Source organism: Silene latifolia, chromosome 7, assembly GCF_048544455.1.
Source record: "Silene latifolia isolate original U9 population chromosome 7, ASM4854445v1, whole genome shotgun sequence".
Lineage (NCBI taxonomy): Eukaryota > Viridiplantae > Streptophyta > Magnoliopsida > Caryophyllales > Caryophyllaceae > Silene > Silene latifolia.
Genome location: NC_133532.1, coordinates 21909335 through 21981423, shown reverse-complemented (window position 1 = coordinate 21981423; position 72089 = coordinate 21909335). Strand labels below are relative to the sequence as shown.

The window sequence follows — 72089 nt, the reverse complement described above, 5'->3', positions numbered from 1 at the left end:
GGAACACGTTTAATTCCCATGGAAATAACGTGTCCTACATGCTTATCATAATTCAACGGTTTAGTGAGAGGATCCGCGATGTTATCATCCGTCGCAATCTTGTCAATCACTATCTCCTCTTGCTCCACATAATCACGGATCAGGTGAGATTTCCGATGTACATGTCTAGACTTGTTGCTAGACTTTGGCTCCTTAGCCTAGAAGATGGCACCTCTATTGTCACAATAGATGGTGATCGGGTCATTCGAACTCGGAACTATCGTAAGTCCTTGTAAGAATTGACGCATCCATATCGCTTCCTTAGCTGCCTCCGAAGCGGCATCGTACTCGGATTCAGTAGTAGAATCTGCTACAACACTCTGTTTGGAACTCTTCCAGCTTACTGCAGCACAATTAAGAGTGAAGACAAACCCGGACTGAGATTTAGAATCATCTCGATCCGTTTGGAAGCTAGCATCTGCGTAACCGATTGCGCATAGCTTAGTATCTCCTCCATAAGTCAATACCCAATCCTTAGTCCTCCGTAGGTACTTGAGGATGTTTTTCACAGCTATCCAGTGTGTTTTACCTGGATTTCCTTGATACCGACTCGTCATACTCAATGCATATGCCACGTCTGGACGTGTGCATATTATGGCATACATGATCGATCCTATTGCAGATGCATAAAGAATACGACTCATGCGTTCAACCCCTTCAGGCGTCGTGGGTGATTGAGACTTGCTCAACTGCATCCCAGACGTCATTGGAAGTTTCCCCTTCTTGGAGTTGGTCATGCTGAACATCTCAAGAATCTTATCCAAATAAGACTCCTGACTAAGTGATAACGTCCGTCGTGATCTATCTCGGTAGATACGGATTCCCAAAATGCGCTGTGCCTCACCCAGATCTTTTATCTGGAAATGGTTCTTCAACCATCCTTTAACCGAAGATAGGAGAGGAATGTCATTCCCAATCAAGAGTATGTCATCGACATACAATATCAAGAATACAATCTTGCTCCCACTCGACTTGATATATAAGCATGGTTCTTCGACCGATCGAGTGAAACCATACTCTTTTATCACCTGGTCGAAACGATGATTCCAACTCCGAGAAGCTTGCTTAAGTCCATAAATGGAACGCTTAAGCTTTCATACTTTCTTAGGATGTTCAGGTGTAATACTCCGTATTTATAAGTTTTGGGGTACTCTATCGAGTAGGCCTTACTCTGTCGAGTAAGGGTAAGTTGCGTTTTAGAAAAGTTTATGACCTGTAGGGTACTCTATCAAGTAGCCTTAGGTACTCGATAGAGTAAGGGGGTACTCTATCAAGTAGCCTTAGGTACTCGATAGAGTAAGGGGGTACTCTATCAAGTAGCCTTAGGTACTCGATAGAGTAAGAGGGTACTCTATCAAGTAGCCTTAGGCACTCGATCGAGTAAGGGGGTACTCGATCGAGTACCTTGGGTACTCGATCGAGTGTCCGGTTCTACGGGGAGTTTTCTCGGGTTTTGTTAATTATGCGATTAAGGTATTTAAGCTTCGTCGTCATTATTCTAAATCACTTTTACAAAACCTAAATTTCTGTTTAAGAGAGAAAGCAAACAAGTTCATCTTCTTAATCGCATTCTTAGCAATTCCCGGAGTTCAGACGGTCAGTTCTTATCGTTGTTCATACCGTTGAGTTCCTTGCGTCGAGGGTAAGATCTATGTACCCTTTTTACTGTTTTTCCTTTAAGTTGGTTAAACCCTAATATGGGGATTTGGGGGTTTTTGTGTAGATTGTGATTTGGTAGTGTTTATATGTTGTATGATAGGAGGAGGTTTTGTAGAAGAGGCTTTTTGATACAATTTGTAGAGAGACCGTCGATAGTTGTGCTTTCCGGTAGGGTTTCCTACTCGGTATTAATTACATAATGTGTGGTGATTGTCTTGTAATTAGTGATTGTTGATTGATTCGACGGTTGTGATTGTATATTGTTGGTTGATTCGGACGGTTGTTGATGTTGTATTGTGATTGCTTTGATTGTTTGTCTCCGGTTCTCGAGATGCGTTCTCGGTGAGTGGAGTCACTTGCGGAGTGACTTCACGCCCTAGTTTCGCCCTTCGTGGAACCCGCCACGGAAGGGGATGTGCACATTAATGGGACGGGGTTATCGCTCGGTATGATGAGCGGGGCTTAGGTGGGAACGGCTGCGGTCCCCACCGGCGGGTCTGGTCCAAAGGTGGACGATCGGTGACGGAGATTGATTGGAGTGGGTGTGATTGTGTGTGTGACCGTTTGAGCTGTGTTGTTTGTTGTGTTGTTGGATTATATAAATTGTGTGATTAGTATCGACCCCGTTTAAATGTTTTAAAAGCGTGGTGATCCATTCGGGGTGGTGAGCGATTGCTTGACGGTATATCTTGGATACGCGTGGGATCTAGTCAGGGATGGAGTCATCACATATCGAGTCTTTAGTCTTCCGCTGTGTTTGTTAAGGCGATTCCATTCGGTTGGTTTATAGTTTGAGAACAGTTGTATTTTGCTTACAGTTGGTTTGTTATGTAATCACTTAAAGTTATTTAATAAAGTATGTTTCTTTATTGTCTTATGATTATCATTGCCTCGGGTAACCGAGATGGTAGTATCCTTATACCTGAGTGGTCCTGGTAAGGCACTTGGAGTATGGGGGTGTTACAAATGGTATCAGAGCGATGATCCTGAAACCTGTAACCAATGAATCCAAAGAATATAGGGAGTCAATTAAAATGAACCCGGGGTAGAAGTTGTAGGAGCTAATGCAAAGACTTGGGAGACGTCCTAAAGTCGCGAACTCGCCCTACAATTTTGAACCGGTCACCATGGGATATAAGTCGGGATCGCTATGTGTTTACTAATGCTCTATGGTGTGTGTTGGATGGATGAGTGTTATATAGTTGAATGGATGTGTGGTGGAAAGGATGAAGGTAATATTTTTTTTTATGATAACATGAATTGTGATGGGAATTACTACGGGTTACTATTGTGTATATGCATATGATTGCGTGCATATGATTGGATGAATAAGTTGTATGAATACGGGTATGAACGTGATCTATGATTTGGTTGAAAAGATGAGTTAAGGAATTGCATGAGAATATGAAATTCATGTGGAGAACATGTTTATGTGATGGAAGTGGATTTTCTACTTTTGCTATGTTAGTAACATGTGACTAGGGAGATTTTATGCCGTATATTATGTTATTGTTGTACGTAAAGGTATAGAATAAAAGATGTGGGTAAATCATGATTGACAAGTTAAATAATCTATGTGCATGATGTATGTTGTTGCTTGGCTTTTGGGAGATAGTAACATGTGATTAGGAATACTGGTTTTGTGAGTGTTGAGTTTTTTTGGTTACCATTGTTGTCGTTTAAGTTGTTTGAAAGAGAAAATCGAATAGTTATGTCGTCGATTACAGCAAAGTTGTCTTTAAACTGTTATAACTTGAGATGCATAAATGATTTTAATGTGATTCCAATTGGAGGTGATAGCTTGTTCTTTTACGATTCTAACGATAGGTCACACGCCCAAATCGACCAAGAAATGAGTGAGTTATGGCTGTTTTCTTTACGCCCGGACATCTTTGAGAAATGCGTAGGTACTCGATCGAGTAGCCTTGGTACTCGATCGAGTGGGGGGTACTCGATCGAGTACGTCGGTTACTCGATCGAGTGTCCCCGGTAATTTGTTTTACGTGCTTCGATCTTCACCTACTCGATCGAGTGGCACAGACTCGATCTAGTGACCCCTATTTTGGGTCATATGCTTATCTTTTGACTTCGTTGCATATTATGTTTAATTCAAAGGCGTTATATTGCTTCTTTATGCATTGTTTTACATGTATGTTGGTCTTGACGCGTAAGTTACCCAATTTTGTGGTATAAAGAGTGGCACCTATGATGAGTATGAGTTCGGTGGGGAGGACATGATTTATATGTGTTGGGATTGGTAAGACTTAATTGAGGCATAGAGCATGTTGTGTGAGACGAGATGAGTGACATGATTGTATGTTGAGTAATGAAAATGTAAGTGAATGTGGGCAAGGCATGATGTAAGTTTAAGGAACGTGAGAATGAAAAGATTGAAAGAAAGGATGTGGATAGTAGCAACCTGAGATGTATAATAAATTATGGAGGGAGATGGCTAGAAATAGTGTTGAGTAAGAACATATGTAATGAAAGGTCGTTTGGAAATAGTGGTATATAGCGAACTTAATGGGACATGTCGCGACGTGGATTTGCGGTGTAGTGACGAGTTTGGAAATTTGTGTTATCGAGAGACGAAACTACTGTGTGATTTCCTTGGGTAATTAACGGTATTAAATGAATTCCGATTTCTAGAGATGTAAAAAGGAGATGCAATTGTTTGAACATTAAACGTTGATTCTATGGACAGATTAGCGGCAAGTGTGAGTGATAGCATAATGAGAGAAGATCCATGGTAAGAAAGAGTGAGATAATGTCGGTAGAAAATAATGGAATTTGAGTTTTGGAGCAACGAAGGGGTAACTGGATTTCTAAAGAGTTAGCTAGAAGGAATAAGGAGTTGAACTATTAATTGGTATTATTGAGTGTAAAGAGAAAAGAAGGATAAAAGTAAGCCGAGGAAAATATTCACCGGAGTTATGTGATATAAAGGTAAGGAATCATTGAAATGTGTGATAGCGTCACGAGGATGTTAGCTAAAGGTTATATAGGAGTTTCAGGACAACATGATTGATAATGAGTTTCGAGGAAATTAAGGGAGCAAGAAGTTGGTGGAGTATTGGCACGATACGAGGTATTTGGTGGAGAGTTGGATGACAACACAAATAAGATAGTATTGGGAATAATGTTGAGGTAATTTTGTGGATGGGTTTGATGTTCGTTATTTGGAATGATAACCAAAGATAGGAGAAAAACCGTGTTATTTTGATATGAGTATAAGAGGTTTGATATACGAGCAGTGGTGGTATTGTGGTGTTGTCACTAGTGGTTAAGAGTGATGGTATATTAGAAAGGTAGCAATTCTAAAGAGGTTGATTTGGTAGGGACCTGATTGTTGTGTATGATTGTGAGAGGGTATAAGATGTGGTTAGATGAGGTGGGTGCTAATAGTCGAGTAGTAAAGGTATGGTTATATTTGGCAGGAAGTGATGGTTGTGCGAATGGGGGAATATGTTATGAGAGGCATCCGAGTTAAACTCGGACAACAGGTAACCTTTGTTGAGTGGTAACTTACGTGGTCGGGATTGACTAGTTGGTTGTGATCACGGGTCTATGATATGTGTAAATGTTTGTGTGAGGTTCTGACCTCACAAGAAGTGGTATGGTGTGATAATTATAAAGTTGTTTTATGAATGTTCTGTAACATATATGTTGGACACGGTAATTTAATTGAATGATATCCAAAAAGGTAATAATTTGATTAATTTGACATGGCTAGTTATAATTTTATGTGTATTAATAACTCATGTGTATTCCGTGAAATGGTAGAGATGATGTTCATGAGATGCTTATCTGTTTATTCATATAATATGTTGCGTTGTGATTGAGTAAAGTGGATTTGAGTACGTTTTCTTGTCCGAAAGGTTATTTCCGAGTCAGTATTTATGGAATTGTATGTAGTTGTGATGTCTATCGATGTGGTTGTGGTGCCTCGGGTGGTGATCCGGGCACGATATTTAGTGTTGTGATGCGGGTATTTTCGCACTACGGTGTGGCTGTTGGTGGCGGTGTTGTGATGCCGTCACCGGTTGTGGTGGAGTAGGCGGGATGATTATGATACGAGTTTTCGAAAGTGCATACCAGTTATACATAGATTGTTGTTTTGTTTGCTGTTGTTCTTTGTGAGTTTTGGTTGAACATGTAGATAGTTGTCTTGCTTATTGATGTTTTCTTTACCAGGTTAAGTTGAGAATGAGGTAGAGTATGATATGAAATAGAGTTGAATATGTTTTCGTTGTTGTCATGGTATAGTGATGTTCTATTGATGGGACACGGTTGTGAGAGGTTGTTCTGATAATTTTGATCTTGTTCTAGATAAGGCTTTAGTAGACATGGTAATTGAAAATGATTCGTGGAACATGTGTTGTAATGATCCGAAAGCGGCGGGTAGTTCATAATCTTTTGTTGGGTCGATGAGTGTAGGGTGTTGGGGGAATTAGTGTCATATTAAGTTATGTATGAGTTTTGCGGTAATGAAGGAAATAACTTGAGGATCTGGAATGAGTGCACGTAACAAGTGTGGATCGTGAGTTATGCTTTTGATGATGGGAGTTTCATATAGTTTATATAGAGAGGTATGTCATGTTGCGGTAATGTGGAAAAGTTGAAGTTTTGGGTTAAGATAAAGATTTTGAGGTATAGGTTAGGTGGTGTGACGAGTGAATTGAAGTATGAGAATTGTTTAAGTAAAAGAGCCTTGGATACATGCATGGCGAGTGTTTAGAGTATAGGTGGTTATCTATGACATGTGATGATGATGAGAATAATGAGAAGATATAACTAAGGATATAGTATTAGTAAGTTACGAGGACGTAACATTTATCTTAAGAGGAGTAGGAGGCGATAAAAGAGAGTTTCATGGTGGTGCATGTTGTAATATAATTGGAAGTAGAGTGTTAGCGTAGTGTAAAGGAGGGATTTGTTTTGTGGATAATACTTATAAAAGGCCATGGCCGTGCTTGTAGTACTGTGATGTTTCGAAGTATGAGAATATTTTATATAATGTTGACAGTTGGAGGATGATGTTATGAGTCTGAGTAAACTTCGAGCACGAAGTTCCTTTTAAGGGTGGTAGAATGTAACATTCCGTTTGATGTCTAGGAGTGTCTTGATTTTGGATTTGATAGTGGATGATATTATGGAGCTAGCAGTGTTAGTGGATGGTGGTTGGTTATGTATGAAGTTGGTGTCGTGAGAGATATATATGTGGTGGATGCGATATCGTGAGTCATGTTAAGGAAGTAAACATAGTTGGTGGAGTGGGTGTTAAGAGTTCATGTTTTATGTTTGGTCGAGTTTTTGAGTTCTTAGTTATGTTGTTGTGTCTTGGTCGAGTTAGTATGGTTGTTTTTAGAGTATGGGTTGAACTTCGGGGACGAAGTTCTTTTTAAGGAGGGAAGACTGTAATACTCCGTATTTATAAGTTTTGGGGTACTCTATCGAGTAGGCCTTACTCTGTCGAGTAAGGGTAAGTTGCGTTTTAGAAAAGTTTCGACTGTAGGGTACTCTATCAAGTAGCCTTAGGTACTCGATAGAGTAAGGGGGTACTCTATCAAGTAGCCTTAGGTACTCGATAGAGTAAGGGGGTACTCTATCAAGTAGCCTTAGGTACTCGATAGAGTAAGGGGGTACTCTATCAAGTAGCCTTAGGCACTCGATCGAGTAAGGGGGTACTCGATCGAGTACCTTGGGTACTCGATCGAGTGTCCGGTTCTACGGGGAGTTTTCTCGGGTTTTGTTAATTATGCGATTAAGGTATTTAAGCTTCGTCGTCATTATTCTAAATCACTTTTACAAAACCTAAATTTCTGTTTAAGAGAGAAAGCAAACAAGTTCATCTTCTTAATCGCATTCTTAGCAATTCCCGGAGTTCAGACGGACAGTTCTTATCGTTGTTCATACCGTTGAGTTCCTTGCGTCGAGGGTAAGATCTATGTACCCTTTTTACTGTTTTTCCTTTAAGTTGGTTAAACCCTAATATGGGGATTTGGGGGTTTTTGTGTAGATTGTGATTTGGTAGTGTTTATATGTTGTATGATAGGAGGAGGTTTTGTAGAAGAGGCTTTTTGATACAGCTGTAGAGACCGTCTGATAGTTGTGCTTTCCAGGTAGGGTTTCCCTACTCAGTATTAATTACATAATGTGTGGTGATTGTGCTGTAATTAGTGATTGTTGATTGATTCAGACGGTTGTGATTGTATATTGTTGGTTGATTCAGACGGTTGTTGATGTTGTATTGTGATTGCTGATTGTTTGTCTCTGGTTCTCGAGATGCGTTCTCGGCTGAGTGGAGTCACTTGCGGGAGTGACTTCACGCCCTAGTTTCGCCCTTCGTGGAACCCGCCACGGAAGGGGATGTGCACATTAATGGGACAGGGTTATCGCTCGGTATGATGAGCGGGGCTTAGGTGGGAACGGCTGCGGTCCCCCATCGGCGGTAGTCCAAAGTGGACGTCGGTGACGGAGATTGATTGGAGTGGGTGTGATTGTGTGTGTGACCGTTTGAGCTGTGTTGTTTGTTGTGTTGTTGGATTATATAAATTGTGTGATTAGTACTGACCCCGTTTAAATGTTTTAAAAACTGTGGTGATCCATTCGGGGGTGGTGAGCGATTGTTGACAGTATATCTTGGATACGCGTGGGATCTAGCTGGGGATGGAGTCATCACATATCAGAGTCTTTAGTCTTCCGCTGTGTTTGTTAAGGCAGTTCCATTCAGTTGGTTTATAGTTTGAGAACAGTTGTATTTTGCTTACAGTTGGTTTGTTATGTAATCACTTAAAGTTATTTAATAAAGTATGTTTCTTTATTGTCTTATGATTATCATTGCCTCGGGTAACCGAGATGGTAGTATCCTTATACCTGAGTGGTCCTGGTAAGGCACTTGGAGTATGGGGGTGTTACATCAGGATCTATGAAACCTTCGGGTTGCACCATGTACAACTCTTCCTCCAAATAACCGTTTAAGAAGGCGATTTTCACATCCATTTGCCAAATTTCATAATCATGAAAAGCGGCAATCGCTAAGATTATCCGAATGGAACGTAGCATGACTACAGGTGCAAAAATCTCATCATAATGCAATCCGTGCACTTGAGTGAAACCTTTTGCCACTAGTCGTGCCTTATAGGTATCTGGTTGCGCGTCTACAGAACGCTTTATTTTGTAAAGCCATTTGCACTGTAGAGGTTTTACCTTATTAGGTAAATCAACTAGATCCCATACGTCATTCTCATACATGGAGTCCATCTCGGATTGCATGGCTTCGAGCCATAGCTTTGCGTCGGAACAGGCCATAGCACCTTTATAGGTTGCGGGTTCATTAATTTCTAGAAGTAAAACATCATTCTCCTCGACCATACCAATGTATCTGTCCGGAGGATTAGAGACTCTACCCGACCTCCTGGTTTCCTCAGGAAAATTAACCATATCATCAGTTGGAGGAACAACTTCCTCCATCCGTTCCTCGGTTGTTGGTTCTGGAATCTCCGACAGCTCGAAGGTTCTATTACTCGTCTTGTTCTGGATAACCTATAAAGTATGTCTTGACCGATCGCGGGCCGAGCTTATCCTCGTGTCTCCACTTGACATAAGCCTCGCAGCCCTAAACCCGAATAAAGGACAAGTTAGGGACCGTTCCCTTCCACATTTCATATGGAGTCTTGTCGACAGCTTTAGTCGGACTTCGGTTAAGTATAAGAGCAGCTGACAAAAGAGCAAAACCCCATAATGAATCAGGCACTACCGTGTGACTCATCATGGATCGAACCATATCAAGTAAGGTTCGATTTCTCCGTTCGGACACACCATTCAATTGAGGTGTTCCAGGTGGAGTTAACTGCAAAACGATTCCACAGTCTTTCAGGTGTTGATCAAACTCATTTGAAAGATATTCGCCACCCCGATCTGAACGGAGTCCTTTAACCTTTCTACCCAGTTGGTTCTGTACCCTATTCTGGTATTCCTTGAGTTTCTCAAAGGACTAACTTTTATGCTTCATTATGTAGACATATCCGTATCTACTTAAATCGTCCGTGAAAGTGATAAAATATCTATAGCCATCTCTAGCGGTAATTGACATAGGTCCACAAACATCAGTATGTATGAGTCCTAATAGGTCACTAGCGCGCATTCCAACACCTTTGAAGGAAATTCGAGACATCTTGCCAATGAGACATGATTCACACGTGCCATATGTAGAAAAATCGAATGCGGGAATAGTCCCATTATCGACGAGTTTCTTCACGCGTTTCTCATTTATGTGTCCCATTCGACAATGCCATAGATAGGTTTGATCTTTCTCACCAACCTTTATTTTCTTATTATTCACGTGTAATACTTTCGTGGTTTGGTCTAAGATGTAAATTCCATTCATGGAAACTGCTTTGCCATAAATCATTTCATTGAAAGAGAAAATACAGCTATTATCCTTTATTGAAAATGCAAAACCGTCTTTAGCAAGTACGGAAACTGAAATAATGTTCATAGACAAACTGGGTACATAGTAACAGTTATAAAAAAAACTCAAAACCACTAGGGAGTTGGATTACATATGTTCCCTTCGAGACAGCAGCAACTCGTGCTCCATTCCCGAGTCGCAGGTCTACATCACCTTTTTCGAGCGGTATGATGTTCTTTAGGCCCTGCAAATTATTACACAGATGAGAACCACAACCAGTATCAAGTACCCAAGTTCTGAAACTTGCATGGTTAATCTCAATCATATGAATATAAGATGACATACCAACAGGAACGACGCGGCCTGCTTTGATGTCCTCACGGTAGACGGGATAGTTCCTCCTCCAATGTCCAGTCTTGTGACAATGGTGGCACTCAATGTCACCGCCCTTGCTCTTTGCCTTGCCCTGTGAGCCACTAGTCTCACCAGGCACACTCTTACCGTTTCCTGGCCTTTTAAACTTTGGCTTACCTACAGCTAGGTCGCCATGAGCCTTGCCCTTACCTTTACCCTTGTTGGAAATCGTGAGAACATCCTGCTTCATGCTCCCACTCAATTTCATATCCTTCTCGGTTTATACGAGAAGGGAGTGTAGCTCATGAGGACTCTTTTTCAAGTCATTCATGTAGTAGTTCGCCCTGAAAAGGGCAAAACCATCGTGAAGAGAATGAAGCATTCGGTCTATGACAATGCTCTCCCTGATTTTACAATCAAGTGCCTCCAGCTTCTCGACATTCTCAATCATGTGAAGAATGTGTGGGCTAACTGGTTGGCCTTTCTGGAGTTTCGCATCAAAGAAGCGACAGGTGTGCTCATAAGTAACGATTCTCGGTGCTTTTGAGAACTCATTAGTGAGTGTGGTGAAAATCTTGTTTGCACCTTGAGCAATGAAGCGTCTCTGCAAATTGGTTTCCATTGCAAAGATGAGTACGTTCTTTATCGCACCCGCTTCCATAACGAAGTCACTATAAGCAATTGACTCGTTGACTCCTGCATTGGGGCCTGGGTTGACCGGTATTGGCTCAGTTAAGTACTTGAGCTTACCGTCAACAATGGCAACATTCCGTAGTGCCGCCTCCCAGTCCGCAAAGTTGGACCCATCATTCTTCAGTCGCGTGGACTGATTCATGTTGTCCATGAAAGCTTTCAGCCAGGACTCGCGTCCAAGTGTGGCACTGGGCATTGGGATTGCGTTATTTTCAACCATTTAGTTGTAACAGTATTATCAAAATATACGTGTTCTACACTACGAGAAGAAGAATAAAAAAATAAGCATGTGCATCGTTTATAATTTTTAAGTCTAATGAACTACTGTCATAACGCGAAGACTCAAAACATTTATACAATTGACCTCCCTCAAGAATTATATAAATGATCCCAAGACTCAATTATCTGTAAATTGATAAGCTAACCTTTTAGCTAATTATACCGTTAGAATTCTTGGTCGATAAATTTCTGCAAATTCTATCTTTAGTCCATCATAATCACGAGAAACTCTTCGGACTATGATGTTGAGGTAAACTAAGTCAACACAACTACTTACCCAACGTAGAAGGGGTCATATTATGCCTACCGACGAAGAAGGGATTCATAGTTGTTTGCCCTTATAAAGACTAGTCTCAATTTCCGTTTTAGAGGAAGATCCCATCAACTTTATTTTAATTCATTTTAAGTGAACTAATATCTAGCATGCGAGAATGACTAAACTAAGGTGATGGCTTAATAAGTCTGTGATATCTGTATGTCCATGAAAACTAACATACAACCTATATGAGTCAATTTTCATGCATCACTACTACAATTTAAGGCTACGAGAACGCCTCTAAGAGAACGGTTGATAGCGGAACCGGTCTCTTTGTTATAAATTAACAAAGATAACGGTTGTTTCTTCCAACCGTGCTCGTAAATTAACAAAAGAACGGTTAGGTTTGACCAACCGTCTTAAAAGAAATAAGAGACCGGTTAATATTTAGAACCGTTCTCCTTGAAAAACAAAGAGCACAGTCCCTCTTTATCAACCGTTCTATTTGTTAATTTGTAAATCCTAAATAATATCGAACTTCACCGCACATACAACTTCCATTGCTTTCTTTGGAACACCAACAATCCAACCTTCTTCTCTTCATTACCCAAACCTGGTGAACACCAATCTCATCCACGCAAACACCACCCATTATTGCTTCTCGCCTCGGCGAGTCTCGATCAGACTCCATTGCGACACCCCATCCACCTCGACGAACCCTTCAATCGCACAAGTTCAAAAAGCACAGGTTTCTGGATTATCGCCATTGAAGTCGTCACTGGAAATGGATGTAGGTTATTTTTGTTTCCTCTTAATCGTTCATAATGAGTCTCATCTTAAATCATGGGTACTAATACTACTTGTTATCAAAATCGCCAGTTTCCGACTTTCCATTTGCTATCAAAATCGATTTGGGAATTCAGGTATATTTCATCATCTAGGTATTCGATTTTCAGTTTTGGATATATATTTGAGGTCTAATTGAATTATATGTTGGCCGTCACTGCCAACAACGGCGAGACAACAATGACGAAGCAACATCTCTCTCTCCCAATTTAGATCTATTTTTATCTGCTTTTAGTATTGTTATTGTTATTTTATTTTAAATTCTTAGATTTAAGTGTAGAATTTGTTAGATTTTATTTTAAAATCTTACTTTAGTTGATTTTATATAGGATTGTTGCATAGTTCCGTAGTTGTATTTTTGGTTTAAAGCGAGAGGATGGACTATGAACTGTGAAAGGCTTCACTGGATCTTGTATGCTTGTTATTATTACAATAGTTGTAGCATTAGTATCTGAATATGATCAGTTTACATTTTCAATTGGTTACTCCAATAAGATTTTTGCTCTTCCATTCACATTCTCCTACCAAATTTTCCTTATAAATGCGAAAACTCAATCTTCAGGGAATTCTAACAGGAGTTGACATTGTGCATCGTTACTCTCTGAAGTTTAACATTTATAATTGAATTTGTTATTGATTTGCCTACAGGAAGCGGTTGCAGATGATGATGTTGGTGATTTGGATCTCTTTGGTGATGAACTGAGAAAGACAAGGCTGCAGCTGAAGCAAGAGAGGCAGCTAAGAAGGCATCTGCCAAAAAGAAAGAGAGTGAGTTTCTTCTTTATTACGAAGTCACTCACATCTTCATGAGGTTGCAGCCAGAGGTGGTTGTGGTTTCTTAGCCCTTGATAATTCCTCTCTTCTTATTCAGGTTAATGTCCTATTTTTCACCTTTTTTACTTTAATCTATTGCATTTCTTATTGAATTGATCAATACCCATTATCAAAGTTTGAATCTTTTGTCTGATTTTGTGTTTATTTCAATGTGGATGATCCATTTTAGTTATTTTGGTTTCTGGGCTTTTTGAATATTTTAGGAAGTTATACTGAATGAGTTTTGTGTGGCTTGTGAATTGGATTGACGGTATGGTTATAATGGTTGATTATTTGCATTAGGAAAGGGGTTTTTGCATGTTAACATCTCCTGATTGTTCATGGTTATAATGGTTGATTACTTGCAGTCTATGTCCCTGCTTGTACCTATGAAGGTGACAATGTTTGTGTTGTTACTTTAGGTACTACCTATTGCTTACCATGTTTTCAATTATTTCCTTCCCTCCTATCTCCAACACCCCACACTTCACGTTGCTCTTCAATGCAACTTTCATCTTGGGTCATCCTGAAAAACATCTTTATACATGGGGAAAGTTACTTGGGTAATTTTTCCTGGTGGTATTTGTTTGGTTGGCCATAGTACGAGATCTGACCTTTAAGGACTAGTGTTGACGTTAATGTTACCCATTCTCGAGTATAAAGCCAAACTTAAATCTGCATTTAGGAATCAGAATATGAATTGTCAGATTTATGGCTGATTATGGCTTGCGAAGAAGTGAAGTTAGTTCTAGATCATAATGCATTTATCTTCTCTTTTACTCTTAGGTTGCTCGATTTTTGATGAAGATCGTATCTAAACTAGGATTTGGGAACCCACCTATACGTATGGTTGCTTATATGGGCAGGGTAGAAAATCTGATGCAGACTCGTTGTACTATTCAGAAAGGTATGAAATGCTCTTTCTCCTTACTAATTACCAGTTAACATTGGTAACTTACGGATAAGTGTCTTTCTTTGGTAAGTCTAGGCAACATAGCTCTATCTTTTTAGTTTTTGTCCCTTCCTGGTGTTATTCAGGCCCTTATTGTTGTGCCTCTTTCCTTGCAGCTGAGGGTTGGTTAAAACCTGACATCGTAATTGAGGCTTTGCGGAGTTCTCGGCCGATCTAGTAGGGGCTGCTTTGGCTCAATGCCAGCTTATAGTCGTTTCCCAGTGAGTAACTACTTAGATCGCTAATCGCAACCTCTTATGCGTTCATTATGTATACAATTTAAGAAATTGCAATTTTATCATAGATTTACATTAGTCGATTAAGTAGTGTTATTTCAGAACATTTGCTGGTTTGTTTTCATTTTTTGAGTCTTTGGGTTTGCGTTTTGATGTAGGTGTATAGAGTGTGATGCGTCTCAATTTCAGTTTTCTGGTTGTACAGTCAGAAATACTACCGTTATTTTTTTGTAAGACTTTTTTCCAAAGTTCCATGTTTGTGTTAGTTAGGGAGTTGGTGCTGCTAGCTTAGTCAGTTTTTCTTTTTGCGGATGCGGATGAGATATCAGTAAAAGCTTACCTTTATACATTCAGTTATTGAATCGCCATGTCTGAGGATGGTATTAAATCTTCTCGAAATGCTCACATATGATCGATATTTCGTGTTGCAGAACATATAAGGTTCCTCAAGCAGCTGTGATCCCTAATTTTCACCTTCCGATGTGCAGTTTTGAAGTTAAAAACAGGTAACTTGCTTTTTGTGAGTCTACTTTTTTTGGATAAAATCGTGGGCTGTATCTATATTATGCGTGAAGTTGTTTGCCAAAGAGTTGGGAATAATTTATGCTCTAGAAGGCTATATTTTTGAGGTGTATGTGCAAGAATATGATTAAAGAAAGATTTTCATATTTTATGTATCTTAGCAGAAATAATTGGTAAGTTAGCTGGTAATGTTAAAAAATTTCACTAATTTGCTGTGGTATGTGGTATGCTCATTGTAAATTTATATAGTCGTATAGGAACTTGTATTTCATGACTACCTTTTATGTGGTTTAGGATCCAAAGATGTTCAAAATAAAAAATTGAAGCCAATGAATTAGTTGAAGCTGGCCAGAGCAATGCAAGGGAGTTTATGGGCTGAGAACTAGAAGCTAGGAGAATCCTCAAAGTATGTACTATATTTGTTTTCTTGTAGCGCAGAACCTTTTCTGGTATATCTGGTATTTGAATGATGATTAATCTACATATGGCATCATCTCTAAGTTTTGAGTGTTGTTCAGGGAGAAAGGACATTAAAGCCGAGTTCAATGTGATGGCCTCTGCTCTATCGAAAGAAATGGGAATGGTGGAGGCTCATTTAAGTCGTTGGAAATATATTGCTCAAGAGTCCCTGTCTTTATGTGAACAAACAGTTTCTCATAAAGCATTACTGAGTTAGAGAAGGTATTGTTTGGCTTAGGTTTATTAGAGAATCCCAGTAGCTATCTAGCCGATGTTCTTATGGTGCTTTGCTCCTTGGTTTTCATGCAAACATATGTTGGTAGTAACAAGTTTAATTCAATAGGAAGGTTTGTATTTTGTATTTTGTATTTTGTATTTTGTATTTTGTATTTTGTATTTTGTATTTTTTTTCAATAGGATTTGTCCTAATGGTTCAAATTAAATCGGAAGGTTTTTGTGTAAAAATTGCTAGAGTTTCTGAATTGTAACAGGTTTAATTCTTATGAGCTATACAATTCAATCATGTAGGGTTACGATAAAAATAGATTTTTTTTTTTAAAAAAAAACAAAATTAACAACCAGGACGGTTAGTACCATCACAACTGTTCTCTTTGAAAAGGTAGAACGAAGGCGCCAAAAAATCTAAAATTCTAACAAAGAGAACGGCCTTATCAAAGAGACTGGTTCTTATATGCAACCGTTCTGTGTGTTATATCAAAGAGAACGGTTGTGGAGCTCGGCCGTTCTGATTGTTGTTACAAAGAGACTGGGTTGACTTGATTTCAACCGTTCTCTTATATCAAAGAGAACGCTTGGCCACAGGACGGTCCAAAGTGCCTATAAGAACGGTTAGAGACCGTTCTCTTTGATCATTTTTGTAGTAGTGCATTTTAGTAGTAGGTGGTTTGGTTTTAGGCGGAAAATGATGCATTAACTAGCATGTGAATGAAAAGTAATAAGAATGAAAACGTAAAAACAATAAAAAGTCCTAGTGTGGCCTATCCTTGGACCCGAGAAGCTTGTCTTGATGTTCCATCTTGATCCATGCTGAGGGAGTGAGCTCCAATCTCCATCTTTAGTCTTCTTTGAAAATTACAATAAATAAATTTACATAATAAACCTATTTATTACATTCTAATTTCAAAACCCAAAACTAAAGGAAAAATAAAGGAGATTCGAGATCTCATAATTACATAAAAATTATGTTTCCTTCATTACGAAAACATAATTAACTAAGGCCACACTAAGTATTACAAATTACAACCGATTGCAAAAAAAAAAACGTAAATTAAACCATTCAATCGATTCATTCAACTAAAATAAAATGCATCAACTAAAAAAAATTAAACATGCAAGACATAATTCTTTAATTATGTTGATTAATTTTATCCAAACCACCTATTTAAATCAAATTAAGTGACAATTCCTCAATTAATCACATTAATTTCAATCTTAATTCATATTAAACTTGTAATATGAATTTAATCCATTAATATTTTAAACTGCTTTAAAATAATTTGGTATCTTAAAATTGTGAACCGTTTCACAACATTTAATCATCATTGTAAAGGTAATGTATAATTAATATTGGCCAAAACAAACAAAAACAAAATCCTTTTTTTTTATATGTCTCGGCTAATCAAGGAAAAACAAATTTTTTTTTTTCTTTTCGGCAATAACAGCAAAAACAATAACAACCCTTTTCTTATTTTGTACACGGTTTTATCTGTAAAAACCGAAACAAGACAAAATTTTTTTTTTTTTTTTTAAATCTGTCCTCTGTGAACAGTAACCACGTGAACAGTAACAGGAAAAAAAATTTCCTTTTCTCGAATGCTTTTCAAATCGGCATAAACAAAAACAGCCGCAAAAAAAACTTTAATCGGTTTTTCAGGAAAAACCGAAAGAAAAAAAACTGAATTTTTTTTTTAAAGATACTGTTCATCCGTGAACAGTAACAGAAACAGAAGGAAAAAAAAATTCCACGGTTAAAAAAATATTCCAGCCGATTATATAATTTTTTTTTCGCAAACCCTAATTATTGTTTACAAAAAATTTTATGAAAATCATCAAAATTAAAATTCGTGGCCTTGGCTCTGATACTACTTGTGGGATTTATCTGTATGCATCCCTTTAAATTTAAGGATTATAACGAATAATAAAGTGATGATTACGAGTCATAAAACTAAATTGCATAAACAAAAGCATAAAGGATTAAGAAACAACTTTCGGTCCTAGCAAATTCGGCCTAAAAACAATATCGCAATGATATTCGCCTATTAGTTGCACCCAAGACGATATGAGAAATGCCCTTAACTTGTTTGCTAGAATCGATCCCCCAAAAATTAACTGATTAATTAGGTTTTTGTGTTTTTTAGATGAGAGGCAAAGAAAATGAGTTAGAATGAATTAAGTTAGAAAAATCACCATTCATGCCTCTTAAACCGTGTATGAGGTAGATTAGGGTAGATTTTTCTTTCTAATTATTCGGCCCAAATCCCGAAATAGCAAGGAGTATAATCTCCTTATTTTCGGTTATTCCAAAATGTAAAAATGTGTTAAATATAAATTGTCATCTAGTGAGGATCGAACTCATAACCTCTTGGTTTGCGTACCCTCACTATTACGACTATGACACATTCATCTTGTTGATATTAAATATAACCGATTACATTTAATTACGAATTAACATATTAATTCGTCCAAGCTAACATTACATACATTTAATTAAATATAACTTATTATATTCAATTTACGAATTGACAGTTAATTCGTCTCAACTAATATTATTTAATCTTCATTAAATAATTGTCTCATCAACACATTAACTAACTGTTTAGTCATATAAGGCATCAATGTGATTATATTTCTATAACCACATCTCTCAAACACATCCTATAGGTGTGACCTTTAGGGACCAGTTGATCACCGCTATCGGTATGATAATAACGTCAAACTTTCTAGCAAGCCAACCGTTATTAGGTAATCGTTAATCAACTGATTAAAATACTAAGTATACCCTTGTGAACCTGTAAGAGATTTACAAATGTTATCACACTAATTTGTGGAGGACACAAGCTCCAACACAAACAGCTCAAATAGCTCAAACAAATCTCCAGTCTCCATCTCCAATCTCCACACAACTGACTACACACTAAAGTGTGTAGCCTTGCCAGAGTACCCATCGCAACAAGTACTCCACGCCGCCAGTGGGGGACCGCAGCCATACCCACCAAATCCCCGCTCATCTCCATCGAGCGATAAACCCAAGTTCATTAATGTGCACATCCCCTCTGTGACGGGTTCCACAGAGGGCAAATGAAGGGCGTGAAGGCACTCCCGCAAGTGACTCCACTCAGCCAGGGACGCGCCCCGAAGATCACAGACAGATACAAACCAATCAACAATATACGACCAACAACCGTCTAGATCAACCAACAATATAATTAACCAATAATCACAACAACAATCACCACACATTATGTAGCCAATACTGAGTAGGGAAACCCTACCTGGAACAACAATCACCAAGATCATCACAATCGGCTAATCAACATCGTCCTTTAATGAAATTACTTTCTATCAAACATACAATCATACAATCACAATCTAACATCAACAATACTCCCCAAAACCCCCAAATTACCCAATTAGGGTTTTAAATAAAATCAATGAAACGATATAAAAACTATACTAGGATCTTACCCACAATGCGACGGTCTCAACGGCGTAAAGAACTCAACGATCCGACGACTCCAGCCCTTAGGATTTGATAGCAATGTGAGAGAGTAGAACCACGTAACCTTGTTTTCTCTTTTGTGAAACTTATAATGAAGTAAGAGTGAAAAAGAAATGCCGAAATATGCTTTTTTAACCTTCTCGCGTTGCTATCAGAACCCGACAAACAACCCGTAAAAACTCACTTACCTGATCGAGTAAGTGACTTACTCGATCGAGTGCCCCTTACTCGATCGAGTGCCACACGTACTCGATCGAGTACCCATCAGGCCAGCTACTGTTTTGCGTAAAAACATACTTACTCGACAGAGTAAGTCCCACTCGATAGAGTAACCAAAGACACAGAAAATCGTAGTATTACACTAGACTAGGACTAAATTCAGCCACAAAGTCTGCTAAGCCCTGAGATTTAATGGCTGTCCTAGGTTCAAAGGTTATGTCATAAGTACTTATTTGTACTGACCATTTTGCCATTCTGCTTGAAAGTTCAGGTTTTCTCAGGACATATTTGATAGGCAGGTTGGTCCTGATAATTATTGGGTGACTCTTAAAGTAAGATCTAAGTTTTGTATAGGATATAATCAAAACAAGCATATATTTTTCAAGTAATTCATACATTGTTTCTTCATCCAGGAGACTTATGCTTACATGTAGACAAGATATTGTTGGCCTCCAATCTCCTTGGTCAGGACTCCACTTACTGCTGTTTCAGTGACTGATAAGTAAACCGCCAGGGGTTCTCCTTTGTTAGGTTTGGCCAGCAGTTGTGGAGTAGCCAGGTAGGTTTTCAAATCTTGGAAGGCTGTTTCGTGTTCAGGCATCCATTTGAATGATTTGTTTTTCCTGAGGAGGTCATAGAAGGATCTGCATCTTTCAGATGACCTGGATATGAATCTATTCAGGGCTGCAACTCTTCCTGTTAATCTTTGGATATCTTTGACTGATTTGGGAGATCCTAATTCCAAGATGGCTTTTATCTGCTCTGGGCTGGCTTCAATCCCTCTTTTTGTCACCATGTATCTAACGAATTTGGCTGAACAAACTCCAAAATGGCATTTTGAGGGGTTGAGCTTCATATTGACATCTTCCAGGAATTTGAAGGCTACTTCCAAATCCTTTATATGATCTTCAGCCTTCTTTGATTTAAACACCATGTCATCAATGTAGACTTCCATTATGTCACCTATTTGATCTTTGAACATCATGTTGACCAAGCGTTGGTAGGTTGCCCATGCATTCTTCAGGCCAAAGGGCATCGTTGTGTAACAGTATATGCCCCTTTCCGTAATGAATGCGGTGTTTTCCTGGTCTGCTGGGTGCATCTTGATCTGGTTGAATCCACTTGAAGTATCCATAAACATTAATATCTTGTGTTCTGCTGTAGCATCTACCAAGGCATCAATATGAGGAAGTGGGAATGGGTCTTTTGGGCAGGCTTTGTTTAGGTCTGTGTAGTTGTTTTGTGTAGATTTTGCGCAAGGCGAAATCAGGTCAGGGTAGAGTTGTGTGAGGTTAACTAGCTCTAGATGGTCTATAGATCAGGGCGTCAGGGTCAAATATAAAGTTGTAAACATAACAACAATAACAATAATGAGACAAAGAATTTTGTACGTGGAAAACCCTTGAATGGGAAAAAACCACGGGCACCAAGCCAGGAGAGGATTTCACTATGTAATTTGGCATAATTATTGTATGACAATGACAATTCATATATTTCTCTAAGTATTGCGTATGTAAATGTATGCTTCTCCTTGTGCAAGAACGAGATGATTCCAATGTCTTCAAAGTGTTCCTTATATAAACTCTAATCTTGAACGGCTGCCTGATACGGTATTGAATGCGGATTATTCTCCATTATTGCCTGTAATAATTGCTAAATATTCCTCCCTTAATTACTGCATTTACTGCGAGATCTTCTCCTTCAATGCTGCGTATATAACTCTTTTATAATATGCATTCATGGTCTAATATCGTCCTGATATTTTGACCGTTGTCCTCTCCATGGCCTGGCGCCTGTCTTCCTGTGCCCTGATAGCCTGACAGCCTGACAGCCTGATGGTCAGGTTGAGATGAGATATGGATCAGGGGCTTCTGCTGATTTCCAGGCCTAACAATTGCCCCTTATCTCCTTATTTTTTAGTGTGCCAGGAAGAAAAAATGAGGAGATAATTTTATTTTTAGGAAGATTACCCAACGGTTAAGTTATACCTAGTCAGTTCCCTGTAACGGCTATTTTACTGTAGTTTATGACGCGTGTAAGATTTACTACAACCTCCTTAATGATTATCCACTTCCTTTGCGGTTGAAACTCTAATCTTCTCCACTATAAATACCTGCGTGCTTCATTAAGTTGAACTCCACCAAAACAATTCTTTTTATTTCTCTCTTATTAATCCTTCTCTCTAGTTTCCTTAATTACCAGTTTCTTCAATCTTTGATCAATTCTTCATAATTTTTCAACAATGGCTGCAAAAAGGAAGTCTACCAGGGCAGCGACTCCTGCAACCCCTCCTTCCCAGAATCCTGAAGGAACTTCTTCTGAGAATTTACCTACTTCTTCTGCTGCACAACCTTCAACGATCAATAATCTGAGTGATTCTCCATTGGAGATAATCTCAATATTCTATGGTGACTTTCAGTTCAAGCCTACGAAGGCTTTAAATGAGGATCAGTCTCTTGCAAACCGCTTGAAGCCTGCGTTTGAGAAGGTGCTGAAGGATAAGGGAATCATCCCTGCTGATACTGAAGTCCGGATCTCTGAGAACTCTCCTATCAGGGCCGATTGGGCTTATCCTGGTTGGTTCTGTATCCATGACTGGGCTTTCAGGGCAGGTTGTAAGCTTCCCTTTTCCCCTTCTTATGGTTGAGGTTATTAAGGAGATTGGTGTTCCATCTTATCAGTTGATGCCTATGGTGTGGAAGGTTGTGTGTTCCATTGAGAATCTTTGTAAAAAGCATAATATTTCTTTTTCTCTTGATGATTTGAAGGCTTGTTATGCCGTTAAAACCAATAGTCCTGGCCGTATAAGTTTTAAGGTCAGGGCTTCTACTACTCCTCTTTTGAGCAACCTGGACAGCGGCCATGACAAAGGTTGGGTTGTTGGGTACATGTTTGTCAGGACCAATTCTGTGGGTCCTGGCCTGGCGTATTTGAATCATGAGGCTTGCGTTGCTGGTGAGTCTTTTAGTTTTTCTCTTTGCCCTGCATATTTTACTTGTTAGTGAAAAATAAAAAGAAGTTTATAACAAGTCATACCTTTCATGTGTGTAGTTGATGATTGGGTTACTGAAACTGAGTATCCCACTGCCAATATTTCTGCTTTCCTTGCTATTCCTCCATTGGAGAGGTCTTGGCCTCTCTGTTGTGGGGTTGGTCATCTTCCTCGCTGCTTGAAGGTTGACGGGGCTGCCAGAGCGGCTAAACCTTCTGGGGCTGTTAGTGCCACTACCTCAGGCAGTAAGTCTATCTTTTCTTTTTACTTTGGCTTCCTGATAATGTTTGGTTTATATTGCTAATATAGTATTTCGTGTTGTAGACACCAGGTCATCTACTCGCCTTGCTAGGTTCGATATGGCTGACCTTTCAGCCAGGCTGGCTAAGATCAAGGAGGAAGGTTCCCAGGGAAGCGGGAATGCTGAACCTGTTATTGATTTGACTGAACAGTCCGATCTTTGCGCAAGGTCATCATTGTACCTGCTTGCCCTTGAAACAAGTTCAAGCGACCCAAAAAAGGAAAATTGAAGATGTTGACATTTCGCCTTGGTCGGGAAGTAAAAGCCAGGGTGGACAATATGGAGGCTGCTAGGGTGAAGATCAGGGACTACGCTGGCTTCTAGATCGGATGTCATGCTCACCCTTGACCTGTTGAGACTGCTACCCAGGCGGTTGCTTCATGGATCATTCGATCCGCCTCTTGGCAGTGCCTTGGTCACATTAGGGAGGTAGGCTGGAACAAATTTATGTGTATTGTTTTGGGTAGTTTTCATTGTTAGGGTATATTATTCATACTCTTCTTCTTGTTTCTGGTCAGGGTGCTGCGACTTGTCTCCATAACGCCTATCAGGCTACTTCTTTGGTAGCCAGGATTGATCTGATGAGGTCAGATTATGATAGGCTGAGGTCTGAGCTTGATTTTGCACGAGCTGACCTGGCTGCTAAAGCTGCTGACTTGGTGAGGGTGCAGGCTGAGAGAGATGCTGCTAAGGCTGAGACAGATTCAAGCAAGCGGCTGTTGCAGGAGGCCTTGGATAGAAATGAGGAGCTCACCGAGGAAAGGGATGACCTGGAGTTCAAGTTAGATGATGCCTCCCTCTATTTCTATATTAAGGGAAGGGCTGCTGCTATGTCGGAGTCTGTCGAGGCCAGGGCAAAATGGAACCCTGAAGCTGAGATGGCTTTTGCTGCTTCAAAGTATCCTGACCTGCACAATATGGGGAATGAACAAGAGGCGGACTCTCCAGGTGAGCAGGACGTTGATGCTGGTCCGGCCAAGGGTGGAAGTAGTGGTACTGTTTCTGAGTAGAAGCAGTAATTTGTTTTTTTCAGTTGGTATTTGGCCCATCTAGGGGGGATATCCCTGGACAAACAATATTCTATTTTCTTTTTCTTTCTTGGGTCAGGGAGACTATCTCTGGCCTTTATGAATATTTTGGCGCCCTTGCCCCAGGGGGTAAGGGTTTTTATTAATATAAGCATTATGGCCATTTTTTTGGCTGATTTTGCTTTTAACTTTGCTTGAATTTGTGAGTTTCATCCTATTGGGCCTGTCAAACATTTTGTTTGAATAACCTGCACATCATTTTTGTTCTATCTTGTTATTCATGAGTAATTCAACCAAGTATAGTTTTTTTGCTATAATGGTTGAGGGGGTGGGAAAACCGGCCTATCAAGAGGGCTTATGTACCCTACCTAGCTGGAGGGCTTGGTATTCGGCCTGTCACGAGGGCATTTAGACTAAGTGTTTGGGAGAGAACACCCTTGCACCTGTCTTGCTGCGTCCAGTCGGTTGTAATCCGTGGCAGTAAACCTAGTCAGGTCAGCCAAGTATTTCATGCCTGATTGGTCCTGACATTTACTATATCTGGTGGTGGTTACCAACTCATTAGGCACAATCAAGTGCAAAATTTTGTTTCAAAAATATATGGTAGAGTAGCCCTCAATCCTGAATATTTATGCATATAACTATTTATCATGTATAATTGTTCAGGATTCAAGAAGTAAATAAGTAGGTTAGTTGAACAGATATAAATTGCAGACAAGGCATGTAAAACATGTAGTTCATCAGGTAGCACGTCAGGTTGAGTAGTGATTGAATTTATACCTGATTGTAGCCTGATCTGATCTTTACATATGGAATAATTTTAAATGAGTTACATTCCAGGATCTCGGGATCATTTCCCCTTCTAGCGTTTGGAGCCTGTATGCTCCTTGTCCAACGATTGAATCAATTAAGTAAGGGCCTTCCCATGTGGGAGCCAGTTTGCCTGCTGATTTTTCTTTCTTATTTGGAAATACCTTGCGTAGGACAAGGTCTCCTTCTTTAAAGACTCTGATCCTAACGTTTTTGTTGTAAGTCCTGGCGACTGCTTGTTGATATGATGCCATCCTGATTTTGGCAGCGTCTCTTAGCTCTTCAGTTAGAACTAAGTTATCTTGCATTAGGTCTCTATTCGCCTCAACATTGTTCAGGTTATATCTGGATGTTGGTACTCGTACTTCCGCAGGAATGACAGCTTCACAGCCGTACACCAGAGAGTAAGGTGTTTGGTCGCATTGCGATTTTGGAGTTGTCCTGTCTGCCCATAGTACTAATGGAAGTTCTTCAGCCCATCTACCTCGTCTTCTTTTTAGCTTCTTTTTTAGGCAGCTTATGACTACCTTATTGCTTGATTCGGCATGGCCATTGGATTTTGGATATCCAGGGGTTGATGTTACCAGGATGATATTCCATTCTTGGCAAAATGCTTGGGTCCTTTTCCCCATAAATTAAGTTCCATTATCACATACTATTTCTGATGGGACTTCATACCTGCAAATGATGTTCGTCCTGATGAAGGATATTACTTATTTTTCAGTTACTTGCCTGAAAGAGTCAGCCTCAATCCATTTGGAGAAGTAATCAGTCATAGCCAACATGAATACTTTTTGTCCTGGAGCTACGGGCAGTTTTCCCACAATATCCATGCCCCACTTTATGAACGGCCAAGGTGCGGAAATTGAATGGAGGAGTTTAGATGGCTGATGTATGATTGGTGCATGAATTTGGCAGGCTTCGCATTTTGAATAGTATTCCAAGCAGTCAGCCCTCAGTGTAGGCCAGTAGTAGCCTGTCCTAAGAACTTTGCTTGCCAGGCTTTTTCCTCCTTTGTGGTTGCCATTGTGTCCATCGTGTATTTCTTGAAGTACTAGTTTGGCTTCGTCAGGCTCCAAGCATCTCAGGTAGGGTCCAGCCTTTAGGTTTTGAACACCGAGGTCTAGACATACCTTTAAGCCTACTATCAGGGCTTCATATTCTGCTTCATTGTTGGTAGCTTTGAACTCACAGCTTATAGCCTGAGCTATCATGTCTCCTTGTGGTGATTTAAGTACTAATCCTAACCCTGTCCCCCTGGCGTTGGATGCTCCATCTATGAATAAGGTCCATTCTTGGTCTGGGGTTTTATTTTCTAGTTGGTTGACCTCTTTTATCAGGTCTGGTTCCAGGTTAGGGCTAAAGTCAGCCACAAAGTCTACTAGGGCCTGCGATTTAATCGCTGCCCTGAGTTCAAAGGAGATTTCGTATGTGCTAATCTGTACTGACCATTTAGCCATCCTGCCTGAAAGTTCGGGCTTACGTAGGACAAATTTTATGGGTAAATTGGTCCTGACTATAATGGGGTGACTTTCAAAATAAGGTCGCAATTTATTACATGACATAATTAAAGCTAAGACATATTTTTCATGCAATTCATACCTCAACTCATCATCTAGCAGGCGTTTACTTACATAGTAGACTGGATGTTGCTGACCATCCTGTTCTTTCACTAGGACTACGCTGATTGCTGTGTCAGTGACAGATAGGTATACTGACAAAGGCTCTCCCTTCTCTGGTTTAGCCAGTAAGGGTGGAGATGATAGGTAAGATTTTAGATCCTGAAAAGTTGTCTCATGTTCATCCATCCATTGGAACTGTTTATTCTTCATGAGGAGGTTATAGAATGTTTTGCATCTCTCAGAGGATCTTGATATGAAACGATTCAGGGCAGCTACCCGGCCTGTCAATTTCTAGATATCCTTGACAGACTTGGTGATTGTAGCTCCAGGATAGCCTTTATCTGTTCAGGGCTGGCTTCTATGCCCCTTTTGTGACCATGTATCCAAGGAATTTGCCTGCAGAGACTCCAAAGTGGCATTTTGCAGGGTTTAGCTTCATGTTGTATTTTTCCAATATCTCGAATGTTATTTCTAGATGTTTCACATGATCTTCTGCATTTTTGGATTTCACCACCATGTCGTCTATGTATACTTCCATGATGTCACCTATTTGGTCTTTAAGCATCATGTTGACCAGGCGCTGGTACGTTGCCCCTGCATTCTTCAGGCCGAAAGACATAGCAGTGTAACAGTATATGCCTCGGTCTGTAATGAATGCAGTACTCTCCTGGTCAGCATGGTGCATATTTATTTGATTGAATCCACTGGAAGCATCCATGAATGTCAGCATCTCATGGCCTGCTGTGGCGTCTACCATGGCATCAATATGTGGCAAGGGAAATAGATCTTCAGGACAGGCTTTGTTCAGGTCAGTGTAGTCTACACAGACTCTCCACTTTCCATTCTTTTTCTGCACAACAACTATGTTAGCCAGCCAATCAGGGTACATTACTTCCCTGATCATTCCCATATCCAAAAGTTTTTTCTACTTCCTCGTTAATATTGGTATTTCTTTCAGCTGTAAATTTCCGCCTTTTCTACTGTACAGGTTTAAAACATGGGTCAACATGGAGTTTATGTGTAATTATATCAGCGCTAATTCCAGTCATATCAAAATGTGACCAAGCAAACCAAGATGATTTATTTTTAAGGAACTTTACCAGTTCAGGCCTAACACTATCTGGTGCATCAGATCCTACTAAAACATACCTGTCAGGATACTCAGGGTTCAGGATTACCTGATCTATTTCCATTCTGGGAGGCGCTACATAAGTGCTCCTGATAGGGTACTGTAATTGCTATGCCAGGGACTTACCTGCCTTGGAAGGCTTCAAGGCTGGTGTGTAGCATTCCTGGGCTGTCTTGTGATCCCCTTTGATTGTGGCTATGCCCCAGTCTGTTGGTATCTTGATACACTGGTGATAGGTTGATGGTACGGCTTTGACATTGTGAATCCAGGGTCTGTCCAGGATAGCATTGTAGGAGGACAGGCAGTCAAGGACTCCAAACTTCTCATAAGATGAGACTACTTCCACGTAGGTTGGGAGGTGGATTTCTCCTAGGGTACTCCTGGTTTAACCACTGAATCCCACTAGGACGCTAGATTTCTTGGTGATTTGGTCCTCGTTGATCTTCATGACTTTCAGTACGTCAAGCATGATCAAGTTCACTGAGCTGCCTCCGTCTACCAGGATCCTTCTTACTGTGGCGGTTCCAATCTGCATAGAAATTACCAGGCCATCATGATGAACATCAGGGATGCCCACCAGGTCACAATCATTGAAAGTGATTATTGGGATATGATCCGGCTTGCAGGGTAACATGGTCCTCGGTGTCCTGACTATCTTCTTTGCCGCTGAACTTGTCAGGCCACAAATCTCTGAACCGCCAGATATGAATTTTACTTCATAAACTGGTGGTGGTGGGGGGGGGGGGGGAGACTACGATCCTGCTTATGCTCCTGATTCTCTTTACCCTGGTTTGCGTTCCTGCCTTTTGTCTTGATCAGGTCTTTCAAGTATCCAGATTTTAGCAGGTAGGCCACTTCCTTCCTCAGGGTGAAACAATCACCCGTGGTGTGTCCAACATCCATGTGAAATTCACACCATTTAGAATTGTCTCTCCTGAGATTTGGATTTTCTGACTTCCTGGGCCATCTGACAGCTGATCCCATATTATCAAGTCTCTAGATTAATCCTGCAATGTCAACACTGAAGTTATGTTCGGAAATAGGTGGATAAACTTTAACCTTACCTTGATACTCATGAGCCAGGTTAACTTTTGACTGATCTGGCCTGGAATATGGAGTAAGCCTATAGTTGTTTTCTTTGTTGCTCTTCCTGTTACTCCTTTCATGATCCTTTGGTCTACTGGGTGATCCACGTTTATAGCTTTTATCTTCCTCTAGCCTCATGAAGGCAAGAGTCTTGGCTTGAACGTCTCGAAGGTGTAGCAGGGATACTTAGTGAGCTCGTTGTATAAGTCACTATATGGTAGTAACCCCTGCCTGAATGCCTCCACTGCTGTTCCAACGTCACACCTGGGTATGGATACTTTTTCCTTGTTGAATGTTGCAAGGAATGTCCTGAGAGTCTCATCAGGCTTCTGTGTAACTCGGTAAAGGTCACTGGATCGTTTCTCCAACTCCCTGCTACTTGCGAACTGCTGGTTGAAACTGTTGATCAGGTTAGCGAAGGAATGGATGCTCCCAGTTGGCAGGTTGATGTACCATTGCAGGGCAAGGCCAATCAGGGTTGTTCCAAATCCCTTACACATGCAGACTTGTCTAAATTCGTTGGGGATAGATGAAGCCAGCATTTTTTGTATATAAAGAGCCACGTGATTTTGTGGATCCGTGGTTCCATCATAAACCCTCATGGATTTAACTACGAACTTCTTTGGTAGGTCTACTTTAGCTATTTCGTCTATGAAAGGTGAATCATCGTAGCTATTAGGGGCAGCTTCTTCCATGCTGGCAGGTACTCCAGGTATCTTATCGTATTTTTCATTGAGTTTCTTGATCTCCTGAACCACTGCCATCATGATGGCTGCTGCAGATTCATCAGGTTTCTCCTTGTCGTTCTTTGGTTCACCATCACCATCAACATCAATAGGTTTAGAAACACTTGGGCTCCCAAAGCTAGAAAAATCGATATTTTTGATGATTGATGCAAATGGGGTTCCTGGTTGGAATCTAGAGCCTGTTCCTTGAGTTTTTTCTAATTTTTGTTTTAGAGCTGACTCAGATTCTCTCAATTGCAAGATTTCCGCCTCAGTTTGGGCTACTTTTTCTTTCAGGCTTTCCAACTCAGTGATTTGCTGGAGAGCTGCGTTCAATTGTTCTTCAACGGTAGGTTGGGCCATTTTTGTAGGATTTTTGATTTTTTGAAGGATAAGAAAAAAGTATTCAAAGAGCTAGATGCCCCACGGTGGGCGACAATTGTTTTGTGTAGATTTTGCGCAAGGTGAAATCAGGTCAGGGTAGAGTTGTGTGAGGTTAACTAGCTCTAGATGGTCTATAGATCATGTCATCAGGGTCAAATATAAAGCTGTAAATATAACAACAATAACAATAATGAGACAAAAAATTTTGTACGTGGAAAACCCTTGAATGGGAAAAAACCACGGGCACCAAGCCAGGAGAGGATTTCACTATGTAATTTGGGAGAATTATTAGTGTATGTAAATGTATGCTTCTCCTTGTGCAAGAACGAGATGATTCTAATGTCTTCAAAGTGTTCCTTATATAAGCTCTAATCTTGAACGGCTGCCTGATACGGTATTGAATGCGAATTATTCTCCATTATTGCCTGTAATAATTGCTAAATATTCCTCCCTTAATTACTGCATTTACTGCGAGATCTTCTCATTTAATGCTGCGTATATAACTCTTTTATAATACGCATTCATGGTCTAATATCGTCCTGATATTTTGACCGTTGTCCTCTCCATGGCCTGGCGCCTGTCTTCGTGTGCCCTGATATCCTAATAGCCTGACAGCCTGATGGTCAGGTTGAGATGAGATATTGATCAGGAGCTTCTGCGGATTTCCAGGCCTAACAGTAGTCTACACAGACTCTAAACTTGCCATTTTTCTTTTGTACCAAAACCACATTTGCTAGCCTTTTAGGGTACATTACTTCTCTGATCATTCCCATATCTAGGAGTTTGTCCACCTCTTCATTAATGATAGAGTTGCGTTCATGGGGCAAACTTCCTCCTTTTTTATTGCACAAGCGTGAATGATTTGTCAATATTAAGTTTATGGGTAATAATTAGCATCTATACCAGTCATATCAAAGTGGGACCAGGCAAAGCATGAAGATTTATTCTTCAGAAAACTTACTAGTTCTGGTCTGATATTGTCAAGGACACCAGATCCTACCAGTATATGCCTGTCAGGATACTTAGGGTTTAAAATTACCTGATCTGTCTCCATTTTGGTTTCTGCCACAAAAGTGCTCTTGACAGGGTACTGTAATTGCTAGGCAAGAGACTTACCTGCCTTGAAAGGTTTTAATGATTCAGTGTAATATTCCTGGGCAGATTTTTGTTTACCTTTGATGGTTGCTATTCCCCACTCTGTTGGTATTTTGACGCATTGGTGATAAGTTGAAGGGATAGCTCGGACATTGTGGATCCAAGGTTTGCCTAGGATGGCATTGTAGGATGACCAGCAATCCAGGACTCCAAATCTCTCATATGATGAGACTCCTTCAACGTATGTTGGTAGGTAGATTTCTCCCAGAGTGTTCTTTGTTTCACCACTGAATCTTATCAGGACATTTGATTTCTTTATGATTTGGCTTTCATCAATCTTCATTGCTTTCAGGACGTCAAGCGTAATTAGGTTGACTGAGCCGCCGCCATCTACTAAAATTCTGAGGACACGGCAGTTCCGATTTGCATGGTAATTGTTTTAACCGATTTTTATGCAGCCTGGAATCCGGCCAGACATTCCAGGGTATTCCAGCCATGGTAGATTATGGTGAGGTTAACTAGTATCATCCTATTATGATGGTATTGTGGTTATACCTTTGTAGGGTTGATTATATAGTAAAAAGAGACATATTAAAAGTAAAGAATAATAAAAGGAGACATAACACAATGATTTATACGTGGAAAAACCCTTGAATGGGAAAAAACCACGGGCACCAAGCTAGGAGAGGATTTCACTATGTATTTTGCGTAATATAAGAACAATGTTGTAATTCTAAATAATTGTAGTACTTGCTTAAGGTAGAGTCGATGATAGTGGGATGAGATGTGTGTTTGTTGCTTCGTATTTATAGTAAAATAGGTAGAAGGAGTAGTTGCTTGTAAGTAGGAAGTAGCTCCACTTTTCTAGGGTTGTTTCCTTGATTGTAGTTGACTTCTTCTCCTCTTGACCGTTTCTTGCTAATTGTTGTTGCCTCCTTCTTTGTTTGTTAGGGTTTAAGTGATCACCTTATGTAGTAAAAGATGTGGACTTAGTCTTCCACAAAAATAGGAACCAACTATGACTTAGTTTCTTTTAACATGTGCTTAATTGTTTAGCATCCCATGCTAGGTAAATATCTTCTCCATATTGTATGCTGGTCATCCCCTGTATCCCTGCATACCTCTCATGGCCTGTACCAATGCCTATCAGGCTAAACTGCTTTGTACGCAAGCCTGACAATGCCTGCTTTACCCTGACAATGCCTGATGTACTGTTGTACCCTGACAATGCATGCGGTACTGATGTACCCTGACAATGCCTGCTGTACTGCTGTACCCTAACAATGCCTGCTATACTGTGCCGACTTATAATAAGGCATGACCTGAGTTGTACCCTGATCAGTATTTTCAGTATGATGCCATGTCCGCCTGATATAGTCTTCTAGCCTGTGTCCTTGCCTGGACCGCTACGTTGAACTTTCCTGAATGGTACTGCTGAGGCTGAATTCTAGCCCGACGGTAGTGTAAAATATCAGGCTCAACAATTGCCCCTTATCTCCTTATTTATTTGTGGTTGAAGCCAATAGTGAGGAGATAACTTCATTCCAATCATAGACAAAGCTTGATCATGCAGTTGTACATACTCCTGACTTAATGTTTCTTCACTGCGCTGGGTCAGGCCAGATACGAAAAAATAACTTCTTTCTTACGCGTCTAAGGATTCTTTCTAACCTGTATACAGTTGGTAGGGCTTGTTTTTGCCCCACTATATGATAGAAAAAATTAGAGTAAAGTGTCGATCGACGATGTTTGTAACTTGATCAAGTGTATTTACCAAATGTGTATGAATCAACATCCCTGCAATATTTTTTGTACTAGCATTTAGATAGTCATAAACAAAATTTAGATTATTCATGCGCTCTGCCTGTACGTGAATGATGACTCCTGATAGGTGAAGATTTTAAGAGAAAAATAAGAGAGTGAAATTAAGTCTAGGAAAGAGTAAACCCGGTGGAAATAATCAAGCAATCGGTGATATATTGCTTGTTGTAAGTGTGTTGAAATTACTCATGAAGCTTTTGTCAAGTCAGGAAAGATGTAGCTTAATGATATATACCCTGATTTTAGAAGCCTGACAAGAAGTTGAGACGATGTTCTCTCCTTCAGGACATGACGATGAGTATAAGCCAACCTTTGAGCAATATGTTACGTAGGATGCCCCATTGCTGATGAAGATAAATAATGCTAAAACTTTTCAGGAAACCTTTTGAGTGAAGACATTAGTTCTGGAATATTCCTGCAGCACTCGTCAATTAATCTTGTATTTCCTTGATACTTTATTATGTCAGCGGTACATTTCGTATGGCATTCTTGGTAGACAGCATGTTAAGCGAAGTGAACACCTGGGATCCTAAGCTGATGGAGGGTGATGTCCTTCATGAGAAAAGAAGAATTTTGGTGCCCGGTCAGGCGAGCAACAATTTCTGATTGGTGATAATGTTTGACCCTGGCATGAGGGATGTCATTAGTAGAAATGTTAAACATTTTCTTGTGGTGTTTTGCCCAACCAAGGAGAATGTCCTTGTTAGAACAATTAACCTTTTGTGCCTTTGCCCCAAGGGGGTAAGGATTAGTAAATATGAATCATGTCCAGGGGAGATTTATCGTATTCTGTTGGTTTATGAATGTTGTTCCTGTCCTGGGGATGAATTTGTTTTTTTATATCATGTACGATTTGTATTATGTATATTTCATAACCTGCAAAAATTTGAAAAATGGCTGCAAAGGTTATACCTGTTTTTGTTTGTTTTTCGATAGTTGTACTTTTGAAAGGATATTTGCCTGTCTGGAGGGCTTATGATCCTCAGCCTGACTGGAGGGCTTTGATTATGCCTGTCTGGAGGGCTTAGTACGAGTTGTCAGGATCTTTCACCTTCGTCCCCGTATAAAAGGATTTTTTGCCTGGCTAGAGGGCTTATTATCCTTAGCCTGACTAGAGGGCTTTGATTATGCCTGTCTGGAGGGCTTTGTACTTGTTAGGATCTTTCACCTTCGTCCCCGTACAAAAGGATTTTTGCCTAGCTGGAGGGCTTATTATCCTTGGCCTGACTGGAGGGCTTTGATTATGTCGTTTTGGTGTTGGTAACCAATTATATTTAGGCACAATTGAGTGTTATACAGGCTAAGGGAGTGGCCCTCAATCCTGAACATTTGTTTATGCATATTATAGAAAATTGATAAATGAATATATTGAGCAGAAACAATTTTTCAGGATTCAAGTAAAGCAGTTTTTATTAGAATAGTAGGCATGTGAATTTACATACAGGTAGGCAGGAAAAGAATACACATTGTCACGTATCATGTTCAGGAAAGGCATATTGATCATTCACGAATTGCATATGATACATTTAGATGAGTAAGTTTAGGTTTTTACCGGGATACAATTTACCACGAGTATGATTATGCTTTAGGCGTGGAACATTTTTGGATGGGTGACATTCCAAAATATTGGAATAATGTACCCTTGTAGTATTTGTGGCCTATAAGTGCCTTGTCCAATAATTGAATCAATTGGGTAGGAGCCTTCTAATGTAAGAGCTAGTTTTTCCTGATGATATATCTTTAGTATTTGGGAAGATGTTTCGCAAGATACGATGCTTTATCTTTGAAAACTTTGTTCATGACATTCTTGTTGTAACTCTTGGCTGTTGCGTGGTCTCAGGATGTTATTTTGATTCTGGCTGCATTTCTTAGTTCTTCCTTCAAGGTCAGGCTTGTCATTTGTTTTAATGGTGTTCAGGCCGTATCTTGGTGTTGGTATGTAGACCTCTGCAGGGATTAGTACTTCGAAACCATAGACAAGGGAACAAGGAACCTGGCTGCCAGGGTAGAATTTTCGGAGTTATCATATTTGCCCATTGTCTAGTGGTACCTTTTTAGCCCATCTACCCTGCTTCCTGATCAACTTCTTTTTCAAATAGTTTATAACCGCTTAGAGAAATAGTCAATCATGACCAATATGAATATTTTCTGCCCTGGAGCTTTTAAATGATTCACATGAATTATTCAATAACAACCATATTGACTAGTTGGCCAGGATAGATTATGTCTCCCATTGTCCATGTTTTATCAACCATTTATACTAACAATTCTATAGGTTCAAAGTTTCTAATTCTATGGTAGACAAGCTTGATATATAATAAGGAAAAGTTATTGAGAAATCATGTGAAAATTCATCAAGGTAGTGTGATGATAGATCTAAGCATATCTGTTCTGAATAGTCAGGTCAGACTACTTTATCTTTCCAAAACAGTCAGGCCATGCTGATTTTTTCTCCAAAAATAGTCAGGTCAGGCTGATTTTTCCCTCCAAAAACAGTCAGGTCAGGCTGATTTTCTTTCCAAGAACAATCAAATCAGGCTGATTTTTCCCTCCAAAAATAGCCAGGCCAGGCTTGATTAACACTAGCATATCAGGACTGACTAAAACTATCCTATGCAAGATGCATGTTGTTTAAAAATATTTGATTTATGGTTGTTTTGGAATCAATATTGCGATGATATATTTATTTAAATGTTATAGAAGGGATAGAGACGTATATGTGCAGGAATATTTGAACACCCTTGCTAGGCCAGGATGAAAATCCTATCCTGGGCAGGGCTTTGTGCAGCTTGGAAATATCTGGCTGGGACATTCTAACCAGCCTAACAAACAACGACCAACCATCAGCCAGGAGGGGAATGAAGGACAACCTATCATAGTAGCCATTCACAATAATTCCTGGTAGAACTTTCTCCCCTACATGAAATTCTGCTAGAAGAACCTTGCGTGAAATTCTGCTAGATCATTCCCTGTCCTGACAAGACAGGTCTGTGCTGCACTGCTACTGTTCAGGGCTGACTTTTAAGCCTGTTCCGGTCAGGGCCAAGTTGTCCAGCCAGGCTTCTATTTTAATGATCAAGGTTGAATTTCCTAAGAACATAAAATTATTAGAATTAACAAAATCTAAAATTTAAATCTAGAAGTAAGATCAAAGTACCAAAATTTTAAGATAAATTGCTTAGAGTTTGCGAAACTTGTATTGGATATAGGAAAGACTTATCTTTGAATTTCTCTTAAGCAATGCTATACTTATGGTTATTGGAAAGGCTTCTAGCTTGTCTTGACAATATTTCACTTGGATTCAACCTTTGTTCATTCGAAGTGTAGAGTTATGAAAATTTTTGTATAGATCTTTCTTAAGGCTCTCAAAACTTGTTGTGGAGAAGAAAACATATTGTGAATAATTTTTAGGAATGATAAACTAGTTGCCTCACGGTGGGCGCCAATTATTTTGACCGATTTTTACGCAGCCTGGAATCCGGACAGGCATTCCGGGGTATTCTGGCCAGGGTAGATTATGGTGAGGTTAACTAGTATCATCCTATTATGATGGTATTGTGGTTATACCTCTGAAAGGTTGATTTTAAGTAAAAAGAGACATATTAAAAGTAAAGAATAATAAAAAGAGACATAACACAATGATTTATACATGGAAAAACCCTTGAATGGGCAAAAACCACGGGCACCAAGACAGGAGAGGATTTCACTATGTATTTTGCGTAATATAAGAACAATGTTGTAATTGCTAAATAATTGTAGTACTTGCTTAAGGTAGAGTCGATGAGAGTGGGATGAGATGTGTGTTTGTTGCTTCGTATTTATAGTAAAATAGGTAGAAGGAGTAGTTGCTTGTAAGTAGGAAGTAGCTCCACTTTTCTAGGGTTGTTTCCTTGATTGTAGTTGACTTCTTCTCCTCTTGACCATTTCTTGCTAATTTTTGTTGCCTCCTTCTTTGTTTGTTAGGTTTTAAGTGATCACCTTATGTAGTAAAAGATGTGGACTTAGTCTTCCACAAAAATAGGAACCAACTATGACTTAGTTTCTTTTAACATGTGCTTAATTTTTTAGCATCCCATGCTAGGTAAATATCTTCTCCATATTGTATGCTCGTCGTCCCTTGTATCCCTGCATACCTCTCCTGGCCTATAACAATGCCTGTCAGGCTAAACTGCTTTGTACGCAAGCCTGACAATGCCTGTTGTACCTTGACAATGCCTGATATACTGTTGTACCCTGACAATGCATGTTGTACTGATGTACCCTGACAATGCATGTTGTACTGCTATACCCCGACAATGCCTGCTATACTGTGCTGACTTATAATAAGGCCTGACCTGAGTTGTACCCTGATCAGTATTTTCAGTATGATGCCATGTTCGCCTGATATAGTCTTCCAGCCTGTCTCCTTGCCTGGACCGCTACGTTGAACTTCCCTGAACGGTACTGCTGAGGCTGAATTCTAGCCTGACGGTAGTGTAAAATATCAGGCTCAACAGTAATGACCAGGCCGTCAGGATAGACATCAGAGATTCCCTGCATGTCAGTATCATCAAAAGTAATCTGAGGTAAATTTCTAGGTTTAAAAGGAGATTTCATTTTTTGACTCCCTGGCTATTTTCTTTGCAGCTGAGCTGGTAAGGCCGCAGATTTCACATCCTCCCATGAACTTGACTTCATAGATGGGTGGTGCTGGAGGCAGGTCACGTTGTGATCTTTCTTGGTCCTTTCTTGTTCCATTATCTTCTTTGTTCTTTGATGGCATCAGATCTTTCAGGTAGCCTTTCTTTAACAGGTAAGCCACTTGCCTGCGTAGTCCCAGGCATTCCTCTGTTGTGTGTCCTATGTCCATGTGAAACTCACACCATTTTGTTGTGTCTTTCCTTGAGTTAGGGTTGTCTGTCTTCATTGGCCACTTGACGATGTCTCCCATGTTGTCAAGCTTTTTTATCAATCCTGCAGTGTTAACAGAGAAGTTATATTCTTGAATAGGGGGATAAGTATAGGAGTTACCTCATTGCTCATGATCATAGTTGACTTCTGATATGTCAGGCCTGGTATAAGAAAATGGCATGGAACTGCTTCCTCTATGATTGGAACTTTTCCTGTTGGATCTTTCATATCCTGAATTATTGTCAGTGGTATCTGATTTGAAACTTTTATCCTCTTCCAGCCTAATGTAGCCAAGGGATAATGCCTGGACGTGTTCAAAGGTCAGGCAAGGTTTCATAGTCATTTCGTCATAGAAATCATTGTCCAATGGTATCCCCTGCATGAAAGCTTCCACGGCTGTTCCAACGTCAGATCTGGGAACTGATACTTTCTCTTTGTTGAATCTGGTCATGAATGCTCTGATTAACTCGCCAGGCTTTTGCTTGATCCTGTACAGGTCACTAGATCTCTTTTCAAGTTCCCTGCTGCTGGCGAATTGGTGGTTAAAGGAGTTTATCTGATCAGCAAAGGACTTGATGCTTCCATTTGGTAGGTTTATGTACCATTGTAGGGCAGGCCCATTCAAGGTTATTCCAAATCCTTTGCACATACATACTTGTCGTAGTTCACTGGGTATGGAAGTTGCTAACATTCTTTGTTTTATGTAGGCTACATGGTTTTGTGGGTCTGTAGTTCCATCATAGATTCTCATTTATGGTACCACAAACTTTTTTGGTAGATCTATCTTTGTTATCTCATCCACGAAGGGTGAGTCAACATAACTTTATGGATTGGCTTTTTCAATGGGTGTAGGTACTCCAGGGATCTTCTCAAATTTCTCATGGAGTTTCTGGATTTCCTGGAGCATGGCCATCATTATGGCTGTGTTAGTCTAGTCTGGTACAGCCTCTTCCTTCGGAATATCTTCTGAATCTGTGTCACCTTCTCCTGCTTTGGATTTTGATGGAGTTGGAGTACCAAAGTTGGAGAAATCAATGTTCCTGATGATTGAAGAGAATGGCGTTCCAGGCTGGATCTTTAACTTTGATCCTGAAGCTTTGTCTCCCAGTTTTTGCTTCAAACTAGATTCTGGTTCCTTTAGTTTCATGACTTCAGCTTCAGCCTGGGCCATTTTCTGTTTCAGTTATTCCATTTCCAACAGTTGTTGTTTGGCAGCAGCCTGTTGTTGTTCAATGCTGTCTCCAGTCATTTTTTGGAATTGTTTTTGTATTATTTGGGTTTAGGTTTTGATTATTTTTGAGCTAGATGCCCCACGTGGGCGCTAATTATTTTAGCAGGAATTCTCACGGAGATAACGTCCTGTCAGGGAAGAATTTGCGGGGTAATGTAACTCAAAACAAATAGCCTGACTAGTATGACAGAAAGAGTAAAGGAATAAATGCAAAAGTAAGACACAGATATTTATAAGTGGAAAAACCTTGGGAATAAGAGGAAAAACCACGGGCACCAAGCCAGGAGGGATTATTACTATGACTTTAGATACCCTGACAGGTATTAAGTATGTCAGGGGAAAGGTGAAGTAAGGCTGCTTAACAATAATGCTAAATATCGTGTTGAATACAAGTATGAGAGTAAAGTGTAAGTGAATAAGTAAGTAACAAGTGAAGTCTTCTTTCTTTCTTCTTTGCTATTTATAGTAGCCTTGCAACGGTTCCTTCAGGGTGGTTTAGGGTTTCCTAATTAATAGGACTCGTGCCCTATTTATCCCGGGATGGTTGGTTGAACCTTATAATCTTCCAGCCATTATTCTTGCTTAGTCAAACCTTCTATGCTCTTTGTGTGGAATGTTGAATAGGTCTTCCTTGAATGTAGGAACTGTTCTCTTAAGCCTCAACCGTGCTTTAATTGTTGCCTGCCTTGTCCTGATAATGCGGACTTTGTGCCTGATGAGATATTCCTTCAGGCCAGGCCTAGTGGATGTCTGTCCTGTCTTTCCCTCATGGTTGGTGCCTGGTCAGGCGTTCTAATGCTTTGTGTGGGGTGACCTTTTTTCAGGCTTGGCTTTGGGTATTGCCTGACTCATATCTGATGAGGCAGGGTAATTCTGAGCCCAACACTTTCTATTTTAGGAATACATTTGATGAACAATTTAATACTTCACATCCAATTTGGTCCACTTTCATTTAATAATTGGGCCCCTCCTCTTTCTTTGGTCATTTTGGCAAAACTAAATAACAACAATTAACCCGGACGAAAGGAGTAATATTCAAACTTTCATAAATCTTGTATGGGTTTTCGAGAAATACGAGACATCTAAGTCATACAAGTAACGAGATCTATTCATTGATAAGAAAAAGGGTGAACGCTGATTGGATTGAGGACAGGGGCGGATCTAGGAGTTCACGTAAAGGGGGACACAATTTTTTTTTAATACATTATCTTCCATTTAAAAAAATAAAAACAATATTTATTACGCGAAATCCATAAATTAGTGTTGTATAAAGTAGTAATTAAGTGGAAAAATAATTGGGTCCTTTATAATTTTTTTTGCTTACGAAAATCTTAAATGTAATCGATAAATAATTTCTCTTGTCATAAGATAAAAATATAAAATAGTACTCCCTCCAGCTTGCTGTTTTCTTCCTATTTCATTATAATACTCCTCACATATATTAGAGAAACGGAGAGAAAAATAAAAGCCAGAGGGAGTATCTATGAGAATAATTTTCACAAGTGTTTCAATGGTTGAGAGTAGACTAGATTAATAAGACAACACTATTTTATTTAAAGATCAAGGGTTTGATTCATGTGCCAAATAATTTTTGACTATGAAATAAGAGACTAAGTAATCAGATATAGGCCGTATAGCAAACAGATATGGGCCGGCCTAGTCAGCAAAAAAGATGTTTTTAACAAAAAATGTTGGCATTAGGAATAGAACCTGCAGCCATTTAATTGAAAGTAAATGTTCCTACCAACTGAGCTTCCAACTTTTCTTGGTTAATTTTGAGACATATACATATTAATACTTAACATCTCATGGTGGGCACGTGCCCACCCGAGCCCCTAGATCCGCCCCTGATTGAGGATAAAATAGAATCCTGGGTCGCGAGCATTGATTTGATTGATGAAGAAGAAAGAGAATTTTCTGTTCAGTTATCCACTTTAACGACAGAAAAAAGGATTGATTATATATCTACCCTTATACTCCCTCCGTCCCGGTCATTTGTTGTTCTTTGGTTTTGGCACAAAGACCAAGGAAAGAGAAATGGGTCAATTACTAAATGACAAGTGGAACAAATTGAGTGTCAATGATCAAATTGTTTATTAAGTTCATTCTTAAAATAGAAAGGACAACAACTCACTGAGACACCCTAATATGAAAAATGACAACAAATGAGCGGGGCAGAGGTAGTAGTATATACAATATTCTTTTTTTTTGTTTGTTTGAAAATGGTATACAATATTCTTGTCAACCTTTTCCCGTTGAGTTTTATCGTGCAACCAGCATTCTAGCAGTATGTGCCTAGACGCCAAGTCAACTAGAGTACAACTATACGAGACTTGGTATTTTAAGTGCAAACACGCTTTTAAGACGAGTCTTTGTAATTGTTTAGTGGAAACGCTTTTTAATGGTTTGTCAAACACATACTAAAGTGACGATTGGTTTATTTTTCTTCATTAGAAGTATTTCCTATCGATAGCCGGGTCTCTTTGGCCTTTGGGAAACGGAGGGAAAATGACGGTTAGTTGAAGAGTATGCATTTCATGTACCTACTGTGTCAATTAAGGTGAATGAAATGGTCATTATGAGATGGTTTGATTTGGATACTACAAATGCAGGGAAATAAAGAGGTACTCCCAAGTCTACAATCCCCTCCATCCGCTACCCTCCACGTTCTCAAAACAAATCCGATCTTAATTGTTTGAAGGGTCCGGGAGATAAAAAAAATATGGGTCAGAAAAACGAGGAATGGCCAGCGATAGGGATTGATCTTGGGACGTCATACTCATGTGTCGGGATATGGCAGCATGGCCAAATTGAGATAATCGCCAATGATCAGAACAGCAGAACCACGCCATCTTGTGTCGCTTTTACAAACACTCACAGGCTTATTGGTGAAGCAGCTGAGAACCAGAGCCGCACTAACCATGCCAACACTATCTTTGGTTTGTCTTCCTATACTTACTTAATTTTAGCTTTCTACTTTCTAGCTAGTCGAAAATGATCATGTCTCTTTGCCGTCTATTTTTCATTTGCATACTCGTATTTAACATACATCGTAATTTAATTACCATGAGGAAACAAATATGTTTCCAATAAAATATGTGACCTCTTTTGACTTTGCTTGTACATAATAATTTGAAACAGATGCAAAACGGCTGATCGGTAGGAGATTTAATGATGAAATGGTTCAAAAGGACATGAAGCTTTGGCCATTTAAGGTTGTTTCTGGTCTCGACTTTGGCAAAGACGACGAAAAGCCGCTGGTAGTGGTAACCTACAAGGGCGAAGAGAAAGAATTTACTGCTGAAGAGATATCCGCGATGGTTCTCATGAAAATGAAAGACACCGCTGAAACCTATCTAAACATGTCAGTGGCGAATGCTGTTGTCACAGTTCCTGCCTACTTCAACGACTCTCAGCGTCAAGCGACAAAAGATGCTGGTGTCATTGCCGGGCTTAATGTGTTGCGCATTATAAATGAACCAACAGCAGCTGCAATTGCTTATGGTTTCGACAAGAAGATTTCAGACCATGGCTCTTCTAAAAAGAGTGTTTTGGTTTTTGATCTTGGTGGTGGGACTTTTGATGTATCTCTGGTTTCTATTGAGAAGGAGGTTTTTGAAGTGAAGGCGGTAGGTGGGGACGCGCACCTTGGTGGGGTTGATTTCGACAATAGAATGGTTAATTACTTTGTGGAAGAGTTCAAGAGAAAGCATGATAAAGATTTGCGTGACAATCCGAGGGCTCTAGGTCGGCTAAGAGCAGCTTGTGAGAAAGCCAAGAGGACCCTCTCAATAACTACACAGACTAGTATTGAAATTGATTGCCTTTACGGTATCATTGACTTTAGTTCGAGTATTTCTCGTGCTCGTTTTGATAACCTCAATGTTGATCTGTTTCAGAAGTGTATTGCCATTGTTGAAGGTTGTTTAAGTGATGCTCATGTTAAGAAGACTGATGTTACTGATATTTTACTTGTGGGTGGATCGACTCGAATACCTGCGGTCCAGCAACTATTGCAGAAGTTCTTTGATGGCAAGGAGCTCTGCAAAGGCATCAATCCCGATGAGGCTGTTGCATATGGTGCAGCTGTCCATGCCGGGATCTTATGTGGTAGAAATACTGACGAGAATCTGACTCTAGTTGATGTTGTTCCATTATCCCTTGGTGTTGAGATGGGTTCTGGTGACATGTCTGTCGTGATACCGAGGAATACAACCGTACCAACAAGACAAGAGCGTATATATGGAACATTACACACGACAGAGGATTGTTTGGCGTCTGTGCTGAAAATCCATGTGTACGAGGGTGAGAAAAATACAGCTCAAGACAACAATAAATTGGGAGTCTTTGAGCTGAGTGGGATTTCCCCTGTTGGTGGAGCTTCAAGCTTGATTCAGGTTGTTTTCGAGATCGACATCCATGGAATCCTGAACGTATCAGCAGAAGATATGAGCACAGGTAACAGAAGTGAAATTAAGACCATCAATCGCAGCAGGCTTACCAAGACGGAGATTGATAGAATGACGAATGAGGCCGAGGGTTACATGGCTCAAGACAAAAAGTACTCTCTAATGGTGAAAGCCAAGAACACATTAGAGGAATATGCTAATAAAATGTGGGGAAGAATTACCAATTGTCGCCTCAAAGTCAGTGGCAATGGTAAGAAGGCTATAATGGAGGCAGTTAAGAAGATACTTGACTGGCTAAGTGAGAACCCTGACCAACTTCTAGATATTACCTATTATGAAGGGAAGCTGGAAGAGCTCGAACAATTGTGCAATTCTTTTATTTCAATGATGTGAATTGTGACTTTGTTGTTATTATCAAGTAACAAGTGTGTCTTGGAAGTGGAATGTTTCCACTTGTTGTTCGGGATGGTTTGTCCCGACAGTTTGGTGCTCCAGCTTCGGAATGAGGACGTAATATTTTTGTAGGGTCGCCAACACGGTTGTTGTGGAGTCGTGTTGGTTGAGTCGCATCTTGCACATTTTCAGTGTTGTTTGGCCATGATGTTCGTGCTCATGAGTCACCCGTGCCTTGCTTTCCTTGATGTTATCGTTCTTGAGCGAGGTCAAATGTAGAGGCGGTGGAACACGGGTGATTCGGATCAGTTTTACTTCGGGTTCTTTTGGATCGGTTTTTTCGATGGACTTTTATTTTCGATTTCAGTTCGGTTCAATTCAGGTTGGATTCAGTGTTCACTTTTAGTCGGTTGTAATATTTCGGGTCGATGTAGGTTCGAGTCAGTGCGGGTGAGATTCAAGTCGGTTAAATATCAGAGCAGGTGAAATTCGAGTCGGGCCATATTTGGACTTCGTATATAATACAAATAATTGAACCGAACTGAAATCGAAAATAAAAGTCGGTACATATTTTTTTTTATAACTAAGATATAATATTAATTCTGAGCTAGGTATTTTACACGGGTGCATATCCAAGTGTAAAATTTAGCCATTTTATGAAAAATATGCAAACTTTGGTTTAAAATGAGGTGTCGGAGTGTCATAGCGTTGTCCGAAGGTCGAGTGTTGGATATGAGTATGTGGAGGAATCAGAAGAGTCAGGATAACATAGATTTTCAGATGACAAATGGGTGACACTCATGTACAATAAGACTCCCTTGATGTGACGCCCATGTACTTTTGGGTCATTTCGGCTGTCAATGTTGGGTTTTAGTCATTAATATACGGGTTAAAATCGGTTCAGGTATACTTCGGTTCCGATTAAAACAATTCAGGTTGAAACACTTCAGGTTCATTCGATTTTGGGTATATTTCGGATATTACAAATTTGGTTCAGTTTCGAATCAATTCAGGTTAATTCAAGTTTTGGAGGAAGGTCAAGTTATACCTTTCCAATGTACGGCCAAGTGTCGATTCAGTTAATTTCGATTGATTAATCGATTCACTTTACTTTTGCGAGGTCTAATCAAGTGAGTCACACTTGGATGTATTGTTGGCTCAATTGCCTTATTTGGTCTAATGTCATCTCATCTACTATTGTATGTCTTTATATGTCTCTAAATGGTTATATGGAGTCATTGGTTGTTTAATTATCGTCTTCTATAATTAATACTTCTCTCATACGATCATATGAGAGTCAATTATATGTTTTATCTACTTTTGCATTATCATTTTGTAATATAGATGGGAGGACACATGAGTTATTCCCCAGAGAATGTGGCGTTCATTTTTTATGAAGGACAGGTATTATCAAGTGGATGACTCATTTTGGAGGACAAGTGAGCTAGTTTTTTTTTTTTTTTTTTTTTTTTTTTTTTTTTTTTTTTTTTTTTTTTTTGTCAGATTGAAAAAGGGTAACTTATAATACCCCAAAAGATACAGAGCAAGCTAGTCGACTAAGTGGCATTAGAAACCCGACTAACAACGCTAGTGCTACAAAGTCAAACTTAAAGATTACATAAACACTAATTAAAATTAAAACTACAATGAAGCAAACTGGAGTAACAAGGGAAGGATGATGAAGAATAGATTGACCACGAGCAACCACGTCTACGTCATCAGCAATACTAACGAATCCCATAGGCCAACAGAACGGACCAGGTGCACTTACGCCACAAAAGCGTTGAAAAAAGGGGACGAACAAGCCGGACAAGCTCGTCTTCAGTGGAGAAGAATCTCCTACACTGTGGCGATCCACCCCAGCAGTCCAAAGACCAAGAATTCAAGGAACCGAGTAATCTGATAAGCCGGACAAGAAAGCTCCCCTGAACCAATCTCCTAGCTAGGAACCTCGATGGAGGATTAAAAGTGAACCCACCAACAGCACAGAGTAGGATCACATCCAACGACGGCTCTGAGAGGCCATTATTCGATAGGACATAACTAATCATACCAAATAGTCTCCCAAAAAGGAAGATTATTAGTAAAAACATTGCGAAAATTAAGCTAAAAGACGACATTGAATTTGGAGGAGAATCAGCGCATCCAACCCTCCCAACACCACTAACTAACCCTTGACAACACAATCCAAACCTACATAACCACACTGATTAACACGAAGTAACCAAAAAGAATCCCAGACAACCGGGGATGAGAACAATCTTCCAAACCCAAGATGGACTTCTCACCGGAAAGACATCCGACTTCACCCACAACACCTACCAGACGTGATTAAAACCATAAAACTAACATAACAAGGACAAACCAGCCAAAGCACACAAAGAATCCATACCAAAACTCTACCCCAGACATACCGACGAAGCCCAAAGATGCCACAAAGGACTACAAAGGCGACTTGCAAGGAACGATCAGTCCCAAAAAGACGTGCAAAGAACGATAAACCTCAACTGGACATGCAAAGACCAGTCGGTGGGGAAAGAGGCGAGGGGAGGGAGAATATCAAGTAAGACGCATGCACAACCACCGTGAGGAAGAGATACCTCATAAACAAACAAAAAAAAAAAAAAAAAACAGAATGACCGACACAGACAGACCACCCGGGTTAAAGTGATGTGACTCATATTTGCACACTTTTAGTCCCTAAACTAGCCTCAATCCTATGCTTTCTTACATGCACATTAGGGTCGTTTCTTATCTTTAGCCTCCCACTTTGCATATTCTTTGACGTTTTGTGTCCTTCATAGGAGAGGAATGTTAACCTTGCATATGTGGAGCTAAATGGATCGCATCTAACGACCAAGAAACAAATAGGAGACCAATACAAAAGGCCTAGGTCAATAAAACAAGTATTTGGGCAATGATGAAGGACCCCCAAGGTTCCTCAACGATCCCCACAGATCATGAGGCAGCAAATTGAAGAAGAAGACACACTGACCTATGGGATGAGCGTCCCAAGCTCAGACCGAGCGTTCTGATGATCGAGTCGGGCGTTCTGAGACTCTGCCCGAGCGTCCCACAAGCAGGACGGGCGAATTTCCTTACAGAATGGACGTCCAACAGTGGCAGGTCGAGCGACTCCATGAGGACTTGCAAGTCGTTAATCTTTATTTTAGGGACTTAATCGTCATTTAAGCCCTTAGTTACCCTAATACTTGTACTTAGTATAAATACCTCATTGTATTAGGGGATTAGACACCACTTCTTAATCAAGCTTTAGTAGAATTTTAGTAGAATTAATTACCAAGTTAATCAAGTTATATTACACAATTTAATTTTAATCAAATCTTAATCTTTAATTTCCTTAATCGTTCAAGTGTTCTTAGATTTAGTTGGGTAATTTGAAGACTATTTGGGTTTATTGAAGAATTGACAACTCTTCATCTTTCATCAAGTTTTCTTCTATTATTCTTTGCTTATTATTTGGATCATCATAAGTTGGTACAATCCCTTTTATCCTTTGCTTATTTATTGCTTATTTTTTTACTCATTCACCATGTTTAGCCTTGTTAATATGATTGAGTTACCTGTCTTGCAAGGTCTTTTTTGCTGCTGAACTGGTCAGGCCACAAATTTCTGATCCGCCATTTACAAATTTTACTTCATATAGTGGAGGTGGGGAGGAAGGTTGCGTTCCTGATTACTTTTGCCAAGGTCTTCATTCTTACCTCTGGTTCTAATCAGATCTTTGAGATATCCTACTTTCAGTAGGTACGCCACTTTTTTCTTGAGTGTAAAGCAGTCCTCCGTTGTATGGCCTACATCCATGTGGAACTCACACCATTTGGTCTCGTCTCTCCTTGGATTAGGTTTAGCCACCTTTCTAGGACATCTGACCACTGGTTCCATGTTGTGAAGTCGCTGGATCAAGCCTGCAACATCAACACAGAAGTTATGTTCAGAGATAGGTGGATGAACTTTAACCTTACCTTGATGTTCTTGTGTCAGGTTGACTTCTGAATGGTCAAGCCTTGTATCTGGGGCCGTCATGTAATTGTTTCCTCTATTTGTAGTTGGCGCTCTTCCTGTTCGTCTTTTCATATTCTTTTGCATTGGATGCTCCAACCTTGTAGCTTTTGTCTTCCTCTAGCCTGATATAAGCAAGTGTCTTGGCCTACACATCCTCGAAGGTATGGCAAGGATACATGGTGGGTTCATCATAGAGATCACTATTAGGTAGTAATCCCTACCTGAATGCCTCCACTGCTGTTCCAACGTCACATCTGGGAATAGACACTTTTTCCTTATTGAATCTGTTGACGAAAGCTTTAAGGCTCTCATATGATTTCTTGGTGATCCTATACAGGTCACTGGAACGCTTTTCTAATTCCCTGTTGCTTGCAAATTTTTGGTGATTGATGAGAATGGGGTTCCTGACAGGATTTTAAAGCCTGATACCTGACTTTTCTCCAACTTTATTTCAAGGTTGACTCAGATTCCTTCAGCTGTAAGATTTCAGCTTCGGACTGGGCCATGTTTTCTTTCAGGCTCCATTTCTACTATCTGTTGTAGAGCAGCAGTCAACTGTTCTTCAATGATGTGTTGTGCCATTTTTTGCTAGTTTTTGGATTTTTTATGAAAAAGGAAAAAAGATTTTAATTAGCTATGAAGAGTTAGGAACGATAAAGACCTAAGAGGGGGAAGGGGTGAATTAGGTGTACCTTTTTAAAATTTTTTCTTAACTTAGTTATTGATAACTTAAGTAGAGAACCTTAAAGCACAAACCTTAAAAAACATAATAGAATGTAAGTTCACAAGATGGTACAACAGTTTTATGTCAAAGTATAGCTGACTATGACACAGAACTTAAATAGGTATGAATGAGAAATAGCAAAGTAAAAGAACCTAAGAGTAAATGAACAAACAAACGACATTTTTAAAAATTAGTCCAGCCTCTACTCCGAGGCCTACGTCCAACCGTTCTTTTATTGCGTGTTTATAAATTTACTCAAACAACTAAACTCTTACAATGAAAATAACTCGTCAATCTACCCCGATTGCACTCAAACTTAAAGCTACTCCGCTTCAAGAATTTATATGTTCTATCTCACAGGTTTACAGAGTCTTTGAATCTCAAGGGTTCACTTAATAAACATGGAGATCACGATTAAGACTTAAAAACGAGAATCATGGAACAAACTCATTATGTGATAGTGCAGCAAACTGATACTTGGAGGTTTACTGCTTTTTGAAAACAAACAAAGACTTTTAAAATCTAAAAAACTTTTTGCAAATGCTTGAAGTACAAGGCTTTAAATGCACAAATGATTTGCAAGGTTTTACAATAAATGTTTTGGAGAGTAATAAGAAATAAATGAAGTTAAGGCACACTATTTATAATGGATGTGATCACTAAGAAGTACAACTAAGGTTAATTAAATCCAATATAAAATAGGTAGCTTTTGAGTGATGGTAAGTGTTAGGTGTTAGGCTTGAGGCACAAGTATTTAATCAAAATCATAAAACTCTTCCCAAAACACTCAACATGTGACATTTTACCAAATTGACAAAAAACTTTTCTAGCTTTAAAACTTTGACAAGTTCAACTTACCATTTTGGTAAAAAGTAAATGCACAAATCTAGAGGATTTAACAATGGAGATTAGTGACTTAAAATTTCAGATTTGTTTTCAAATTTTGATGATTTAAATGTTACAGCTTTGAGAATATGAAATTTGTAAAGATTTTAACACTTAAACTTTTCGTATAAACTGTTAGGCCCAGAATTGTCCTGCTTGACTAGACAAAGAATCAGGCAATGTCCAAAGCTAAACCTGAAGAAGAAATACTTAAAGCCAGGCATTTGGAGTGCTTGGATAGGCACCAAGCGGGAGGGAAGCACAGGGTAAGGCAACCAAAAAGCCTGGACCAAAGAAAGACTATAACAGGCACGAAGGCAGCACCATTAAAGCTGGTCAGGCGACAAGAAAAGCACAATCAGGCTATGAACAAACTCCCTATAAACGAGGAAGAACTATTCAAACGTACAAGAAGAGAATATAGAGGAAATAATCAAAGGCATGAGCTGGAATATAGAACAAGAACACACAACCACCTCCGGGTAAATAGGCCACGTGTCCTATTTACCAGGAAACCCTAAACAAACTTAAAAAGCACCGTTGGAATATCACTATAAATAGCATGAAGGAAGGAAGAAGAATGACACTTGCTTATTCACTCGTGCAATCACGCTATTACTCACATTATTGTAATCAATATTCAATTATTTAAAACTTGTGTTATTTAGCAAAACGCCTGACATACAAATCCCCTGTCAGGCAACCCAAAATCATAGTGAAATCCCCTCCTGTCTTGGTGCCCGTGGTTTTTTCCCTTATTCTCAGGGTTTTTCCACGTATAAATCCTTATGTCTTTACTTTCTGCTTGTTTTTCTATTTAATTACATTAGTCAGGCGAGTCAAATTGAGTTAGATCACCCCTTAACATCTTCCCTGGCAGGATATTCTTATTCAGTAAAAATCCTGCCAAAACAATTGGCGCCCATCGTGGGGCATATAGCTAAAAAATAGTCAAAACCCAAAACCAAATAGCACAAAAACTCTAAAAATGACTGGAGACAGTATTGAACAACAATTGGCTGCCGCCCAACAACAATTGTTGGAGATGGAACAGTTGAAACAGAAAATGGCCCAGGCTGAAGCTGAAGTTACAAAACTAAAGGAATTAGAGTCCAGCCTAAAACTAAGGCTAGGAGAAAAAGCTTCAGGATCAAAATTGAAAGTTCAACCTAGCACGCCATTCTCCTCAATCATGAGGAACATTGATTTCTCCAACTTTGGTACCCCTACTCCACCAAAGTCCAAAGCAGGAGAAGAAACAAACTCAGAAGAAATTCAAAATGAAGAAGCTCTACCGAATCAAACCAATACAGCAATCATTATGGCCATGCGCCAGGAAATTCAAAAACTCCATGAAAAATTTGAAAAGATTTCTTGAGTACCCACTCCCATTGAGGAGGCAAATTCAGAAAGCTATGCTGACTCACCCTTTGTGGATGAGATAGCAAGGATAGATTTGCCAAAGAAATTTGTGGTTCCTTCGATGAGAATATATGATGGGACCACAGATCCACAAAATCATGTAGCCTATTACAAACAAAAGATGTTGGCAGCATCTTTTCCCAGTGAACTACGACAAGTTTGCATGTGCAAGGGATTTGGGACAACCCTGAATGGGCCTGCCGTACAATGGTACATAAACTTGCCAAATGGAAGCATCAAATCCTTTGCTGACCTAGTCAAATCCATCAACCATCAGTTCGCCAACAGCAGGGAACTTGAGAAGAGATCCAGTGATCTGTACAGGATCAAGCAAAAGCCTGGTGAATCAATTAGATCTTACATGACCAGATTTAATAAAGAAAAGGTGTCAATCCCCAGATGTGATGTTGGAACAGCCGTGGAAGCTTTCAGGCAAGGGCTACCCCTGGACAGTGATTTCTATGATGCAATGACTATGAAGCCCTATCATACCTTTGAAGATGTCCAGGCATTAGCCATAGGCTATATTCGGCTGGAAGAAGATAAAGGTTTTAAAGCAGGCAACACTGACAACAATTCAGGATATGACAAAACCAACAGGAAAAGTTCCAACCACAAAGGAAGCAGTTCCAGGCCATCTCCTTATACAAGGCCTGACATATTAGAAGTCAACTATGCACAAGAACAACGAGGTAATTCCTATACTTATCCCCCCTATCCAAGAGTATAACTTCTCTGTTGATATTGCAGGATTGATCAAAAGACTTGACAACATGGGAGACATTGTTAAATGGCCAAAGAAGACAGACAACCCCAACTCAAGGAAAGACACTACAAGATGGTGTGAATTCCACATGGACATAGGGCACACAACAGAAGAATGTCTGGGATTGCGCATGCAAGTGGCCTACCTACTAAAGAAAGGTTATCTGAAAGACCTGATGCCAACAAAGAGCAGGGAAGACGATGGAGCAAGAATGAATCAAGAAAGGCAACAACGTTACCTGCCCCCACCACCGCCCATCTATAAGGTCAAATTCATCAATGGAGGATATGAGATCTGTGGCCTGACCAGTTCTGCTGTAAAGAAAATCACCAGGGAGTCAAGAATGAAATCTCCTTTTAAACCTAGAAATTTACCTCAAATTACTTTCGACGACACTGATATGCAGGGAATTCCTGACCTACGCCATGATAGCCTGGTTATCACCATGCAAATAGGAACTGCACGTGTTCTGCGAATTCTAGTAGATGGAGGCAGCTCAGTAAACCTGATCATGCTTGATGTCCTGAAAGCAATGAAGATTGATGAAAGTCAAATCATAAAGAAATATAATGTCCTAGTGGGATTCAGCGGAGAGACAAAGAACACGCTGAGGGAAATATACCTGCCAACATATGTGGAAGGAGTCTCCTCATATGAGAGATTTGGAGTCCTGGACTGCCTGTCATCCTACAATGCTATCCTAGGAAGACCATGGATCCACAATGTCAGGGCTATACCTTCCACCTACCACCAATGTGTCAAGATACCAACAAAATGGGGAGTAGCAACCATAAAAGGTGAACAAAAATCTGCCCAGGAATGTTACACTGAATCATTGAAACCTTCCAAGACAGGTAAGTCCCTCGCTTAGCAATTACAATACCCTGTCAGGACCACTTATGTGGCAGAAACCAAAATGGAAACAGATCAAGTCATTTTAGACCTTAAGTATCCTGACAGGCATGTACTGGTAGGATTTGATGTTTCTGACAATATCAGACCAGAATTAGTAAGCTTTCTTAAGAATAAATCCTCATGTTTTGCCTGGTCTCATTTTGATATGACTGGTATAGATGTTAATATCATTAAAGATAAACTCAACATTGACAAATCTTATAAGCCTGTGCAATAGAAAAGAAGAAAGTTTGCCTCTGAACGCAATGCCATTGTTAATGAAGAAGTAGACAAATTGTTAGACATGTGAATGATAAGAGAAGTCATGTACCCTAAATGGCTGGCTAATGTGGTGGTAGTACAGAAAAAGAATGGTAAGTGGAGAGTTTGTGTAGACTACACAGACCTCAACAAAGCCTGCCCAAAAGACCTGTTCTCACTTCCTCATATAGATGCGATGATAGACGCCACAACAGGAGACGAAATCTTAATATTTATGGATGCCTCAAGTGGATTCAACCAGATCAAGATGCACCCATCTGACCAGGAACACACTCCATTCATCACAGAAAGAAGCATATACTGCTACACAGCAATGCCCTTTGGCCTGAATAATGCAGGGGCAACATATCAACGTCTGGTCAACATGATGTTCAAAGATCAAATAGGGGATACAATGGAAGTCTATATTGATGACATGATGGTCAAATCAAAAAAGGCTGAAGATCATGTCAGGGACCTAGAAGTAGCTTTCAAGATCCTGGAAAAATTCAATATGAAGCTCAATCCTTCCAAATGCCATTTTGGAGTTTCTTCAGACAAATTTCTGGGATACATGGTAACCAAAAGAGGAATAGAAGCCAACTCAGAACAAATAAAAGCTATCCTGGAACTAGAATCCCCCAAATCAGTCAAAGACATCCAAAAGTTAATAGGAAGAATTGCAGCCCTGAACAGATTTATATCCAGATCATCAGAAAGATGCAGATCTTTCTTTGACCTCCTCAGGAAGAACAAATTATTCAAATGGTTGCCTGAACATGAAGCAGCCTTCCAGGACCTTAAAACATATCTGACTACGCCCCTACTGCTAGCCAAACCAAACAAAGAGGAACCCCTGACGGTCTATCTATCTGTCACTGAAACAGCAGTAAGCGGTTGTCCTAACCAAGGAGATTGAAAGCCAGCAGCACCCAGTCTATTATGTAAGTAAACGTCTCCTGGATGCAGAAACAAGGTATGGTCTACTTGAAAAATACATACTTGCTTTAATCATGTCTTGCACCAAACTCAGACCTTACTTTGAAAGTCACCCAATCATTGTCAGAACCAACCTGCCTATCAAATTTGTCCTGAGAAAGCCTGAGCTATCAGGCAGAATGACAAAATGGTCAGTACAAATAAGCACCTATGACATAGCCTTTAAACCTATGACAAAAATTAAATCTCAGGCATTAACAGACTTTGTGGCTGAATTCAGCCCTAACCTAGAACTAGACCTCATAAAAGAGGTCAACCATCTAGACACCTATAAATCAGGCCAGGAATGGATCTTACACGTAGATGGAGCAACAAATATGAGAGAGACTGGACTAGGACTAGTATTGAAATCACCACAGGGAGACCTAATTGCACAGGCTATTAGTTGTGAATTCAATGCAACAAACAACGAAGCTGAATACGAAGCCTTGATAGCCGGACTTAAGGTATGTATAGAACTTGGTGTGACAAACCTCAAGGTAAAAAAGACTCTCTTTTAATTTCCAATCAAGTTAAAGGAACATATGCAGCAAAGGATTCAAAAATGGTCCTCTATCTAGATTATGTCAAAAACCTTTGCAAAAAATTTAGTTCATTTGACATTGACCAAATACCAAGGGACTTGAATACTCAGGCTGATGCTTTAGCCAACCTGGGGTCAAATTTCAGCCCTGCTGTGTTTGATAAAATACCGATTGTCCACCTGTTAGAACCAACCATTGAAAGACCTGATCAAACTTGTCCTATCCATGAGGACACAACTTCTTGGACCAAACCATACTATGATTGGTTCTTACAGGGGATACTCCCTAATGATAAGAACGAAGCAAGGGCCCTAAATATCAAAGCCTATACCCATACCATTATCAATAACATGTTGTTTAAAAAGTCACAGACTGGACCTTACCTGCGTTGCCTGGAACCTCATGAAGCTAAACAACTCATAGAGGATATACACGATGGATACTGTGGAAATCAGAAAGGTGGCAAAAGCCTGGCTAGCAAAGTTCTAAGAACATGCTACTTTTGGCCAACCCTCAGAGCTGACTGCATAGCCCACAGCTCCAAGTGTGAAGCCTGTCAAATCCACTCCCCTTACATCCACCAACCATCAGAGCTACTACACTTCATCTCAGCTCCCTGGCCATTTATGAAATGGGGCATGGACATAATAGGCAAATTACCTCAAGCACCTGGACAGAGAGTCTTCATGCTAGCAATGACTAACTACTTTTCCAAGTGGATAGAAGCAGATTCATACAGGCAAGTCAAAGAGAAGGATGTCATATCATTTATCAAACGCAACATCATATGTAGATATGGGATACCTTCAAAAATAGTCTGTGATAATGGTACACAGTTTGTGGGAAAGAGAACAACAACTTTCTGTGCATAATGAAATATCAACCTGGTAACATCCACACCAGGCTACCCAAAAGCCAATGGTCAGGCAGAATCTAGTAACAAAGTAGTAATTAGTTGCCTAAAGAAAAAGCTAAAAAGAAGAAAAGGCAGATGGGCTGAAGAACTCCCCTTAGTCCTCGGGCCGACAGAACTACACCTAAAACAGCCACAGGCCAAACTCTCTACCCCCTGGTCTATGGTTGTGAAGCAGTAATCCCAGCAGAAAACCACGTACCAACCACCAGAAGTAGCCTGAATACCATAGAGGAAAACAGGCCACTACTACAAGACAGCCTGATCCTGACTGAAGAACTGAGAGATGCAGCCAAGATCAGAATAGCCTCCTACCAGCAAACAGTAGCCAGAAGTTACAATAAGAATGTCAACATCAGGGTGTTCAGGGAAGAAGACCTGGTCCAAAGAAAAATCTTACCTAATACCAGGGACAAAAATGCAGGCAAGCTAGCTCCCACATGGGAAATGCCATACCTGATTGATTCAATAGTAGGACAGGGGAGCTTACAGGCTGCAAACTTTGGACGGAGAAATGATCCCCAGATCTTGGAACATTTCCCACCTAAAGTTATTTCATGTCTAAACCAAAACCAAGTAAAACTATTAACTCTTTATATGCATGACTAAGTTTTATACAGCAAATTACGTCTTCCTTCTACCTGCTATCTTGCTTGAATATGTGCCTATTATCTTTTATACAAACCCTATCATGCCTGTCTATTTAAATCTTACTATATCGAATCCTGAAAACTTGTTTTACGCCTTCTTTCCATTAGTTATATATTACACATAGGCTGAAACAAATGTTCATGATTGAGGGCCACTCTACCCAACCTGAATAGCATCCCAGAAATGCTTTACAATAACTTGGCACCTGCCTGCCTAACCCAAAAAGTAAACTGAGCTCAGTACAAAAAATAAAAGACAAGTACGATGGTGGAAAAGACCAAACCACTTGTCTAAACAAGTCCTCATGACAGGCTGAGAGCCATAAGCCCTCCTGACTAGCGACTGCCCCTTTTTTTTTTACTAAAAATCCCTCCTGACGGGCAACAAAGCCATCATTTCCTAATTGTGGATTGAGGGCCATAAGCCCTCCTGACAGGCATCATTATAACAAAACACGTCAAAATGAATTATTCACAGGTATAAATCAAGTCATTCAAAGGAATCAAGAGAAAAGAGGATTCAAATTATACCAAGGCAATGTAGTTGCCCAGGGAACACCCCTCCTGGATAAGGCAAAAAGCCCTCAAAAACTGAAACATTGTTTGTCCAGGGAACATCCCCCCTGGATGCGCCAAAACAAAACAAACTACTTCAAAAATAAACCAAAAACAAATTAGCCTGCCTTGGAAGCAGTAGCAGAGCTGATCCCCTCATCAAGGCTCCTCATCCTACTCTTCCTCATTATCCCGTCCTTCCTCAGCGTCACCACTTTTCTCCTTGGACGGAGGAGAATCCACCTCCTAATCGGCATGCATCTTGCAAAGCTCAGGGTAATTACCATTAAGGTTGGCTAATTCCTGGTCAGGATCCCAGAAAGGCCTGACTGCAACAGGCTCCTTCATAGCATCTACACGACCCCTACCAAAGAAGTAAAGAGCAGCATCCTTATACCTGCCCTGCACCAAATCCCTCTCAACAGCCAATTCCTCATTTACCTTTAGTTGCTCCTGCATAGCCTGCTTCTCAAACTTTAATTCTTCCTGGACAATGTCAAATTTAGCCTGGAGAGCTTTCAGGGCATCTTAAGCAGAACTCAGCTTGGACGACTCCACCACCAACCGAGCCTTCCCAGCCTCATTGTCCTCTTTCAAAGAGTGATTCTCAGCTTTTGCCGTTTCCAATTCAGCTTTGAACTTCACAGCATCTTTTTCAGAATCTGCACCTCCCAATCCAAGGTATCTTTGAGGTTGGTTATAAAATCCAGCTGATAGGCACCCCTCAACATATCATTTACATTCTGCCAAAAATATCCCCATTCGGGCCACACGCAAAAAAAAAATAACCAATACAAAATCAGACAAAAAGAAATTACCTCCTGCAGCATAGTGATCATATTGGCAGCATAATCCCTGGTACGGTACATGGCAGCCAAAGCACGAGCAGAGGAATCCTCTGCCTGATACTTATAATAAGGATCATCAACCATAAAAGATTGAGCTTGGATTTGTTCCTTAGCAAATTGAACCTCATCGAGCCGAGCTCTAACCCCTCTAACCTCATGAACCCCACCTGAAGATTCATCTACCCTTTTCCTCTTTTCAGCCAGACCAGCCTCATCCACAACCTTCTCAAGGGATGCCAACTGTACCTCCTGAACGGGTTCCTGAAATTGCACTGCACTGTCACTCCCTGTAGTCTCACTACTCTTGGATTTCTCCCTCATAATTTGGGAAACATGTAATACTACGGATTTTATTAAGTTGCACACTCGACCGAGTAGGCTCTACTCGGCCGAGTAGTGTTAATTGTAGGGTCTGTTTGGCTACTGCCGAGGAACACTCGACCGAGTATGATGAATACTCGACTGAGTAGAGGATACTCGGCCGAGTATAGCTTACTCGACCGAGTATCCGGTCTGGCGAGTGTTGTTTTAGCGGTTTGATGCGGGAGTATTTAGGGTTATTTTATATTTACCGTCAGTTTCTAAAACGTCATTTTAACCCTAATCATTTTACGATTTACCTTAATTACTCTCTAATCACTCTCTAATCATCCTATAATCTCGTGTGTGTGCAATCGTTGTGACCTTTACGTGCAATCTCGCATTATACTGTTGGTAAGTTCATTCCCTATGTCATTTATGTTTTATTGGGACTACTGTATGTTTGGAATTAGGGAATAAAAGGGGGATGGTTCAGTATGTAATTGTGTATGTGATTATTGTATAGGAGAAGACTTCGTAGAGGAGCCTTTCTGATTGTCTGATCTACATTCTACTGTTGATTACTAAGGTAGGGTTTCCTACTCAGTTTTACTGTTAATTGTTATGGCATGATTGTTTCATGATTATTGATAACTGCTGATCATCGGAGTATGGGCGTTGTTGTGACGGTGTTGGTGTGGAGAGGTTGTGACAACTGTGATGCTGTGTGTTGTGATTGTGGTGGAGTCACTTGCGGGAGTGGCTTCACACCCTAGTTCGCCCTCCGTGGAACCCGTCATGGGAGGGGATGTGCACATTAAGGGACAGGGATTTGTTTTAGTCGCTCGTTGATGAGCTGGACTTGGTGGGATCGGCTGCGGTCACCCACTGGCGGCGTGGATTACCTGTTGCGATGGGTAATCTGGCAGGGCTACACACTTCGGTGTGTAGTCGGTTACTATGTGAGATCGAGAGACCGGGGAGTGTGGATGATCAGCTGGTTACCGTGTTGTTTGCCTTACATTGATTGAGTATCCGACCCCGTGTTGTTGTTTGTAAAACCTGCGGTGATCCATTCGGAGATGGTGAGCAGACTTGACAGGTATTGCTATTGGTGAGCTTGGGACAGTCATGGGGGAATTGTCATCATCAGTCGTAGCATCACTGTTCGAGTCGTAGTTATGATTTTCAGTTGTTAGACATTTATTTATATTTCGTTGGATCAGTTTGGGATTTGATTTTGATGTAAATATTATATCATTGGTACTTTAATAAACGTGCTTAGTTCAGACGCTTTTGATATTTACTAACCTCGGGTAACCGAGATGGTAACACACTTTCATGGTAGGGTGGTCCTGGTAAGGCACCTTGGTATGAGGGGGTGTTACAAAACACCTGCCTTCACCAGGGACAAACCAAAGCTAGTTATCCTGGTAGAAGCCCTAGTGGCTGTACGACGAGGTTCTACATCAGCAATATAAACACATGTTCAAAATAAAAAATCTACAAAGCAAAGGCAACAAAACTTACTCCCTGACGAAGAAGCCCCTGAAGCTTTAGCACCCTTCACTGGTTTGTAAGTGCTCAGTTTAGCCTTCTTCAAACGACGCATAGGTGCTTGCCCCAGGCAGGCAGGCCATGCTCTCTCCTCTTCAGGCAACGCCATGAAGGCTGCAATCCGGTCAGCCGACCCCTCAGCATTAGGATTATTTGCCCAATCATTCACTATAGAAACAAAAGCAAGTAAGCATATTTTTCAAAATAATATGAATCATCTCTAATCAGAATACAATGCAGGAAAAGAGAAACTACCTCCCTCAACAGCAGGATAATTAAAGTAATCCAGGCCAGGGGCAATAGAATCGGCCCTGATGAACATATAGGTCTGGGCCCATCCCTTATCATCTCCTGAATCGAAATTAGTGATCAAATGAGCCATCTTCGACCTGACTCGGAGATTAAACCGGCCAGTAGAATGACTCTTTAAATGGTAGACATTCTTAAAATCTTCCAGGGTAATGACCAGCTTATGTTTAGTACATAATTGCTCAACTGAATGAACGATCTTCCAAACCATTGGCATGAGTTGGAATGGAGGAACCCTGATAGCCCTAATCACTTCAGCCATAAAAGGAGAAAGGGGAAGCTGACATCCGCCCTTGAACACCCATTCAAAGATACAAAACTAGCCAGGACTGCCCCAATTGGCCCTGACTGGACCGTTCTCGGGGATCTAAACCTCAGCTTCAGTAGGAATAAGACTCCTGCCCTTCAGATAATGTTCAAAAGTTGGCTTCAATTGATTAGCCTCATGGAAAGAAGCAGCCAAAGCCTTCACAGGAGTATATTCAACCCATTTGTATGACATAGATAAAATTTCTAGAGAAGCAGTTACCTCCACCACTTCGTCCTCAGGAATGACATCTAGAACATCAACAACAGCAGGAACCTTCTCAGCCTCAGCAGGAGCTTTAGATACAGCCGTCTTTCTCCTCCCTCCAGCCATATTTTATAGATTTAATTGATAACTGATTTTCTTTTGCAAAAGGAATTTTAGAGAGAGAAAGAAGAGTTTGAATATTGGGAATGTGAAAGCAAAGGAAAACATAAAGAGATATTTATAGCCGCAAACACAAACGGGCAAAAACAAGTGGATAAACCTAATCATAACTCTCCTAGGATTTTGTGAATCTACCCCATTAATGACAATATAACCGTTATAGAAGTTGAACCAAATACAAACTCTACTCCGATAAAATATCCCTATACAATTTTTTGCCTGGCCCAAATTTTTTTTATCTCCTTATTCCTGGCCAGATCCATTAGGGAATAAGAAGATAAGGGGCAATTGTTGGGCCCAGAATTGTCCTGCCTGACCAGACAAAGAATCAGGCAATGTCCAAAGCTAAACCTGAAGAAGAAATACTTAAAGCCAGGCATTTGGAGTGCCTGGACAAGCACCAAGCGGGAGGGAAGCACAGGGTAAGGCAACCAAAAAGCCTGGCCCAAAGAAAGACTATAACAGGCACGAAGGCAGCACCATTAAAGCTAGTCAGGCGGCAAGAAAAGCACAATCAGGCTATGAACAAACTCCCTATAAACGAGGAAGAACTATTCAAACGTACAAGAAGAGAATATAGAGGAAATAATCAAAGGCATGAGCTGGAATATAGAACAAGAACACACAACCACCTCCGGGTAAATAGGCCACGTGTCCTATTTACCAGGAAACCCTAAACAAACTCAAAAAGCACCGTTGGAATATCGCTATAAATAGCATGAAGGAAGGAAGAAGAAGGACACTTGCTTATTCACTCGTGCAATCACACTATTACTCACATTATTGTAATCAATATTCAATTATTTACAACCTGTGTTATTTAGCAAAACGCCTGACATACAAATCCCCTGTCAGGCAACCCAAAATCATAGTGAAATCCCCTCCTGGCTTGGTGCCCGTGGTTTTTTCCCTTATTCCCAGGGTTTTTCCACGTATAAATCCTTGTGTCTTTACTTTCTGCTTGTTTTTCTATTTAATTACATTAGTCAGGCGAGTCAAATTGAGTTAGATCATCCCTTAACATCTTCTCTGGCAGGACATTCTTATTCAGTAAAAATCCTGCCAAAACATAAACATTCCTCCATACGGTAGTATTAGAAACTACAGTGCAGTGCACTGCTACTGCTGCATGGTTTTGCAGTCACTTGACGTAAATAAGAATGTTACACTTACTCTTACAATTTTTGACTAAGGCTAGGATCATATCATTGTCTTGACTTCTTGTTGACTTCATTTTAATCATGTTAGGCCTTCTTGAAAATCCATTTGATTGCTTCAATCACTAAGCATTTGTAATTAAGAACAAATAATCAAATAACAAGGAAACTTGGCATCATCAACCAAGTGTGTTCTAACAGCTAGATGCCCCACGGTGGGCGCCAATTGTTTTGGGTGGATTCTGCGCAGAGCTGAATCAGGTCAAGGTAGAGTAAGTGCAGGGTTAACTAGCTCGAATATCTTTGCTATGACTGCAGAGCAGGGTTAAACGTATGTAATGTAAAACTAGATAAGTAAATAGACAAGAGAACAAGATTTAAACGTGGAAAACCCTTGAATGGGAAAAAACCACGGGCACCAAGTCAGGAGAGTATTTCACTATGTAATTGGGAAATTATTATATAATTAGCACAATATATTGTATTTTCTCTAAGTATTGTTGTAGTGTTGCTTGTAGTATGATAGAATGTGTCTCCAATGATCCTTGGCTGCTTCTTATATATATGTTCTATCAACGGCTGCATAATCTTCCTCTTAATGGCGTTATATTCCCTCTTAATGACGCCATTAACTGCTCCTTTATTATGCTTAATTACCCGGATAAATGCTATCGTTAATGACCAAATATTCTCCATAATTGTGTTCTTAATTGCTGTAATAATGCTGAAATATTCCTCATAATTATTGTTGACATGGTCAAATATTATCTTTGTACTTGACCGTTGCCCTCTCCTGTCTGATCCTGAGCTACCCTGACGGTTCTGTCTTGATTGTAGACTAGGGTAGGCTTTTTATCCTAAACATATTGCGAAATATCAGGCCCAACAATATCATTTTGGGTATAATCTTATTTGGTGATCATCACTATTAGAGGGCGATCTGTATTGAGTTGCTATATGTTACTCTGGGCTAATCATTAATGGTCCTTATTCGCCGTTTATGCCCCCCTTTATCTTTATCGTGAAGTACTTTTTCAATAGCTTAGTGAGCGATGATTTTACCCGATTCTTACACTAACCAGACTCAAACCACAAACCATGTTCATCAATGTCACGTGAAGTTCTACAAGGATTGAACATGTAGTTATGAAAAGAAAAATAGAGCAAACATATTTTTATTTAAGGTGACTACCACCTTCAAACAGTTGAATACAAAGCACTCGAAATATAGAAATATCGAACATAGTGTTGGTTGCTATAAAAGCATCAAATATTAATGTGTTATGGGTAGCAGTAGTAGACGAAAAAGATTGTATTCAGGATCTTCTTTTAGGCCACAAATTTTGGAATTTACCATAAATGTTGCCAGAATCAGACGACGTACTAGCATCTCTTGTATCTATTGTTGGAAGAGCAGAACGACGAGAAGGAGGAGTGGCTACAGTTGAGATTTTAGCAAAAATAGGGTCACAACATTGTCGGAGCTCATTCAACTTCTCCTCGAATTTCCAGGCCTTAAGATGAAAGTTCCAGTTAATCCACTGTGTAGTACTCTCAATCGCACCTCTAATCTTATTCGTATCCTCGATACCAAGCCTACCTTCATAATATCTCAGTTTCACTCCCATTTCATTTGCATAAGTCTCTAGAGCATGTTTGGCTTTCATTTTCCTCTTGAAATGCTCATCCTCAGCCCTGTATTTCTCAGCTTCTTCCAACATTCTATCCACCTCTCCCTTTGATAATCTGCTCAGATTAGTAATTGTGATTTGATTCTTCTCTTTAGTCACGATGTCTTCAGCAGATGCTGTAAGTATACCATTTGCATCAATATCAAACAAGACATCAAATTTGGGGACACCTTTTGGTGCAGGAGGAATGTCCGCTAAAGTAAACTTTCCCAGGTAGTTGTTGTCTACGGCTTTTGCTCTCTCACCTTCAAATACTTTAAATAAGGCCGAAGCTTGGTTGTCGTAATATGTAGTTACCCTGCCCTCTCTCCTTGTTGGAATAGTTGTGTTACGGGGAACAATGACTTTCATATCACCACCTTGAAGTTCGATACCCATCGATAAAGGAGCAACATCAAGAAGCACAATATCTTTCCTATCAATTAAACCAGCCAAGAAAGCACCATGAATAGCAGCTCCATGAGCAACCGCCTCATCTGGGTTTATAGTTCTATACAGCTCTTTCCCTGTGAAGTAGTCTTGTAATAGCTCCTGAATCTTTGGAATCCTAGTAGATCCACCCACAAGAACAACATCATCAATGTCGTTCTTTTCCATCTTAGCATCGTTTAGGCATTTATCAACAAGATCAATGCACTTATTAAACAATTCCATATTCAGTTTCTCAAATGTAGCGCGTGTTATAGGTGAACTAAAATCAATTCCATCGGAAAGACTATCAATGTCTATAGATGTCTCATGATTGCATGAAAGGATTCTCTTTGCTTTCTCAATAGCCTTTCTTAACTTCCCAAGAGCTCTAGGATTATCACTTATGTCTATGTTGTGCTCCCTTTTGAACTCTTCAGCAAAGTGACTAACCATATTGTTGTTGAAATCACCGCCTCCTAGATGCGTATCACCATTTACAGCTTTTACTTCAAATACGTTTTTCCCCATACATATTAAGGAAACATCAAATGTCCCGCCACCAAGATCGAAGACCAACACATTCTTTTTAGGATTGCTTCCAGTGATCGTTTGGCCTAGTCCATATGCAAAGGCAGCTGCTGTCGGCTCATTGATGATTTTCTGAACATTTAAACCAGCAATCACTCCAGCATCTTTTGTAGCCTGACGTTGAGAATCATTGAAGTAAGCTGGAACAGTGATGATGGCATTTTGTACAGGTGAACCGAGAAACGCCTCTGCTATCTCTTTCATCTTTACAAGTATCATTGAGGATATCTCCTCAGGAGAAAAATGTTTGTTCACGTTTTTATTAGAGATTGCTATCACAGGTCTTTTGTCTTCCTTATCATCGGGGTGCTCAATAACCTTAAATGGCCACATTTTTATGTCACTTTGAACTGTCTCATCAGCGAACCTTCTGCCCATAAGCCTCTTTGCATCTATCAAAGATCAAAAACAGACTTAGTTAGAAACAAAGATGTGTATTAGACGCAAATTAAACCAGTCTTATGTATGTAGCTTCTATAAGACTTTGAGAATTATGTGAATTGAATATATTAACAAAACTGATTGTACAATGTATATATAGGTGTACAAGACTTGCAGAATAAGGTAGAAGCTATGATTACAAAAGATTGTTATGCTATATTTACAAGATATGAATATTTACGAGAATATTTCCTAAGTAGAGGAAATATGGTTAATACGCCCCCGCAAGATGGACGTCCGGGAAGTAAGGCCAATCTTGGAGCGAAGGTCAAGGTATTGCGGTTTGTGAAGAGGTTTGGTGAGAATGTCTGCCAGTTGATCTTTGCTTGCAACGTGCTGAATTCGAACTTGACCATGAAGCAGCTGCTGTTTAACGAAATGAAAGGAGATAGCCATGTGCTTCATTCTGGAGTGAAAGACCGGGTTTTTGGCATAGAGGGTAGCAGAAAGGTTATCACAAAAGATTGCAGGAGGTTCGGTGACTGTGATATGGAGCTCACTGAGGAGGTTACGGAGCCAAAGTGTTTCGGTAGTGACAGAAGCAACCGCGCGGAATTCAGCTTCGGTAGTGGAAAGTGCAAGGCCTTGTTGCTTTTTGGAGGACCAGGAGATGGGATTCCGGCCGAGATAGATAATAAATCCAGTGGTAGAAACATAGGTGTCTTTGTCACCGGCATGGTCTGCATCACAAAAGGCATGAAGACGAGATGGAGAGTTTTTATACAGCTGGAGTCCAACGGTTTGAGTCCCTTGTAAGTAACGCAGGAGTCTCTTCAGGGCAGTCCAGTGATTGGTAGTAGGGTGATGTAAAAATTGAGCAAGACGGTTAATAGTAAAGGCAATATCGGGTCGAGTGAGAGACAGGTATTGGAGGCTGCCAACGATGGCACGATAGTCAGAATGATCGTGTATGGGAAGGTGATCTTCACGAGATAATGGAGGGGAAGTAGCCATGGGAGTGGTATTAGGCTTAGCATCGATCATTTTGAATTTGGTGAGAAGATCGAAAATATATTTTGATTGGTTGAGATGGAGTCCATTGGAGTTGGGAGTTACTTCAATGCCCAAAAAATAAGATAAGGGACCGAGGTCCTTGAGGGAGAAGCGTTGGGATAATTTATCAATGAAGGAACGAAGTTGAGGAAGGTTTGGTCCGGTGACGATAATGTCGTCAACGTAAACAAGCATGTAAATAAACGTGGTTTTGGTGTGTAGAATAAAGAGGGAAGAGTCTGAGATAGATTGTTTAAACCCGTAAGAAAGGAGATACGAGGTGAGCTCATTGTACCAGGCGCGCGGAGCCTGTTTTAAGCCATAAATGGCCTTATTTAATTTGCAAACATGATCAGGTTGCGATTGATTCACAAAACCAGGGGGTTGTGTCATAAAAACATTGTCACTGAGGTTGCCTTGAAGAAAGGCATTATTGACATCTAATTGTCGAAGAGACCAAGAGTTAGTCACAGCTAAAGATAAAATGAGACGTACGGTGGTAGGTTTAACAACTGGGCTAAATGTTTCATTAAAATCAATTCCAGGTCGTTGATGGAAACCCTTAGCCACTAGACGAGCTTTGTGCTGCTTAAGAGAACCATCGGGATTGAATTTATTACGGTAGACCCACTTACATCCGATAACATTTTGGGAGGAAGTGCGCGGAACGAGAGTCCAGGTTTTATTCCTTTCAAGAGCATCAAATTCGGTTTGCATAGCATGACGCCATTGAGGGAGAACGAGTGCTTGTTTGACTGTATTGGGTAAAACATCATTTGAAGCAGAGGCTTGAGCAAGGTTAGTACTGTAATTCGGGTTTGGTTTGCGAATCCCATTGTCAAGACGAGTAACGATGGTTCGAGGTGGTGGTGGCATAGCAGGTTTGCGTGGCTTGGTGACAGGTATGGAGGGTGCAGCGGAAGAGGAGGAAGGGGCAGTGGCAGGTGGTGAAGCTACTGTGGCCGAGGGCCCTGGGCGACGAGAGTAAACTTGCGTGATAGGTGGGCGAGTATGAGGAAGAGGAGGTGGGATGGGGGGTTGCGCCGGGTCAGAAGAGGCAGTGGTTGCCGTGGGAGGAATGAGTGGGACGTGAAAAGTACACCAGTCATCATGGGTGACAGCGGAAGAATGCATGGAAGTCGATGTAGGAGTTCGAGAAGGGTAGATGTCATCGAAGAATTGGACATGACGAGAGGTATATATTCGATGGGTTTTGAGGTCCAAACAGTGATAAGCGCTTTGGGTATTGGAGTAACCAACAAAAATGCAAGCAACGGAGCGGTCTTGTAATTTGTGTTTGGTATACGGTCGGAGCCATGGATAGCATAGACACCCGAAATTATGTAATTTACTGTAATTTGGATGAATGTTATGTAATTTAAAATAAGGAGTCTCACCTCCCAAATTCTTTGTTGGAAGACGATTGATTAAATAGGTAGCGGTACAGAATGCAAGAGGCCAGTAAGTCGTAGGAAGGCCAGCATGGTTTAATAATGCAAGTCCGGTTTCGACAATGTGTCGATGTCGTCTCTCAGCATACCCATTATGTTCGGGAGTGTGCGGAGGACTAGTGTTATGAGAAATACCATTAGGAAGAAGAGATTGATTTAATTTGGTGTACTCTCCACCATTATCACTGAAAAAGCGGCGTATTGGCCGATTAAAATATTTTTCGACTAAGGATTTAAATTGCATAAATATGGTGGTCGTTTCAGATTTTCGTTTTAGAGGATAGAGCCAGATATATTTAGTATAATGGTCGACAAAAATTACATAGTATTTGTAGTGGTCGTAAGATTGAATTGGACTAGTCCAAAGGTCAGAAAGTAGCAAATCCAATGGTGCTTGCGAGGTGATGGACGAAACAGAGAAGGGCAATTTTTTGCTCTTCGAAACGCAACACGAGTGACAGTAATCAAAAGGAGGAATACGAGAAAGAAAATTTTTATTGATAAGTTTGGTTACATCATTTGATGGATGTCCTAACTTATGGTGCCACGAAAGAGGCGTGGTTCCTTTCCACGAAGGAGGCGTGGATCCTCTAGTATGGAGAACGACTTGATGGACGACTGGTGGAGGCCGCCATTCATACACTCCCTTGGTTGCTCGGCCTTGGAGGAGGGTTTTGTGGGTTTGAAGATCCTTTACAAAGAAAAAGGTAGAAGTAAATATAACATATGCATTGTTGTCAGAACATAATTTGGAAATAGAAATTATATTACGTGAAATATTCGGAACGTGAAGAACATTACGAAACTGAAGGTTGTGCATAGTAAACGAACCTGTATTAGCAATGGGGAGGGCAGAGCCGTCACCTATTATGAGATCATCAATACCATCATAAGGGGAGTGGAATGCTAGTGTGTCCAAGTCGTGCGTCAGATGGTGCGATGCGCCGCTATCGAACAGGAAATTTGTATTTGGAGGGGTGTTATTGAAGGGTTGGTTGGTGGAAGCAGTAGGTTGATAGGTTGTGTGGCCATAATTGGCGACATGGGCTTGCGGTGGGGCTTGCGATGGAGCATGGTGTTGACGAGAGGGTGGGGCAGGAAACTCAATATGGGGAAAGAGTTTTCGAAATGATGGACAGTTTGCAATCACATGTCCCGTCTCCCTGCACCATTGGCAGCGGCCTTTGAAGGGGAGGGGAGCAGCGGCATGGTTGGGTGGGTTTGGACGAGGTTGATAGGAGTAGGCAGAGGTGGTATGTTGACGGTTGTAGCCACGGTGTTGTTGGTTATTTTGGCGGTACGCTGGGTGAGCAGAGGGTGCAAACTGGTTTGTAGTAGGTTCGGGTTTTGTGAGAAGTTCATGGTTGAGAAGTTGGTCGTGAAGTGCCTCAAATGAAATAGGTGTATCACGGCCGCGGACAGTGGTGATAACAGATTGATAGGTTTCGTAGTCGAGACCTTTTAGGACTCGATCAATGATATCTTCGTGGTCGAGAATTTTGCCCATAAGAGCTAGTTGGTCGACACAAACCTTTATAGAGTTCATGTATTCGGTAATGGTTTGATCCGTTGTTTTAATAATGGAATCAAAACGGTTTTTTAATTGCATAATGTGTGCTCGTGAAGGGTTGGCGTAGGTTGAAGCAAGGATATCCCATGCTTCCTTTGCGGTTTTGGCTCTTACAATTAGGGGTTGTAAGGCAGCAGAGAGGGTACCCATAAGAGCACCGAGAATGAGACCATCCTGTTTGAGCCATGTCAAAAAGGACGGGTTCGGTTGTTCGACGTTGTTAGCATCGGTGGTGGTTTCAGGTGGTGGTGTTTCGGTGCCGGTTACAAAGCCAAGAAGGCTGAAACCGAACAAGATGTTTTGTAATTGGAATCGCCACGCGGTGTAATTAAGAGGTGTAAGCTTAACACAATTATTTAGGTTAAGGGAGGTTAGTGGTTTGGTTGTTTCATGAGGGTTGGGGACGACAATGTCGTTGTTGTTGTTATTGTTTGCCATGGAATTGGACGGAAGGAAGAGAGAGGTCGAGGTGGTGCGGCGTTTGAAGGACGAAGGTTTAGGTCGAAGAGTAGGGTTGGATCGAAGAGAGACTTTTGATACCATATAAGACTTTGAGAATTATGTGAATTGAATATATTAACAAAACTGATTGTACAATGTATATATAGGTGTACAAGACTTGCAGAATAAGGTAGAAGCTATGATTACAAAAGATTGTTATGCTATATTTACAAGATATGAATATTTACGAGAATATTTCCTAAGTAGAGGAAATATGGTTAATAGCTTCTGCCCTAGCTAGCACGGACACTCTTCTTAAGTAGTCGTCCCGTATCCGACACCGTGTCACACACCGCCACTCGTCAGAAACACTAAACGTGTCGGTTGCCTATAAAGTCGTGTCTAACTTTTTTCATTTATTTGGGCACGTGTCTGACGCGTGGCCAAGGTATTTGAGCACGTGTCCTTGGTATTTGGAATCATTCGGGTTAAATGATGTTACTTCGACGAAAAATCAGTTGTCGAAAGAGATTGATTAGAAGACGGGTTTTGGTGGGAAATTAAATGAGTTATAGTCAAGGCCAAGTTTTACCATCACTTATTTAAATTTAATATCAAATATTTTTACAAATAAAAAAAATCAAACATTTATACCTCTATTCCAATCAATTCTATACATTTGATTAAAATATAACTCACATATATTCAACAAAAGTATAGAAATGATTGGAATGGTAAAAGTTTTAAATTTAACTAGGTGAAGGTAAAACTTGACATTTACTATAACTCACATTCTCATTTCCCACTAAAACCCCTCTTATAATCAATCTCTTTCAACATTTTATTTTCATCTAGAGAACATCATTCACCACCAGTTCAACTCCTTTTCTCATCAAGCTCTAGCCACAAATAACATTATACCTCCAGTGGTACAATAAGTATCGTACAACCAACCTATATTTAACTGAGCTTATCTGTAATTTTTTTTATCTTTCTTAAAGTTTTTTTTTTTTATGTTAAAGTGAGTGGGTTCATAAACTTTATAATTAAATAGCTCGGATTCTTTAAAATAAAACTCAAAAATATTATTATAAAGCTCAAATTCTATACTATCAGTTGTACTAGAACTGGTGTAATAGGTTATTAATTGAGCTACAAGATGAAATAATGCACACCGTTCACCTTTAATTTAACTTGATTCCGTTTGAGGGTGTAACCAAATAATATAGACTATGAACACATGTTGAGAAGTGTCCAAATACCATGGTCACGTGTCGGAAAAGTCAGACACAGTTTTTTAGGTTTTGACATGTGTCCAACGAGTGTCAGTGTCCGATGCGGTGTCAAATATGAGTACGCTGGTTTAAGAGGAGTGTCACCTGGGTATACAGTTCACCTTAAAGGCTTAAATTATTGTTTTTTCATTTATTCCGATTTGTAATTCATACCGCTTACATGCCATTAATTTCATTTATTCGGAATGTATAGTATTATTTCATAGTATTTGTTCTACGACGGAATTTGTAGGATATTTGTATTGGCGGAATTCTGAAGAAATATACTCCTTTTCACACTAACGGGTCCCACCATAACATGAATTTAAAAAAAAAAAACAAAAAAAGACTGAATTAATGATGTGGCACGTAGTGGATTGAGTATTGTCTTCTGAATTAATAAAGATAAGATATGAAATATAGGGAGACCCACATGTATAAATTCAATAGCCAATCAAAAGTTAAGAAAAAACTTGACTTTTATACTATGTAGATATGAAAAACTCACCTTTCATGATCTAATAAGTATTTGGAATAAAAATCGACAACTCAACAATTATTTTATTTATAACACTAATTCTTACAAAAAGTTTTAGACAAAGCAAGTCTATATTAAGGAGCGAGTAGAAGAAACTAACCAAAAATAGTGTTGACGGGGTTTTTGATAGATTGAATTGATGCAGCTTCACCTACGAGTCGCTGAGAGTCTGTGAAGGCAACACAAGAAGGAGTGGTACGTTCACCCTGGTCATTAGAAATGATCTCAATATGCTCATTGTGCCAAACTGCAACACATGAGTATGTTGTCCCAAGATCAATGCCAATCACCGGCCCATTTCCGGTTCCTTCCATTCTTTTGTTTTCCAAATTTCTACATAATTCGAAAAGTAGAAACTAATAAGGGAATTTGTATTGGATTGTCTCTAGTTCATTTTAGTACAATATTCTTTTATATGCCCAATTAATCTACCATACCAACAGTTGTATGATTTAGAATCCAAGCTCTTGACTAAAGTTTTTGAGTTTTGTTTTAAAAAATCTAAACTATATTGTAATGTTTCTGAACTCGCACACTTAACATAAAAAAAAAACTAAAATTTTAAAAAACCTATAAAAAATCAAACTTGGATAAATGTATAGTGGTTGTACAATGATTATTATGCAACTGAAGATATAGTAGTGAATATAAGGCAAGTTGGCAATTAATAGACTATACCATCAGTTGTATGGTATTATGTACTAAAGTTTTCGACTTTTCTTTTAAAGAATCTGAGCTATAGTATAAAGTATCTAAACTCACCCATTTAAACATAAAATAAATATGATTTTTTTTATAGTACTCCTATGTTTTTTCATTTTCTACATAATACCCCTTTACTTTTTAAGACATTTAATACCTCTAACATTTCTTATAAACAACTACCGTGGCCCTAACACAATTTTCTGTGATTTTGCTCCGGGAAAATGAAAGGGCGCCACCGGGTGGCATCCAATTAGGGCGCCACCCTCTCACATTGGGGTGAGTGGAGACCCTTTCAATTAAGAATGTATGTGAGAGGGTGTCACCCAATTTGGGCGCCACCCGGTGGTGCCCTATCACTGTTAGTTTACATTTTTTAACCACAAAATCTCATTATAGACGACACATATCTGTTTATAACTAAAGACGGGTCAAATACAATACCACATTCCAGAATTAGTTAGGTTTTCTTGGAATAGGGACATGATGGAATGAGTTATGGCATGGAGATGCAAATTAATAAAATAGAAGAGCATTATGGCTGCCATAATCAGTGGCGGAGCCAGGATTTGAACTTAAGGGAAGCGAAAAATTTTAGGAGGAGCGAACGACTAATTCTATAAGGTGCACTCGAAAAAATTTCGAAAAATTTAACTAAAACTTTGAAAATTTCATCCGCTCCCCCTGACAGAATCTTGGACAGCAGAAACAAATGTAGAGTAGTGTTATGCGCAGCACCCTGACAGAATCTTACTAAAGATTCAAGATTGCTTGTAATGAAGACTAGCTAAGCTGAATATGAAAAACGTTAAGTCTAGAGAGAGCAACTGGTATCGACATGTAAATCTGTTCACGTGAGTATGATCAGTTATTGATCATTTGATTAGAGATTCAGTGTGATGTATGATTTATGTATGGTGATACATGGATTGGATAGGAACTCTCACAAAAAAATCTCATTGAGCTTTTGTGACAGGATTTTGACAAGTCTACTTATTATGTTTACTAGTTACTCCCATGCAAAATTGCAAGGGCTTGTTATTAAACTTGTTCAATAAAATATTTGTATAAATTTGTAAATAGTGATATAGAATTATTAATAACCCTAAA

General features: G+C 39.9%; 2 protein-coding genes and 2 long non-coding RNA genes across 4 annotated transcripts; 3 read left to right on the top strand and 1 right to left on the bottom strand.

The window, feature by feature from the left end:
* The first annotated feature begins 13189 nt into the window (after positions 1-13189).
* Positions 13190-15728, top strand: LOC141590955 (uncharacterized). The gene is made up of 3 exons (XR_012520556.1): positions 13190-13307; positions 15357-15468; positions 15581-15728. It is a non-coding gene; the product is annotated as an uncharacterized LOC141590955 (long non-coding RNA).
* On the top strand, positions 14143-15062 carry LOC141590954 (uncharacterized). Its single transcript, XR_012520555.1, has 3 exons — positions 14143-14259; positions 14421-14525; positions 14972-15062. It is a non-coding gene; the product is annotated as an uncharacterized LOC141590954 (long non-coding RNA).
* Positions 15729-41315: 25587 nt separating the features above from the next.
* LOC141589856 (heat shock cognate 70 kDa protein-like) lies at positions 41316-43395 on the top strand. The gene is made up of 2 exons (XM_074410479.1): positions 41316-41532; positions 41735-43395. Exons 1-2 carry the CDS (start codon positions 41316-41318, stop codon positions 43393-43395), a joined length of 1878 nt encoding a protein of 625 aa, XP_074266580.1.
* An 18800-nt stretch (positions 43396-62195) lies between these two features.
* On the bottom strand, positions 62196-70591 carry LOC141589855 (heat shock 70 kDa protein 18-like). Its single transcript, XM_074410478.1, has 2 exons — positions 70378-70591; positions 62196-63961 (listed from the first exon to the last, which is right to left on the bottom strand). Exons 1-2 carry the CDS (start codon positions 70589-70591, stop codon positions 62196-62198), a joined length of 1980 nt encoding a protein of 659 aa, XP_074266579.1.
* Positions 70592-72089: the final 1498 nt, after the last annotated feature.

Coding starts and splice junctions, on each gene's coding strand:
- LOC141589856 (XM_074410479.1), top strand. CDS start 41,316: ATGGGTCAGAAAAACGAGGAATGGCCAGCGATAGGGATTGATCTTGGG. Junction 41,533..41,734: donor CCATGCCAACACTATCTTTG/GTTTGTCTTCCT, acceptor AATTTGAAACAG/ATGCAAAACGGCTGATCGGT.
- LOC141589855 (XM_074410478.1), bottom strand. CDS start 70,591: ATGGAAGGAACCGGAAATGGGCCGGTGATTGGCATTGATCTTGGGACA. Junction 63,962..70,377: donor CCCCGTCAACACTATTTTTG/GTTAGTTTCTTC, acceptor GATCTTTGATAG/ATGCAAAGAGGCTTATGGGC.